The sequence below is a fragment of the Neomonachus schauinslandi genome, chromosome X (genome assembly GCF_002201575.2).
Source record: "Neomonachus schauinslandi chromosome X, ASM220157v2, whole genome shotgun sequence".
NCBI classification, from domain to species: Eukaryota; Metazoa; Chordata; class Mammalia; order Carnivora; family Phocidae; genus Neomonachus; species Neomonachus schauinslandi.
Window position 1 is genome coordinate 20,252,752 of NC_058419.1, and position 72,089 is coordinate 20,324,840.

The window sequence follows — 72,089 nt, forward strand, 5'->3', positions numbered from 1 at the left end:
TGAGCTGGAATGGGGAGGGGTTTGAGGGTTTTTTTCCTTCTGAAACTATATGAATACATCCTCGCTGTGAAAATACATAAAAAGAAGTAGTCAAAGTAAATTGTGACAGTTACTCTCCTCAGTTATTCTCTCTCTGTTAACATGCATTTATTGTGATTTCTATGTATTTTTCACAAAGCTGGGGTTTGGGGCTTTATTTTCATAAGTGGGTCCAGACTCTACATACTGATGTGTGACTTGATTTATCAATCAACAATATGCCTTGGAGCTCTGTGTCAGGACATAGAAACCTAGCCCGTTCTTTTCATACCACTGCATAATATCTAATAGCAATGGAGGTACCAGTCTAGTCATTCATGAAGAGATATTAAATGTCACTGCTGCCTTTGTCCTTGGGCAAGATGCAGCTAAACTATAGAAACAGATGGCTGGTCTAGGCACCACAAGGAATCAGGCGTGACTTGTCTTGGATAGCTTCCTAGAGCTCCTCTCCCAGAGGCCCCACTCTGAAGGTGGTCTCTGCTGAAGCCTGGCTTCTCCTCCACACCCATTCCAGGTGAAGCCTCTGGTCCTCGGTCCCATGCCCTCAGGGTGGATGAAGCACCCTATTGCATCGTTGGTGACAGCTCGCTATGACCAGCATTTAATGCATTGGTTACGCGATAGTTTGACCAGAGAATAAGCCCTCTCACCCTTTACCTTCCTCCCCTTTGTCAACCCCAGCTTGTTTACCTTGTCAGTGCTCCACTCTAGAGACTGAGAACCCTCAGCCTCAGGATCGTGAGGACCAACCACCGACCTTCCAGGAAGGAACCATGTTCTCTGTAGTTTTGATCCCCCAGCCTGGGCACAGTCATAGGACATACAGCTGAGTCCATGTGGTAGTGTGAGAAAGGGGACAGAAAAGCCCAAGGAGGACACAGAGGTGGGGATAGCTAAGAAGGAAGGGAGGGGGCTAGGGAGGGAAAAGACTCCCAGGGGCCCATCAAAAACAGGTTGTATAGGGACTGAAAGCCAACTCAATGGGAATAACAATGTTTTGCAGATGTTTTGCACTGCCGCAGGAATTTCCTCTAAGGCCCTCCCGACAGGTGAGCATTCAGGTTCTGCTTGCATACTTCCAATGACAGGGAGTTCACTATTTTCCAAAGCTGCTGAGATTAGTTTAAATCAGCTTGTGGATGCCTGAGAGGACAAGACAGAAAACAAGAAAGTGTTGATGGCTAAAAGAAATAAATGTCTAGGACACGAGCAAAGGAAGATTACACTGAGAAGAGCACCTTTCGGGAATGGAGGGAGAAGATGTGAGCAGCAGAGAAGACTGATGTGGTAGGCAGAAAAATGCCCGCCCCCAAAGGTGTGCCTGTCCTAATCCCCAGAACCTGTGAATATTTTTTTTTAACCTTACCCAGCAAAAGTCACTTTGCAAATGTGATTGAGTTAAGGATCTTGACATGTGGAGGATAGCATGGATTATCCAGGTAGACTCAATATAATCACAAGGGTCCTTAAAAGAGGGAGGCAGGAGGGTCACAGTCAGAGAAGGAGATGTGACTATGGAAACAGAGGCTGGAGTGATGTGCCATGAGCCAAGGCATGCAGGCAGCCTCTAAAAGCTGAAAAAGGCAAGGAAACTGTTCTCCCCTGGAGCCTCCCAAAGGAATCCGGCCCTGCCAGCACCTTGATTTGAGCCCTGTAAGACCTATTTTGGACTTCTGACCTCGAGAATGGTAAGATAGTACATTTATACCCAACCTAAGTTTGTGGCGGTTTGTTACAGCAGCAAAAGTTAATGAATATAACCAGGCACCTGAGAGTGGGAGGGAAGAAAGGACAACTTGAATGTGCATACAGATCACCTGGGGATCTTGCTCCAAGGCGGACTCGGCTTCGGTAGGTCTTGGGCAGGGCTTAAGAATCTGCATTTCTCCCAAGCTCACAGGTCATACCAATGCTCCTGATGTGAAACACACCTTGATTAACAAGAGACTAGAAGGCACTCCAGAAAAATACCTGTGTAACATTTTACAGTTCATTAAGCCTTTTAATATCTATCATACCTCAGGGGCACCCAGCTGGCTCGGTCCATGCAGCATGTGACTCTTGGTCTCAGGGTCGTGAGTTCAAGCCCCACGTTGAGTATCAAGATTACTTACAAATTATCCATCATACCTCATTTTGTCACCCCTGCAACCCTGCGACATCAAAATTATTGTCCCCATGTTACCACATGAGGAAGCCAGAACTAAGTCAGAGAGGTGAAGTCATTTGTCCAAGTAAAATGATATCAGAATCTCTTGGTGTACAACCCAAACATCCGTATTTTTGGAACCCCCAAGTAATTCCACAGCACAGCTAAGGTTAAGAAACATTTCACTAGAGTAGTGCTTCTCAAATGGGGTCCCTGAGTCAGCATCAGCATCACCTGGGAACTTGTTAGAAATGCAGATTCTCAGGCCCACCCCAGCCATAAAGAATCCAAAACTCCGAGTGAGGCCCAAGATTCTGGGCACAAACACGCACATCCCCCTTCAGGGGATTCTGGTGCATTCTCCAGTTTGAGCATGGGCTTCAAAAGGACCATCCTGACACCATGCACGTACTCAAGAGCTAGGGAAACAAGAGCACAACCTTCAATCCAGGCATAAAATCAGGCCAGGTACCAAGCAACTGAAGTCAGCTTCCTAACGGGGGTACCAAAGAATAAGAATAAGAACTGTTCTCAGACTGGCAACTGGGATACCGAGCCCCCATGCCATGGCCCCTCTGCTCCTTGTAGAAGAGACATCTGTCAGAGGCCCTCTCAGGCTGTCAAAACATCCTGGAATATAATATTTGCCTCCAACCCTGTACCTTGCTCTCCGCTCCCTCACTTAAAACACTAACTTGCCCATTTGTGCTCTCACCTGAACTGAGTAAATACGCTTCAAACCACTCTTCTCCCCACCCCTCTCTTCTTGGTATCCGAGAGTAGCAGGCAAAAGGTTAGTTCTAATGTACCCGAACAAATGGATATACAACCTAAAATAGGAGTGACCAACACAGCTGCCTTCTTGAGCACATCTCCCTTACCTCAGCAACACTGCCACCCTTCAGCCTAACGCTATTCCACAATGGAAAATGGAAAATTCCACAACCAAACATGAGAACAGATACTTTCCAGAATGCAGCCCCACCTCCTCTTCTCATGTCTCAACCCCTGGGTCTACAGGATCAAGAAGGGCAGGGTTGGCGGCCACTACTTATGATCAGAGACATGTTTTCAATGAGTATACCCAACAGACAGCAGCTTTAAAAAAAAAAAAAATTATTTATTTATTTATTTGTCAGAGAGAGTACCCAAGCAGGGGTAGCGTCAGGCAGAGGGAGAAGCAGGCTCCCCGCTGAGCAGAGAGCCCGATGTGGGACTTGATCCTGGGACCCTGGGATCATGACCTGAGCCGAAGGCAGATGCTTAACTGAATGAGCCACTCAGGTGTCCCCAGACAGCAGCTTTAGACAGGGAGTGGGCTCTCTTCTAAACTGAAGGCCGGCTCTCCAGCTCAAATGGTCACGGGCTGAGGGAGAAAGAGCGGAGTTCAGAACCGCAACACAGCTCTGGCCACCGCTGGCAGTACAGGCCGGCAGCTTGCCATCTGGAGATCTTGCCGCTCCCCACGAATCTCCCGCTCTCGCTCAGTCCTCAGCCTCTTGCCTCTCCCGCTCTCTGAAGGCGGCATTAACAATTCTCTCCTTTCATTTTCCTGCCCCTCTGAATCAGCTGAGTTATGAGGGATGAGAACGAGGGGAACAGCACACCCTATTTGAGAGAATTAGAATCCGAGGTGTTAGGAAACAAAAGATAAAAAAAAAAAAAAAAAACCCAGCTTAAATGTGTGGTGAGTCCCCTTAAAGTATGCTGGGCCCTGAAATTGCCTGCCTGCCCTCACTTCCCACTTCAACTGATTATGATCATCCTGCTGGATTGAAGGCAGTAAGAGTAGTGACTGAGAATTCGTTATTAAGTAAATGCTTCATTAAGCCAAGATTAGCTGTTAAGCTAGTCCTTGAGGCTTAGGAAAAGAAGTGGAAGTTTAACATCAAGCTATGGAGGAAGAAAAAGTGTGATTAGAGTCAAATCTCTCTGCTGCCAGACAGGAGACCCGATGAATGCCCCAGTCCCTCCAGAGAAAGTCCTTGAAGCATCAGTGAAGGAAGAAAGCCTGGGGAGACAGGGTGCACCAGGTACTCGGGAGTTGTCTAGCAACTGGAGTGTTGGAGGGGGAGGGCCTAGCTCGGGGCCCAGGGGGAGGTCCGCACTGGGATTGCCGCCTTCAGAGAGCGGGAGAGGCAAGAGGCTGAGGACTGAGCGAGAGCGGGAGATTCGTGGGGAGCGGCAAGATCTCCAGATGGCAAGCTGCCGGCCTGTACTGCCAGCGGTGGCCAGAGCTGTGTTGCGGTTCTGAACTCCGCTTTTTCTCCCTCAGCCCGTGACCATTTGAGCTGGAGAGCCGGCATGCCCCGGTAAGTGGAAATCCTGCCACTTCAAGACATGGAGTCATCTTTCCCATTTGGAGCCATCCTTGCTGTCCTGGCCTCCCTCATTATTGCTGCTAATGTGCTAGTGGCCGTGGCTGTGCTGTTGTTGATCCACAAGAATGATGGTGTCGGTCTCTGCTTCACCTTGAACCTGGCTGTGGCTGACACCTTGCTTGGTGTGGCTATCTCTGGCCTAGTCACAGACCAGCTCTCCAGCCCGGCTCGGCCCACACAGAAGACCCTGTGCAGCCTTCGGATGGCATTTGTTACTTCTTCCGCCACTGCCTCTGTCCTCACGGTCATGCTGATTGCCTTTGACAGGTACCTTGCCATCAAGCAACCCCTCCGCTACTTCCAGATCATGAATGGGTTCGTGGCCGGGGCCTGCATTGCCGGGCTGTGGTTGATGTCTTACCTCATTGGCTTCCTCCCACTCGGAGTCCCCATATTCCAGCAGACCACCTACCACGGTACCTGCAGCTTCTTCGCTGTGTTTCACCCACGCTTTGTGCTGACCCTCTCCTGCATTGGCTTCTTCCCAGCCCTGCTCCTCTTTGTCTTCTTCTACTGCGACATGCTCAAGATTGCCTCCATGCACAGCCAGCAGATCCGAAAGATGGAACAAGCAGGAGCCGTGACTGGGGCATACCGGTCTCCACGGACTCCCAGCGACTTCAAGGCTGTCCGCACCGTGGCTGTTCTCATTGGGAGCTTCACTCTGTCCTGGTCCCCCTTCCTTATCACTGGCATTGTGCAGGTGGCCTGCCAGAAGTGCTACCTCTACCTGGTGCTGGAACGGTACCTGTGGCTGCTCGGTGTGGGCAACTCCCTGCTCAACCCACTCATCTATGCCTACTGGCAGAAGGAGGTGCGGCAGCAGCTCTACCAGATGGCCCTGGGAGTGAAGAAGGGGCTCACCTCGTGCCTCCGCCTTCTCTCAGCCAGGGATGGTGGCCCAGAGGGGCGCAGGGAAAATTCCTATCCTGCCATTATCTCCCACTCACATCTTGATGGCTAAGACGGTAAGGGCAGAGATGTTTCAAAGTGTCTTCTCCCTCCCCTCTCTGGGCCCCAACTAGGAAATCAGATGGAGCTAGGAGAATGAGAGTCCTTGCTTCAGGCAGCTGACCACCCCTCACCTCAGACTGCGAGAAACAGAGGTAGGGTGCTGACTTTCTGCTATAATCCATTTCTTTCTCTGCAAATCTCCATTCCTCCCTATCTTTCTTTTGCAATGAGTCTGTTTCTCCTGTACAGGTATACTTACCGAAGGAAAGGTACTACTGAAATGATCATAAAAAATCAAATCCTATTTCTGAATGCCCTACAGCAGCACTATCCGACAGAAATATCACGCAAGTCACATATAATTTTAGATGTTCTAGTAACCACATTAAAAAGGTAAAGAGAAAGAGCCAGGCAAAATGTATGTTAATGTTTCATTTAACCCAACATATCTAAAACATTCTTTCAATATGTAATCGATATAAAAATTACTGCACTGTGGTTTTCATGCTAAATCTCTGAATCTGGCGTGTATTTTACCTTTACAGAACGTCTCCATCCAAACTAGCCTGATTTCTAATGCTTAGTAGCCACACACGGCTAGTAGCTACCATATCGGACAGCACAGTACTAGAGAAATGAGGTGGTTCCTTTTCACTGGTGACTGGTGACTGACTATAATAAAGTGAGGAGTCCTGCCCACCCTGATGTAAATCAGACTTTTTAGGCAGTGCGTTTGCCTAAAATGTAGGGACCTGAATTAGATTCTACAGCTTGTCTTCTTTTACATTTCATGGTGTTCAAAACACCGTCTCTTTGGAAATAGCCAATCTTGTGGTTATTTCTGCTACTACCCCTCCCAATCCACCACTTTTCTAACTAACTCTGTGGTGCCCTTTCCCCTCAGTTGGCTTCTTATCTCATGTGTAGCTACTTGCTGATAACAATGCTGAACCACCAATTCTGAGACACTGGAAAGGGAAGGAAGAGGAAAAAGGGGTAGGTACCAAGAAAGGCACTGCCAAGCTCTCCACACTGGACCCACTTTTTCCCTTTGAGCTTGACCTTCTTAAATCCGCCTTTTCCTAAGAAACTCAGTGGCATAAGAGGATGCCTCTGACATGGCCCAGGAGACCAGCTGAGGAAGCGGTGTCTCCTCCTGCTTTCTGTGGGTACAGAAAATGGCTGTTGGCAGCCAGGAATTGTGGCCGGACTCCCCCTGGGCACCCCTGGCAGCAGAAATTCAAGAACCGAGTGGGGAAGAAACCCGGGAAATATGCTCAATCTTCCTGGGCGTCCATGTAATCCCTTCCTCAATCTCCTGGTCTCCACAGTGGATTGCAGGAAAGTTTGCCTCTTAAGGCCCTCAACTAGATTATCTCCCTAGAAAGCTGCTGAGTGGACAACCAAAGAAGGCAAGAAGAAACCAATACAGAATGGATTAAATTTGTCTGGGATTTGGTGCCAAAACAACCTTGGAAGGTTAACCCCTTGATATGTCTAAATTGATGGCCTGAGGATGCATTTGAATCCCATGTGTAAAGGCTAATGCCAAGAGGCCCATGAAATTTTTCATTCAGATCTGAAACTATAATGTTCGGAACCAGGAGGGAATCTGGCCATCCTCCTCTCCAAAGGATGGCACCACACCATGATGTTTCGCACTTGGGTTTTAATTCCCCTTCAGTCTTAGATTAATGCCCCGCTGGCTTCCCTCGGTTGTTTGGAGGTTCATGATCATCCCTTTCCATTTCCATACTCTGGAAAATTCCCTTCTCTCTATTTTCACCCTCTTCCTTCAGCACAAATGGTCTGTTGCTCACTGATCTATTCTAATACACACCAACCCTCCTTTGGTAGACCTTTTTTTTTTTTTTTTTTTTTTTTGTGGTTGCTTTGCTTGCCACTCTGGCCCAGAGGAGGATCGTGTGTGCCTTCACCGCAGCAGGCTTTATGTTCCTACAACTGAAGAACTTTTTGGCTTCCAAGTGGATGATGGAACCCCATGTGCTTTGAAGTGCTGAGCACCCAGCAAGTACCACTTAGGCCACCAGTAAGGCACCCTCTTGGACTGGGGTAGGAGTTACTGGGAACTATGTAAAACACAAACAGTAACTGGGTTTGGGGACAAGATGGGAAGCTGGCTCAAATCCATGCCCTCCTTATTGGTGGTTCAAAGCTTAATTTCCTGGCCTTGCTGCAAAGGACTGATCCTGCCAAGGTAACACAAGCAAAGTGGAATGGAAATTAGTCAGTTACAGGAGAAAGGCAGGAGCTGAGGGGAAGCTATGTGACTGCTGTGTTGTTAGGTTCAGTGTAAGAAACCTTGCTATCCCTGGGAGGCAGTATGTTGAGTAGAAAAATCACAGGCTTTGAAGTCCGATAGACCAGTGTTCAAATTATGATTCATTTGCTTAAACTGTCAAAGCTACAGTTTCCTCATTTGTAAAACCGGGGTAATAATGCCTACCTTATATGATTATAGAGAAGATTAGCTCAGATAATGTATGGGAAAATGCCTAGTAAACTACAGCAGACGGTTAGTACTCAGAAAATGTTCTCTTCCTCATCCTTAAAAATCCTGAAGAATAAAATATTTAGCTGACCAATTTAGGGAGTCTGTCATATCTGTAGATATTATGGCCTCCAGGACAAGGACAATTAGGCTCCAAACTGTGAATTCCTCAACCCCTGAATGTTTTTGAAAATGAGTGATGAGAGACGACTCAGGTTGAAAAAGACAAACAGTAAATCTAATACCTTAGCAGGATCAAGAGACAGCAGATACAAACAAGGCACTATTATCATACACTTGGGTTTAAGAGTAACTGCAATCATGGACACGGTATTTAATAAGCCACCAAGAGCAGAGATACAGAATGCTATGCAAAATCTAATGGCTCTTTGATGTAGGCTCCGGCACAGGTAAGGGAATGCACTGGAGAGGAAACATTTAGATTTTCTGATGCTGTTTCCTGGTGGACTTGCCAGATCCTGTTCAGCAATTTGATCAAAATAGCCAAAAGATATTACAAGGACAGAATGTAGGTCAATTGGTTCCATTTATAATTACCATAAAGAGCTTGTGAATTTGTTATAAAAACTGCGACATGACTAAGTTTTCTGCTACTTCTTTGGGTAGCTAACATTATGCATAGCACACCTGTTTCAGAGGACTACTCTCCAATACATAAGAACACACAATCCTCTGTCTGGGGGCATTTTGAGTGGTCTCACAAGTGTTAGAGGCAGGTTGCCCTGATCTACCAAACTCTCCTGCTTGTGTAATAAGCCCATCTCTGAGAGCTGGCCAGCCAGAGTTAGCCTTGGGATATCTTCTCCCCATATGGAAAAGTATTTACTGATTCAAATGGAAAATGAACTCGTGACTTTGATTTCATTCACACTTGCTCAAGCAATGGCCAAACTGAATAGAGACCAATGAAAATAGCAAGCACAAGTTATATTTCAAGGACACACATAGAACAAGAAGAAACATGGTGTTGATAGCTGGGCAACAAGAGCAGCAATGGACCCAAGGCCAGACCACAACTCCTTAGCTGCCATCAGCCACTCATTTTGTGACTCCTTCAGTACCTCCCATGCCATCCTTCAAACTGCTGACTGGTCTGGAATCTTCTCCTTTTAATTAACAAATCATTTGTTATTTCTGCAGTCATATAAACTAGATAATGGTACCTACAAGTGTCAACTGTTATTCATTCATTCATCTGTCCATCTATCTATCTACTTACTCCACAAACATTTTTTGAGAGCTAGGTGCTAAAATTTCCCCAGCTTTGCTGGGATTTCTTTCAGAGATATATGATGATGGTATATATGAGGTTCGTTATTCTTTTCTGATTATAAAAATAATCTTTGTTCATTTCAGAAATTTTTGAAAATACAGAAAATCATAAAGTTCCCTGTAATTGTACCATCCAGGGATGATCACTGTTATTCTCCATGTGTTTTCTTCACTTAACATTATATTGTGCATATTTTCCTATGTAATTAACTTTTCTTCAAAAACACGACTCGTGGGGCCCCTGGGTGGTGCAGTTGGTTAAGCATCCAACTCCTGGTTTCAGCTCAGGTCGTGCTCTCAGAGTCTTGAGATTGAGCCCCGTGTCCCTCTCTGAGCTCAGAGAGGAATCTGCTGGAGTTTCTCTCTCCCTCTGCCCCTCCCTGTGCTCGCTTGCTCTAAAATAAATAAATAAATAAATTTTTAAAAACCATGACTGGTAATGGTTGCATGTTATTTCAACATATGAGTATAATATTCTAACCATTTCCCTATAGTTGTACATTTGTTATTTCCAATATCTCACTGTTATAATACCCCTATAAATACCTTTGTGTACAAATCTTTGACACATCTGTTTAATTCCCTAGGATAAATTCTACAAAGAAGTATTACCAGGTCGAGGAGCATTAAACATATATAAGAATTTTGATTCATATTTTTGCTGGCATTTCTTAAAGTGTAACATTTGCCTAAGATATTTGTTAAGAGAAGTCAAGAGCAAGCCATAAATGAAAAGACCACACTGATATGAATATCTCAAAGAAATAAAAGTACATGGTTTCTGAAGGCATAAACCATGCCAAGGGTTTAACCAGTTGTTTGTTGTTGTTGTTTGTTTACAAAAGGAAGCCTATTGACACATCCTACTGCTAGAGTTAATCTGCAGATTTAGAAATCTGGATTAATGGGACACAGCAGTTTAAGAACATCTCTTAAAACTGCATCATCAATATGGCACTGTGTAATATTCAGGTATCAATTTCAGTGTGTTTTCACTCTTCAAATTTTCTGAGTTAGTTGCTTTGTGCAACACCATAAAATGCTAAGTAGGCATGAGAATATGAACACATAATCACATGGAGCCAGGAGACCGGTTGTGATGCACATGAGATCTTGAAGCCATAGTTTTGCTGAGTTGCTGAAAGGGAAAGGTGTGTTCCACCTAATGGATCAACCTTGCAGGGTAAAGTGCATGAGCTTAACATGCTACTACCCAGCCATATGTTCACTGGCTTTACAAGCTGTTGGGACCACAATCAGCCACTGGGCTCAAAGAGCCCTCTCATGAGGAGTCCTAGAAACAACCAATGCAGCTGTTAAGGGTCTCAGAGTCTGTTTTAATGACAAAGCAGTTCCTGGTTCTGGAAAATGCCTTCTACACAATAGGGCAGGCAGGATCCATTTGCTCCAACACACAGGAGGGGACTAAAGTCATGTAAGACCCAGAGCCTGAGGACAGTCTCTTTATTGGTTTAGGTTTATTTTTATTTGGTGTATGTTGCCCAACAATCCCATGATTGAATCATATTTCCTATTTACTGTAATAAATCCATATCAGTTCCAGTTCTGTCTCGGTTGTGTTGACATTAAGGCACTAAAAAGCTGATAAACATGCTGAGATAACAGTTGTTGGCCCAATAAAATGCCACACTGTCTTGTAAAGCTGTTCATTGTGCTTTTACCACTCATAATATTTTTGCAGATTTGCCCACTGAGCCATTCAACAAATACTAAAGCACTTTCTATAGGAAAGCAAACTGGTGTCATGTCATCTCAGAAGTGGCTTAAAAAGTAAGACAACTAGGGGCACCTGGGTGGCTCAGACAATTGAGCATCTGACTCTTCATTCTGGCTCAGGTCATGAGATCGAGCCTCGTGTCGGGCTCTGTGCTGGGTGTGAAGCCTGCTTGACATTCTCTCTCTCCTTCTCCCTCTGCCCCCACCCCCCTTGCTGGCATGCTCTCTCAAAAAAAAAAAAAAAAAAAAGTAAGAAACCTAAACCAAGAAATTATAGCCAAATGGCTATGAGGTTATTTCAAGTGTGGAAAAGATTCATAATCCAAAATTCCAACTACCACTTTAAGATTACCAGGTCCCTTAGTAATCTTTTTTTTAAGGTTTTATTTTTATTTATTTGACAGAGAGAGAGCACAAGCAGGGGGAGCGGCAGAGGGAGAGGGAGAAGCAGGCTTCCCGCTGAGCAGGGAGCCCGATGCGGGGCTCGATCCCAGGACCCTGGGATCATGACCTGAGCCGAAGGCAGACGTTTAACCGACTGAGCCACCCAGGCGCCCCTCTCTTAGTAATGTTAAGCAATGATGCATTAAATTGTTTTTCTTATTTGCTAAATAAACAGGAAAGAATGCATAAAGAGTGTTTATAGTGAGTTAGGCACAGCCCAAAATACAACTGAATTCTGATGCTGAGAAAGTTATTAGAAGAAACATCCTCTAGTGAAATCTCAGGAATTAATACAGAGTAGCTACTATAAGAAGATATTTGGGTTTTGTTTGTTTGTTTGTTTGTTTGTTTTTAAAGATTTTATTTATTTATTTGACAGACAGAGACACAGCAAGAGAGGGAACACAAGCAGGGGGAGTGGGAGAGGGAGAAGCAGGTTTCCCGGCGAGCAGGGAGCCCGATGCGGGGCTCGATCCCAGGACCCTGAGACCATGACCTGAGCCGAAGGCAGACGCCTAACGACTGAGCCACCCAGGCACCCCGAAGATATTTGTTTTTTAAAAAGCAATTTTATGACTTTAACCTACATGCAATATTCTGACTGGGCTGGGCTAGCAAAAATATTACCCCTCAAGTGATATGCTTTAGTAAATAGAAAATAAGTATTTATAATCAGGTTCTTAGTAGTTTAATCATTCCTCCCATACATCTGTTTATAAGCCTAACAACACATTTGTTTGTGCTGGAGGAGAGAGGGTGAGAAGTCTAGCCCCATGTCCAAGTTATTCCATTTCAAACTAGTGGCTTCTGTATCAATAATTCCAAGTTCTTCAACAAATATAACAACATACAACAAAAACAAGTTCCTGTGTGTATGGTGAACTGCGCTCACTTAGACTGGAGAAAGAAGGGGTGGGCTCGTGAGGAAGGAGGTTGTGGAGAAGGCCAACAGAGAAAAGAGAGGGAAGAAGTAGAAAGTGGAGAATAAGAGGGAAATTATATATTTGCAGTTACAGGTCACCAGGAAAATAATTTAAAGCCAGTGTTACAGTGAAGTGTCAAAGAGTGACCCACCACAGCTATTGACCTCCTTTCGCCCACTCCCCCTGCTTGTGTCCCCTCTCTTGCTGTGTCTCCCTCTGTCAAATAAATAAAATCTTTAAAAATAAAAAAATAAAACTGGCATCATACAGGAGCGCCTGGGTGGCTCAGTTGACTAAGCGTCTGTCTTTGGCTCAGGTCGTGATCCCGGGGTCCTGGGATTGAGCCCCGAACTGGGCTCCCTGCTCAGCGGGGAGTCTGCTTCTCCCTCTCCCTCTGCTCCTCCCCGCATGCCCCACCCCCGGTTGGGCTCTCTCATTCTCTCAAATAAATAAAATCTTTAAAAATAAAGAAATAAAACTGGGATCATAACAACAGGTGGACTTTTGTGTCTACTTGCATTTAACATGTTTTCAAGGTTCGTCCATGTTGTAGCAACGTGGTCAGCCCTTCATACCTCTTTACAGCTGAATACGCCATTGTATGGATATACCACAATTTGTTTATCCATTCATCAGTTGATAGATATTTGGGTTGTTTCCATCTTTTCGTTATTATGAATAATGCTGTAATGAACATTGGTGTACAAGTATCTGAGTCCCTGTTTTCAATTCTTTTGGGTACAGAATTACTGGGCCTAATGGTAATCTTATGTCTAACTTTTGAGAATGTGCCCAACTGTGTTCCAAAAGGGCTACATCATTTTACAACCTCTCCTGCAATGTACAAGTTCCAATTTCTTCACATCCTCACCAACTCCTGTTACTGTCTGGCTTTCTTTTTGATATGCTGGGCTTTTTACCTGGGAAAATCATTTCTCTACCACATCAGTGGTGCCTGCTCATCTTTGTGTTATACCTTTTCATTCTAGCATTTTTGAAAAATTAATAGACTTTGTTTCTTATTGATTTTTTAAAGACTTTATTTATTTGAGAGAGAGAGAGCACGAGCAGTGGGGGGAGGAGCAGAGAGAGGAGAAGCAGACTCTCCGCTGAGCAGGAAGCCTGATGTGGAGCTTGATCCCAGGACCCTGAGATCATGACCCGAGCCGAAGGCAGACGCTTAACCGAATGACCACCCAGGCGCCCCAATAGCCTTTGTTTTTTAGAACAGTTTTAAGTTTACACACAAATTGAGCTGACAGTACAAAGAGTTTGTCTTATTTTGTTTTTTGACCAAAAGGTTGGTTTTTTTTTTTAAGATTTTATTTATTTGACAGAGAGAGACACAGCGAGAGAGGGAACACAAGCGGGGGGAGAGGGAGAGGGAGAAGCAGGCTTCCTGCACAGCAGAGAGCCCAATGCAGGGCTCGATCCCAGCCCCCTGGGATCATGACCTGAGCTGAAGGCAGATGCTCATCGACTGAGCCACCCAGGCGCCCTGATAAAAAGGTTTTCATCCAAAGTCCTTAGTCCCTTTAAAGACTGTTTCCTTGTACTCACGGACTCTGAAAGATTTCCCTTATCAATCTCCCTTCAAAAGACACTGGTGGGTCTATTTCATACCGTTACATCCCTAAAAAGTTATTTTTCAATCAAAAATTGCAATTCATATATACAATGGGGAGCTATTACTTAAGGGAACTCTATGGTGAATATTTTTGTGAAACACTGAATTCTTCATACACGTAAAATAATTCCCTTCAAATGTTCTGTGGTAAGAGACGCTTACTTACTCTCTGAGGCACTCTTACTGTAGTAGCCTATTTCACTATAGAAATGGGTTAGTCCCTAGTGTTCAATCAAAATACTCTCTTCATCATATTGGTTATCTGAGGGGCTACTGTATTAATCCATGGCTAAGAATAGGATAGGATAACACACCTAAAATAAAAATAACAAGTCAAATTCTTTAATTTGAATTACCTACCCATGATTATGTCTACTATAAAGGTATCAATCTTTAAAGCTTTGGTAATTTGGATAAAGATATCATCAGCTTCAAACTCTTTTTCTTCAAATTTTGTATTGAAAATAATTGGCCCTTCCTGCCCTTTTACTCTGTTTCTACCATTAAAATATTGGGTTTTTTAATACTTCAGACTGATTTTTAGTCATCACCAGTGTCCTCTGCGATGTCCTCCCCGAACTGTTTTATGCTGGACTGGCCCAGGCTCAGTTCTTGGACCTCTTCTCTTGCTACTGACACTCCCTTGGTGATCTCCTTATCATGGCTTTAAGCACCATCTATATGCTGATGATTTCCAAATGTACATCCCTGGCCCATGCCTCTCCCCTGAACTCTACATCTTCCACATCTCACTGCCTACTCTACATCTGTATTAAAATCTAGTAGGCACATCAAACTTAACATGTACAAAACAAAACTAGTACTTTCCTGACCAAAAACAAAATCAACCTGTGCCTTCCAGAGCCTTCTCCATCTCTATGGCAATACTGCCCTTCTAGAGACTTGGGCCTTGGAGTAATCCTTACCACTGCTCACTTCCTCTCTTACAACCCACATCCTATGCCCTAGCGGGTCATTATTCACTCTTCTCCAAAATATATGAATTTCAACCACTTCTCAAAGCCTCCACTGCTGCTACCTTCATCCAAGCCATCATCACTTCTTGCTTGAATCATTAGACTCCACGTAGACTCTCACCTTAGAGCCTTTGCATTTGCTTTAACCCTAGAATGGCTCCTTTTCTCACCCCCATAGACTTAAATTTGGCTTTCTCGGTATGTGACCTTACCCCAATATTCCCCCTCCCCTGCTTTATTTTTCTGTAAATGACTTATCACCATCCAGTAAACTATATATTTTACTCATTAATCTTTTTGTTATATCTCCCTTCTGTACACAGTAAGCTCAATGAGGCAGGGACATTTGTTTAATGATTGAACAGATAATCAATTAAAAAGATTAGGTGTATCAGGGCACCTGGCTGGCTCAGTGGGTTAAGTATCCAACTCTTGATCTCAGCTAAGGTTTTGATCTCAGGGTCCTGAGTTCAAGCCCTGCGTTGGGCTCCACACTGGAGATGGAGCCTACTTTATTATATAAAATAACAATAACAATAATAAATAAAAGATTAGGTGCATCTCCCTCCCCAAGCACCTCTATTTATCCTTAATAACCTATTCTTTATCATTCCATCCTTATCTAGTAATTCAAAACTTAATTTCATTCCATTTAAATCCCACAGTATTTGTTTAATCTTTGCCATGTTTTAGGCATTTTATCAGCTCTTTGGATACAGATAAATTCATTTTTTCATTTAACAAATATTTACTGAGTATATGTGCTAGGCATGGAGAACACAGCAGTAAACAAAATCAACAGGATCCCTATTTTTATGGAGCTTACGGACTAATGGGAGATATTGGTATTAATCAAATAATCACACAAATAATAGTATGTAGTTATAAATATGTGGTATAAGAATTATAATGAGGGGCACCTGGGTGGCTCAGTCGTTAAGCATCTACCTTCAGCTCAGGTCATGATCCCAGGGTCCTGGGACCAAGCCCCGCATCAGGCTCCCTGCTCAGCGGGAAGCCTGCTTCTCCCTCTCCCACTCCCCTTGCTTGTGTTCCCTCTCTTGCTGTGTCTCTCTCTGTCAAATAAATAAAATCTTTAAAAAAAAAAAAAAAGAATTATAATGAAGAAAGTTAGATTGGTAGAGAGAAAATCAATGTAAGGTTTCCCCAAAGGAATAACATTTAAGCTGAGGTGAATAGAATGCCAATTTCCAATATATATAAACCCTTTAAGAAACTACCTTCCAGTCTATACCCTTGTGAAAAAATGACTTCCTTTTTGCTAATCTATTCAGGAATGAGTAGGGTATCTGACTAGTGTAGTAGTCTTAAAAAGCATATGTACACAATGGAATATTATTCAGCCATCAAAAAGAATGAAATCTTGCCATTTGCAACAACATGGATAGAGCTAGAGAGTATAGTGCCAAGCAAAATAAGTCCATCAGAGAAACACAAACACCATACAATTCCACTCATATGTGGAATTTAAGAAACTAAGCAAATGAACAAAGGAAAAAACAAAGAAAGAGACAAACCAAGGAACAGACTCTTAACTATAGAGAACAAACTGATGGTTACCAGAGGGGAGGTGGGGGGATGGGTGGACTAGGTGACGAGGAGTAAGAGTACACTCATCATATGAGTAATGTATAGAATTACTGAATCACTATATTGTACACCCGAAACTAATATAACACTATATGTTCACTATCCTGAAATTAAAGTTGAAAACTTTAAAAAACTTTTTAAAGTGACAACTGATAAGAAAAAAAAAACAAAAAAAACAATGAGATACCACTGCACACCTAAAAGAATGGTCAAAATCCAAAACGCTGACACCACCAAAAGCTGGCAAGGATGTGGAGAAAGAGCAATTCTTGTTCATTGTTGGTGGGAATGCAAAATAGTACAGCTACTATTGGAAGACAGTTTGGCAGTTTCTTACAAAACTAAACATACTCTTACAATACCATCCAGCAATTGTACTTCTTGGTATTTACCCAAATGAGTTGAAATTTGTGTCCACACAAAAACTTGCACGTATTTATTTATAGCAGCTTTATTCATAAATGCCAAAACTTGGAAGCAACCAAGACATGCGTTAGTAGGTAAATGGATAAATACACTGTGGTACATCCAAAAGAAAAGAAAAAGTAAGTGAGCTATCAAGCCATGAAAAGACATGGCATGAGCCATCAAAAGGAATGAGATCTTGCCATTTGCAACGACGCGGATGGAACTGGAGGGTATTATGTTGAGTGAAATAAGTCAAACAGAGAAAGACATGTATCATATGATCTCACTGATATGAGGAATTCTTAATTGCAGGAAACAAACTGAGGGTTGCTGGAGTGGGGGGTGGGGTGGGAGGGATGGGGTGACTGGGTGATAGACACTGGGGAGGGTATGTGCTCTGGTAAGCGCTGTGAATTGTGCAAGACTGTTGAATCTCAGATCTGTACCTCTGAAACAAATAATGCAATATATGTTAAGAAAAAAAAGAAGAAGAAGAAGAAGGTAGCGGGAGGGGAAGAATGAAGCGGGGGAAATCGGAGGGGTTGACGAACCATGAGAGACGATGGACTCTGAAAAACAAACAGGGTTCTAGAGGGGAGGGGGGTGGGAGGATGGGTTAGCCTGGTGGTGGGTATTGAGGAGGGCACGTTCTGCATGGAGCACTGGGTGTTATGCACAAACAATGAATCATGGAACACTTCATCTAAAACTAATGATGTAATGTATGGGGATTAACATAAGAATAAAAAAAATAAATAAAAAAAAAGAAAAGACATGGCATGAAAAGACAAGAACTTAAGTACATATTACTAAGTAAAAAAGCCAATCTGAAAAGGCTACATACCACTGTCTAACACTCTGGAAAAGGCAAAAATATAGAGATAATAAAAGGATCAGTGGACTGCAGGGGTTAGGGGAGAGGGAAGGATAAATGGGCAGAGCACAGAGGATTTTTTGGGCAGTGAAACGATTCTGTATACTATAACAATGGATACATGTCACACATCAAAACCCACAGAATGCATAACCCTAAGAGTGAATCCTAATGTAGATAATGGTTTTGGGGTGATAATAATATGCCATTGTAGATTCACTAACTGTAACAAATGAATCACTCTGGTGATGAATTTCAAAGTAGAGTTAGGGGTACACAGGAAATCTCTGTACCTTCCACACAATTTTGCTGTGAACCTGAAACTTCTTTTAAAAATAAAGTCTCGGGGCGCCTGGGTGGCTCAGTCATTAAGCGTCTGCCTTCGGCTCAGGTCATGATCCCGGGGTCCTGGGATCGAGCCCCGCATCGGGCTGCCTGCTCCGCGGGAAGCCTGCTTCTCCCTCTCCCCCTCCCCCTGCTTGTGTTCCCTCTCTCACTGTCTCTCTCTGTGTGTTGAAAAATAAATAAAATCTTTAAAAAAAATAAATAAAGTCTATTTGGGGCGCCTGGGTGGCTCAGTCAATTGGGCCACAGCCTTCGGCTCAGGTTATGATCCCAGGTCCTGGGATCGCGCCCCGCATTGGGCTCCCTGCTCATCAGGAAGCCTGTTTCTCCCTCTCCTTCTGTCTGCTGCTCCCCCTGCTTGTGCATGCTGTCAAAAAAATAAATAAAATCTTTAAAAAAATAAAGTATATTAAAATTAATTTTAAAAAGATAGTACTTTAAACTGATAGTTAAGAAAGCACTGTGGAGTGGTAGAATGAGACAGAGAAGAAATCTGAGAACTATGCGCTAGTCTCAAATCTGCCACAATCCAGTTATGTGACTTAGGACAAATTGTCTTCGTTTTTGCGGACCGTATTTTATCTACCTGTACATAAAAAGGAGTAGATTTCAGTGGGTCTTAACCTTTTTTGGGTTGCTCCCCTCCAGGCTACCCTCCACAACAGGGTTATCTTCCTAAAATTAAAAGCTGGTTATATTATTCCCCTATTTTTAACTTCCTTTGCCTACCCCCCACTCCAGGATAAGAAAGTCAAACTCTTTCCTAGTGCATATAAAGATCCCTCATAATTTGACCCTTTTGGTCACAATATTCTTATTTCATTTCATTCCAGCCCACAGTTCTGTACAAGTGCTTCCCAAAGTGTAGTCCAAGGACCACCTGTGTCAAGTATCCGTGATGAAAGCAAATGCCTTTGCCCCAGATAAGGTTAGGAGGGCAATGGAATGTAAAAATCTACATTTTCACAAGATCTCCAGGAGATTCTGCCTCACACAGTATTTGAAAACCACTGCCCTACATTTTAGCTACTGAACTTTCCCCTATTTCCCTGCCTGGAATGTCCTTCCCTGCCTTATCCATATGGTAACATCTGCTATTTACCTCAAATGTCATCTCTGCTATGAAGCCTTTGGCCAATCCCCTAGGTAACTGGCTGTTCCCTTCTCCGTGCTTCTAGCACTTTGTTCATCTTTCACATAGTACTTAGTACCTACTATAATTATCTACTTACATATCTCTTTCTCCTCCTATAATGTGAGCTTGAAAACAGAGACTCTCTCTTAACTTACTTTTATATTCCCAGCATCTAGGACATAATAGACACACAATAAATGTTTGTTGAACAAATCAATGAATGGATAAAGATGAAGAGCTAAACTATTCATTCCACAAATACTTTTTAATTTTTTTAATTTAAATTCAATTAATTAACATACAGTACATTACCAGTTTCAGAGGCAGAGTTCAGCGATCCATCAGTCTTATGTAATACCCAGTGCTCACCACACCACGCACCCTCCCCAATGTCCACCACCCAGCTATCCCATCCAGCAACCCACCCCTCCCTCCAGTAACCCTCCCCTCCAGCAACCCTGTTTGTTTCCTGTGATTTTTTTAAATTTTTAAAAATTTTTATTTTATTTTATTTAAATTCAGTTAGCCAACATATAGTACATCATTAGTTTCAGATGTCGTGCTCAATAATTTATCAGTTGCATGTAACACCCATCATATCATGTGCCCTCCTTAATGTCTATCACCCAATCACCCCAGCCCCCCAGCCCCCTTCCCTCCAGCAACCCTCAGTTTGTTTCCTAGAGTTAAGAGCCTCTCATGGTTTGTCTCCCTCTCTGATGACTTCCCATTCAGTTTTCCCTCCCTTACCCTATGATCCTCTGCAATGTTTCTTATATTCCACATATGACAGTGTTTCCTATGATTAAGAGTCTCTTATGGTTTGTCTCCCTCTCTGATTTCATCTTGTTTTATTTTTCCCTCCCTTCCCCTATGATCCTCTGTTTTGTTTCTTAAATTCCACATATGAGTGAGAGCATATGATACTTGTCTTTCTCTGATTGACTTATTTCGCTTAGCGTAATACCAACACCCTCTAGTTCCGTCCACAAATATCTCAGTGCCTACAATGTGCTAGGCACTTTTCTAGTACAAGAAAGTAGCCAAAACTTTTTGCCTATAAGACAATTAGAACCCTGGACACAAGGTTCTATTTTAAGCCTCTTTTTACATTTAATCTGTAGAAACTTCCAAATGAGCCACTTGTTTGGTTACTCATGCTTAGGAAAGAACCATTTACCAGATGTTTACAAGTAAGTAGCATTATGACGACGAGTGGCAGTGGGAAAACACAATGCACTTTGTCTATTCCCATAAATGTGCTTTAAGAGTCCAGACTCAATTTCATAGTAACCTTTATCACTTTCTGGAGAATGTAACTTAAATAGCTGGCAAAAGAGAAAGCAGTAAATGAAAACAAAGCCAAAGTGATTCTGCCAATAAATACTTTAATGAGAACCGAGGTCTGAAACATACATAGCAGTAACTGCCCTGGCCTATGCCTTCTGCTCTAGCCCAAGTCTGGGGCTAACCAACTACATTTAACCAACATTTGAAAAGAAGGCCATGTTGAATGTCATCCATCAGTATCCATCTTCATAGAAGATACCAATCTGGGGCCAGAGTCTCAATGTTAACACTTCCTCTCAGGGAAAAAGTTAACATGGTAACACAAACACATGAACAATTTTGAACCATCCTATAGTTCTTCCATCAGGAGGCTCCTGGGAGACCAGTGGTTCAGTAAACACAACTTTGTCAAAATACATTAGAACACAGAAAAAGGGAAAAGAGTAGAAAGGTTGGCAGGGCTTGGCTCACATATAATTCAGTCCTTAGATCTGAAGCCTCTTGAGCTGCTCGTATGTAATAAAAAACTGAAGAGTAAGTCATGGAAGATCACTGGATTGATAGTGAAAACCTAACCAAGTTCTAAAATTGTGTACTGCATTCTCTTACATTGAGGTATTTAGTCTGGCTCTTCTGAGTTGCACTTGCTTAAGTCTTTTTAAAAACAATACCTGGCAAATCAAGCATGTGCTGAGTGCCCACCATGTCCCCATTGTGATTTGGCATGTAGTAATAAAAACAGATTAAAACTAACATACTTATCGTCTTCAGGGGCAAAGAGGACACACACAGACACACGCACACACAGACACACCCACCACCACCACCTCCACCCCGAAGAATATTAATGACAACATATGCTAAGAGTAACTGTTACAGACTTTAGGTGATTAGATCAATCCCAAGGAGGGAGAAGAGATACTATCTCCATCAACCTATAGTCTCCGCAAGGGCAAGGAATTATTTTTCAACCCTGCAATACTCACCACTTTACACATAAACTACACACAATATCCAATTCATCTCTCTACACAGAGGAGGCACTCAAACACGGCTAAAGAAAGGAAATCCACCCATGAGGAAACAGCCCTACTTGGCCTGGATTCCTTTGCTCTAAGAGTATTTTCTGTCTTATTATTTCCCATTACTTTGGTCCTATAGTTAGGAGTAGGAAATACGGACCACCTCAGCATGTACTTTCCTAGGGCAAATCCCAACAGGGTTTCCAAAAACTTCATAACCCCTTCCAGATTTGGTTGTACTTGTTCTGTTTTAAAGAGGAAATTTTGGTATATCTTTTCTGCTGCCTTCAGTTTGTACTAGACTCCAGCTGAAAATCATTTCTCTATTAGTTCCATCCTCAATGGTCACAATTAGAATGCTTCAGTTTCTCACTTGCCTAAAGGTGTCAATAATCAAATTTTCCTTCCCATAATCTAGAATTACCTGGGAGCTTGAAGCATCTGATTTCATTCTCATATTCTAAAAGGATACAATGATGTTCCAGGGTCCAAGTCGAAGCCAGTTTGGCCAAAATCCTTTATAGAGGGCAAAAAATCCCTCATGTTTCCACATCTGAGGGACATAATAAAAAACAGAGTGATTTCCCCTTACTATTTATAACTGACTATAACTTTTATTTTAGTACTCCTTTTCCATGTCCCTCTCCAACAACTTATGGCTCCATGAATGCTGTTTTTCTAAAGACATACATTTTGAATTCATATGTACTCTGAATCTACCTACTCATTCAACAAATATTTAAGCACCTTCTATATGCAAGGTACTCTTTCTTGATGTTTACTATACTCTTCTCTAGTTTACTATTATTACTATTATAGTAATATTACTATTATAGTAAACCAGAGAAGTACCTGTGGCAGCCAGCCTCCAAGATGACCCCAATGAAAGCCACCACCAGTTATTCATACCCTTGTGTAACCCCTCCCACAACATCCCAGGAGAGGTCTGTGTCACCAAGAGAATACAGCAGTACTCTGTCACCTCCACGTTGTTGTAAAAGATGTTTTATATCTAAAAGGCTTTTGCTTCTTTTTCTCTCTTGAATTGTTCACAGTAGAGAAAGCCAGCTGTCCTGTCATGAGGAGAGGCCCAAATGGTGAGAAAATAAGGCTTCCTGCCAATAGCCATGTGAGTGATCTTTGAAGCAGATATCCCAGCTCCAGCCAAGCCTTCAGATGGCTGCAGCCCTAGCTTGACATCTGACTACAATCTCATGAGAGAATCTAGGCTGAAATCATGGAGCTAGGTTGCTTCTGAATTCCTGACCCACGGAACAGCGAGATAATGTTTGTTGTTTTAAGGCACCGAGTTTTGGAGTGATTGGTTATACAAGAAGAGAGAACTTATACAGCTCCTCCCCTCATGGAGTGCATACTCCAGCAGAGCTGATAAACAAATACACAGATTGATATATATTATATTCAGAAATGACAAATTCTAGTAGGAAAACGGAAGTAGGGTAAGGGAATAGGGAGGTGGGTAAGTCACTATCCTTCTGTTTCATCAGAAACGTGGACTACCTCATGCAAATGCTTTCAGGATTACATGAGGAACAATGTGAATTGCTTTGAGTTTAGGTTTCCTGTTTTATACAGTGGGAGCCCTACAGACACCCACTGAGTGGTTATTAAAATTAAATGACAAATTATGCATACCAAAGGTTGTAAACTGATGGTGTGTGTTGAATTCAGCCAACAGAAACAGTTCCTATTTAGTGGACGGACTGTTTTAAAATATCTATTAAGTAACTCCTGTATGTTAGGCACTGGGTCATTGAAAATGTTATTCTGCCCTTCCACTGGTAAAGTAAAATCCACCACTATACTAAAAAATGGATATATTTGGATAAGACAATAATATGAGAATCCAAACTTATAAATGTCCCCTATCCCATCCTATAGATTAGAATACTCAAGATAATTATCATAACCACTTTTTTCGAGCCAACAGTAACAGAATAAGGGCACTTTTTATAGAAACAGAGTGGTAATATGCTTCCCCCCAATGGATTACCAGCCAATGTTGAAGGTCTCAGACCAAAATTAATGTTGGAAAATTGTGAAATTCAGCCAAAATAAAGCCCAGATGCAGATAACCTAGAGTTAGACTGCTAAAATGGCAAGGGACCTTAGAGATACAATCCAATATAATAAATACAGTTAATTTATGTATTAAATCATAGTGTCACTTTCCTGCCTGATGCTCTCCAATGGCTTCCCTGTGGATTTCATTCTAATGGCATTTTTTCTTCATGACCTGCAGGATCCTACATGATTCAGCCTCTGCCAGTCTCTCCAGTTTCATTTCCTGCTACTCTCTCCTTCATTTACCACACTCAGCCACACCAGCCTTCTTTTTAACCCTTGAACATATCCAGTTCATTCCCAACTCAGGGCCTCTGTACCTGTTCCTTCTTTATGAAATGTTTTTCTCTCAGATTTTCATGTGGCCACCTTCTTCTCATCATTCAGACCTCTGCTCAAATGTCACCTCCTCACAGCATTTTCCTGGCTAGCCTAGCCGAAGTATTTCCCTACCATCATTACCAAGTCACTGTTTCATGCTCTGTTAATGTCTTCATAGCATTTACTTCTACCTAAAATTATATTATTTTTTGTGTTTATTGTCTGTCTCCCCCAACTAGAATGTGGTCCCCAGGACAACAGGGACTATGTTTATCTTGTTCACCATTATAACCCCACCACCTAACACTGTCTGCCACAAGAAAGTTCCCAATAAATACCTAATGAATATTTGTTGAGTAAATGAACATACAAACACAGTGAGGATCTCTAACACTCCCATGAGCCATATGAATCTTTAAAGAGCCCCAAAACAGTGACCAACTCCTTTAGAACATTAGGACTGGGAGGCCCACTTTTGGGCTTCAGGCAGCTGTGTGAAAACAAACAAGAACTTCTGTAGATAACAGAGACAACAGACTACTTCATAAAGTTATGCACCCATTCAATAAATAATTTCTGTGGATAAAGTGATTAAGATGCACATAGCCCTGCCTTCATGGAACTTACATGTCTAGGGGGACAGTCTAGGGGGACAGACGGACATTAAAAGCAATTACAATAAAATGTAACAAGTGTAAATAAATGTGATATAATCATACAATGGAATATTATCCAGCCATAAAAAGAAAAACACAATGATACACACTACAACATGAATGAACCTTGAAACATTATGGTAAGTGAAAGGAGCCAGTCAAAAGGGTCACATATCCTATGATTCCATTTATATGAGATATCCAGAATAGGCAAATCTACCTGTAGAGACAGGAAGTAGATTAGTGGTATTTTAGGACTGGGAGGGAGGGAGGGAAAAGGGGGGTGATAACTAAAGGGTACAAGGTTTCTTTTTGAATTCATGAAAATGTTCTAAAATCAACTGTGGTGATAATGGTCACACATACCTGTGAATATACCAAAAGCCACTTTGTATAGGTAATTTTATGATATGTAAATTAGTTCTCAAAAAAGATGTCTTAAAAAATATAATAAACGTTGACAGAGCAAGTACAAGAAACTATGTACACATAGCCTAGTTCAACAGTCAGGGAAGGTCTTTATGAAAAAGTAATGAGATCTGAAGAATGAATAGGAGCTAGCCAAGTGAAAAGGATATTTAGGCTAATGTGGGGGCATCTAACAAAGTATGTGGCATGGATGAAAATTTGGGAATGAAAGAAAGTCTACCAGAACTTGTACAGTCCATCTGGAATGTAGAATAAAGGTAGCAGCAATAAAGCTGTAGAAGGAAAAAGGGGCCAAATCATATAGAGCCTTCAGTCAATGAGAGGCCATTCAAAGGTTTTAAGATAGAGGTGACAGGATAAGATTTGCTGCTGTTTGTTTCTAATGTCAGGATGAATGCATTAACTCCATTCACTAGTGCTCTGGGACTCTTACTGATGAAAAAAATAAAGCATGATGTGATTATATATAATGACAATATAGAGCAGTCATTATAAAGAATTTCAACAGCAAATAAGTGAATGAATGAGTAAATATAAGTAAAGATTACTGCCAATATGAAAATATGTTTCTGCCAATACAACACAACATGGTGGTTATATAAACTTTGGAATCAGAATCTGGTTTAAGTCCCAGATCTGCCACTTATTAAGTGTGTAATCTTGGGTAAATACTTAGCCACTCTGACCTGAGTTCCCTTTTTTATAAAAATGGAAAACATATCTATTCCATAGGGTTACTGTGAGTTAAAGGATATACCACAGTGTGTGGCACATAATAAGCATTCACTAAATGCTACCTACTACTCTATTATTGTGCCTTCTATCTCCTCTTAACCAACCTTCTTGAAAGAGCATTTTACACTTGTCTACTTACCCTTGATTCCTACGTGTTTATCTGTCTCTATTACACGTGTCATGAAGGCTGAAACTTTTTGTTCACCCAACTAGAACAGCACCTGGCACTTAAGACTTAAACATTTTTGGGGGCGCCTGGGTGGCTCAGTCATTAAGCGTCTGCCTTCGGTTCAGGTCATGATCCCAGGGTCCTGGGATCGAGCCCCGCATCAGGCTCCCTGCTCGGCCGGGAGCCTGCTTCTCCCTCTCCCACTCCCCCTGCTTGTGTTCCCTCTCTAGCTGTCTCTCTCTCTGTGTCAAATAAATAAATAATTTAAAAAAGACTTAAACATTTTTGTATTCAATGAATAATTAAACACACTCCTCAATGCAATCTAGCTTTTGCAAACACCAACCCAGCAAACCTCCTCTAGAGCATATTAAATCCAACAGATATTTTGTAGGTCTTATACGGGATCTCTCTATTCCAGTTGGCATGAAATAAGTACTCTTCTTGAAACTCATTACTCCCTTGGCTTCCATGACTCAAGTTTCCTCATATCTTTTGACTGTTATCTTTTGGTTTCTTTCCTAGGTTCCCCACCTGCCAAGCCCTTAGCAATCGGTATTCCCCAGAGTTATTTCCTTGGCCCTACCTTTGTCCCTACACCAATTGTCACGTGGAAGGATAAGCATGTCAGAAATATTAAGGAGAGGCTTTTACCAAACTCTACTCCCCAGAGTCTGAGAATCACTTACTCTGAATCACTATTAATGGAAGGAGCTCATAATACTCTAGTGTGCTAGAAAGGCAAAAAAAGATGGGAATTCCTCTACCTTTTCTCCTTGGTCTTCCCCTCCACAGTTAGGTAACACCTGTACACTACTGATTCCCCAGGCTCCTATCTATACCCCCAAACTCTCCCCCTGAGTTAAGACTAAGATATCCAAATAGATCCACTGGGTGTTCCTCATGCACTTCAAACTAAGTGTCCAAAACTGTACTGTCTCCCAAAAAACCTGCTCCTCTTCCTGTGATGCCTGTCAGTGAGTATCACCACATGGTCACCAAAACAAAAAAAAACAGGAAGATATCTCTGACACCTCCTTTCTCCCACACCTCTCCACACCCAGTCAATCGAATCCTATTGACTTTATCAACTAAATTATTCTCAACTTTATCCCACCTTCTGTATCCCCACTACAATGCTCAAGTTCAGGCTTCATTGCCTCTAACTTAGATTACTATAAAAGCCCTCTAATCAGCTTCTCTATCTCTAAGTCAGTGTTTCTCAAAGTGTAGTACCCAGATTAGCAGCATCAATATTGCCTGAGAACTGTTAGAAATGCAAATTCTCAGGTCCTACTCCAGACCTACTGAATCAGAATCTGGTGATGGGGCCTCTGGTGACAGGGCCCAACCAGCCATCTGCATTTTAATAAGCCCTCCAGGTAATTAGGTTCCATGTTAATGTCTTAAGAACCACTGCTCCAGGCTTATCCCCTTAAATTAATGACTTTCAACCTTAGGTGAACATTGCAATCACCTGAGAAGTTTTAAAAATACTTTCAACCTGGGTCCTACCCCCAGAAGTTCTGAGTTCACTGGTGTAAAAGGTAGACACAGGAGCTGTGAAAGTTCCCCAGGTGATTCCAATCGTGCATCAAAGACTGAGAACCACTATCTCAGATCCAGGCTCTACAAAGCCAAAGTGACCTAAAATACAAATCTGACTTGATTAAAATCTTTCAACAGCTCCTCATCAAGTAAAAAGAAAAAAGCCCAAGCACCTCAGCATGGCATTCAATATCCTTTATAACTTAATTAACCCTTAGCCATCAACATGAGAAAAGCACTATAGTATAGAGCTTGAAAATGTTGGTTTGAAGCCAAATGGTCTGAGCTGAAATCCCACTAGCTGTGAAACTTTGGTCAGGTTAGTGCTTCAGGATCTACCTCATGGGATAATGACGAGGATTAAGTGAATGAATATATGTAAGTCTCATTAGGACAGTTTCTGATACACAGTAAAGCATTCAATGGACGTGAGTTACTATTATTCAAGATGCCTATCCTAAACTTCCAAATTAGACTAAAATTCCCTCCCATAGGTCCCTGAGTTTATCACTTACCAAGCTGTGTTAGTTGTTTGCACACCTGCAGTATACTCTAATTTCTCTGTATCTACAAAATGGTGCCTCGTAGATAATAAATGGTTGTTAAACTAAACTGATAGCAGCAGAGAAACCACATGGAAATGTCATATTTTAGCCACAAATTTGCTTTTTGTAAAAGGATGATCACTAGTGATTACATCATACATTTATGATATTCAGCTTCCTACAAATATAAGAGCAGAAACTTCAAAGGCAAAGTCTGAACAACAGCACAATACTAAACTGAAATTGAGTACTGGATTTTCTACTACAGGGTCTCCGTCTTGTCTGAAGCAGGCAAATGTGGGATATGTTAAGTCCCTTCTATCAATAATTCTACATGGTACTATCAATAAAAGTATCCTGCAGTCTCAAGCATTCAAAATGGAATAATAATATTAAGGACCAATGTGTATCAGCAGATTGCCAAAGAGACAGCTTTTCTACCTGGGAATTACTCTGAGAGGCTATTAAATATATACATCATGATTCTTCCATCTTCAAAATGATACATAGCAACTAAAAATAAGGACTGAATGTCTGAGATATCAAAGAAAATTAAAAATGTAAAACAAGTCTACAGTGTGTATACCTTTAAAATACCATCCAAAGTACCCTTGTAGAGGTCCACATGTCCCACGATTGCCCTCTGGTTCATCATGCGAGTTCGAACCACATCAACTGGATTGGAAGCCAGAGCCCCAGCCAAGCCACATGTAAAGCTGGAACTAAAGGTGAAAACTTTTAGACTGCCTCACTTCCAACCGTGACTAAACAGAAATTAAGCCAAACATAAATGCATAAATGTACAGTGAGTCAGACTCATCAGATAAAATCTGGCTCTTGCCCTTTCATTACAATCTAAAGAGAAATATTTTCTAAAGAAACATCACTCAAAAGTTATCTCCATGGGATGTCTGGCTGGCTCAGTCAGTAAAGTATGCAACTCTTGATCTCTGGGTAGTAAGTTTGAGCCCCATATTTACTTGAAAAGAAAATCTTAAAAAAAGTTAGGGGCCCCTGGGTGGCTCAATTGGTTGAGCTTCTGACTCTTGGTTTCAGCTCAGGTCATGACCTCATGGGTTGTGGAATCGAGCCCCTTGGGCTCCGTGCACAGCAGGGAGTCTGCTTGGTGATTCTCTCTCTGCCCTCCCCCCAACTCACTCATTTTCTCTCTCTAGAATGAATAGATAAATCTTTTTTAAAAAATTTATCCCCTTCACTTTTTAATCCAAAACTCAGCCTTTTTTTGGGGGGGGGGGAGCAATTTTTAAGTCTAGCAAGATCCCTAAGCAGAAAGTATCACAAGTCATCTATTAGTTATATAAAGTTTTCATACCACAGCATCATATACCAAATGCATTTGAGCAGTAAAGTGTCATAAAAGTTGTAAGATGAAGAGAATGTAAATTGAGATTAGCAACAGTTTTCAGCACAAAACTGTGGTTTTGTTTCACAGGCCCTATAAATTTTCACTTTTTTCTCATTCTCATTGAGAAAAGTTTGCTTTCTGATCCAAAATTAACCAGAGCAAATAACAGGTAAGTTTAGATACAGAGGCTGTGTATGAGCAAATTCAAATCCTACAGACATCTGATAGGCTATTGTAATAGACACTGCTACGAAGTACCAAAGTACCCATAGCATCTGGGATCTCTGTACAAGTACTGGAAGGCTCGAAGTTCTGGTGATAAGAAAGACAGGGGTATTTAGACCACCTGTACCATTATTGATTCTATATAAGGACTTCAGTGAAAGATGCTTTTTGTGCTCAAAATAATGGAAATACGAACAAGTACAACCTATCACACTTACACAAAGTGAGTTAAAATTGTGTCTCCCATCACCCCCGACAATATTAAGTGCTTCTTTGTAATATCATAGACCGGTAGCTCCACGCCCACAACAATGGCAGCCCGCTGAGCAGTTGGGACGACACCCTGCAAAACATAAGTGATATTACACACCAAAGAAATACACAAGTAGTAACATAAGTCTAAAAGTGAACAAAATAGGTTGGAAGTTACAAAGTGACATAAAAATCCAAGTCTGAAGTACAGAGGTCATCCTTTCAAATCAGTGGCTAATAGTGGAACACTTATAAATCCCAATTCACTTACTGTACTAAAAATAAAATCACTGGTATGACACCAAAAGCACAAGTGACAAAAGAAACAAAAATAAAACGGACTTCACCACAATTAAACATTTTTGTGATTCAAAGGGTATCACCAAGAAAGTGAAAAGACAGCCCACATAATGGGAGGAAATACTTGCAAATCATATATCTGATAAGGGGCTAGTAGCCAGAATGTATAAAGAACTCTTACAAAACAACAATAAAAAGACAAACCACCCAATTTAAAAATGGGCAAAATATCTGAATAAACATGTCCTCAAAGAAGATACACAAATGGACAATAAGCATTAAGAAAATATGTTCAACATCATCAGTCATTAGAAAAGACAAATCAAAATCACAGTGACATACTACTACACACCAGTAGGATGGCTATAATAATAATAATAAAAAGTATTGGTGATGTGGAAAAATTGAAACCCTTATACACTGCTGGTGGGAATGTAACATGGGGGGCAGCCACTGTGGAAAATACTTTGGGAATTCCTCAAGGAGTTAAATACAGAATTACTATATGACTTAGCAATTTCACACCAATTAATTATTATTCAGCTATAAAAAGAAGTACTGATAAATGCTAAAACACAGATGAAACTTGAAAACACTATGCTAAATGAAAGAAGCCAGTCACAAATGCCATATATTTTATGATTCCATTTATATGAAATGCCAGAATTGGCAAATCTAGAGAAACAGAAAGTAGATTAGTGGTTGTCTAGGGCTGGGAAGGTTGGAAGACATGGAAGTGATTGTTGATGGATAGGGGGTTTCTTTTAGTGGTGATGAAAATGTTCTAAACTTACACATTGGTGATGGTTACACAAGTCTGTAAATAAACTAAAAACCATTAAATTACACACTTCAAGGGGCACCTGGGTGGCTTAGTCAGTTGAGTGTCCAACTCTTGATTTCAGCTCAGGTCATGACCTCAGGGCCATGAAATCAAGCCCTGCGTCCGGCTCCCTGCTCAGCGGGGAGTCTGCTTAGGATTCTCTCTCCCTCGTCCTCTGCTCACGTGCCCACATGTACTCTGCTATCTCTCTTGCATGCACGCACACGCTCACTCTCCAAAATAAATAAATAAATCTTTTAAAATTACACACTTCAAGATGGTGATTTTTACGGTATGCAAATTATCTCAATAAAGATGTTATTAAAAAAAATAAAACCATGAAGCAAAAGTCAGTGGAGAGAGGAGAGCTTCCAAGTTTAATTTACAGAATTTTAGGATATGCAGAAAAGACACACCAGGATGACAGCAAAGGTATAATGCAGCCAGGGAGAAGGAAAGGCAAAGCGGTCCTCCTGTGGATGCTATCAGCATTTCACTCACTAGCAGAATACCCCTATCACAAATCATGTTACAACACAGGGCTGCTAGAACTTTAAAAGTCACATTTTTGAAGAATATTAATGACACAAGAAAATGCTGGTAACATTAAAGAAGGCAAGACATAGCATTATTCTAACTTTGGGGAAAAGGATATTATGCACAAACACCAAATTTTTATAAAGGATTAGAAGAAAATATACCAAAATATTTTTCTTTATCTGGAATTAGGGTAACATAAATTAATTTTTATTTTTATGCCTTTCTTATATTTTAAAAAATTCACAATGAATGTTTTACTTTTATAACTCTGTTTAAATGTTATTTAAAATTGAAAATACACCATGGGAACAACTGCTTTCTTGGATACCTGTTATATTAAAGTGCTCAATCATCTATAAATTGCCAAACTCAATTTATAAAATGGAAATGATATAGCTGTGCTATCACTAGGAGATGTCTGATTCTGCTGATCAGGCTGGCTGGCCCAACAGTGCCTTTCTCTCTGACCTTTCCACCTGCTCAACTGTGTTAGAAGATGATCTGCACAGAAGACAACCTTGCTGAATAGTAAGGCCCCAAACAGGAGCCCATGGGCTGAATTCAGGCCACAGAAATGTTGTGTGTGGCCTACACAGTATTTCTAGAAGGATGAATTACCTGTCAACATATAAAAAACAGGATACTTCACACAGGAATGAAGATCTCCAGCTTCTCTTGAAAGCCCAGAAAATTTGGCCACACTGGATTCCCATCATGCATGACAGCAATGAACAGGGCAGGTGATCTCCAGTTCACCAGAGTCCCCATCACTCTCGACAGTCTCTCCAACTCTGATATAAGTACCAGTTACACTTTGTTACTGCACTTGTGCTGTTATTTCTTACAATGGAGTTAGAAAATAAAATGTTTCCAGTACCCACCCATGTGAAAATCAAAGCAGAAAAATAAAACACTAACAAAGAAGACCATGTGTTTGAAGAAAAATGCAAACCTATTTCCTTGTTGAAATGAAAAAATATTCCTGTATTTTAACATGCAAATGATACATGTCTGTGTCAAAAGAACACATAACACAATGTACTTCACTTCTTTATCTTACATGCCTGGATGATGTGAGCAGCCTGGATCATAAAAGTAGCTATGCTCTGTTCCTCAAAATATTAAACACAGAATTACCAGATGATCCAGCAATCCCACTTCTGGGCATATACACAAAAGAACTGAAATCAGAGTCTTGAAGAGATACTTGCACACCCATATTCAGAGTAGCATAATTCACAAGAGCCAAGATACAGAAACAATCTACATGCCCATTAACAGATGAAGGGATAAATAAAATGTGGCATATACATACAATGGAAGATCATTCAGCCTTAAAAAAGGAAGGACATGTGACAACATGAATGAACCTGGAGGACATTATGCTAAGTAAAATAAACCAGTAACAAAAACACAAATACTGTATGATTCCACTTACATGAGGTACCCAGAAAAGCCAAATTCATAGAGACAGATAGGAGGATGGTCGCCAGGGGCTAGGGGCAGGGGGAAATGGGGAGGAGTTGTTTAATGGGTATGGAGTTCCAATTTTACAAGATGAAAAGAGTTCCAGAGACTGGCTGAACAACAACGTAAATGTACTTAACACTACTGAACTGTATACTTAAAAATGGTTAAGATGGTAAGTTTTATATGTATTTTACCACAATTAAAATTTTTAATTAAAAATAAAGTAGCTATGTTCCCCTGACAAAATCTCCCTGCTGTGTTTATTGCTCTTTGTCTTTCCCTTAGCATTAGTTTGTGAAAAATTTCTAGTTAGGCCCATTTTCTGGTTTTAAATTAATCAAGAAAGTGCACCCTGTTATCAAAAAGCAAACCTCACGGATCATTAATGGATGCTAAGACCATTAGGTGAAAGGTTATTAAATAACAGGATATATGCATATTGCTAGAATGTCATCCTACAGATTACTTGCTAATTACAAAGTGAGAAAACTTAAATCTTTTATGATGGTGAGATCTGGTGGACACTGTCTTACCAAGTAATCAAATTCAGCATCATTAATTGTGGGACAACCTAACATGTGCTTCATGCTGTGATGCAATATGAAATATACAGTGTCACCTATGAAGTTCTCACACCAAAATGTTTAACATGAATCTAATCAAGCCAACAGACCTAACTTCCAGTTTGCAGGAAATACAGGGGAAACATTCTGTAAGAAAATTGGCCTGGTCTCATCAATAAAGGAAATTTGAATATAAACTAGATGTTACGTATTAGGGACTTGTTAATTTTCTTAGGTGTGATAATGATATTGTTATTATGTATTACTATGTAGGAAAATGTCCTTATTCCTAGGAGATGCATAATGAACTATTTAGGAGAGTACCAGGATGTCTGCAACTTCCTTTCAAATAGTTTAACAAAAAAAGAAACACAAAAAACAAAGAATGTGTGTGTGTTTATCTGTGTATACACATACACACAGATAAAGCAAATATAGCCAGACTATAACAGTCATTTAATCTGGGTATGTTCTGTTCTTTTCAACGTTTCTGTATGTTTGAAAATTTTTATAGGAAGTTGGGGGAAAATATAAAGGAAGAAAAAAACAAAGCTCTCTTCTTTAAGAGCTTATTAATGGATTTCCCATTCTACTCTCTCTGCATATTCTACTAGTAGTCTTACTTAGTATTACAATATTAAGTGATTAAAATAAGATAAAAAGTTATAGGAACAACAATAAAAAAGGAGTATAGATAAAAAACTGGAAGATAATATGATAAAAAGTTAACAGTGATTATCTCTAGCTACTGAGACTACTGGGTTTTTTCTCTTCTATAGATCTCAAAATTTTATAGTACAATTTTTACTCTATAAGGTTAAAAAAGTTGTTTTAGGTAAACAGAGACTATCATAAACATATACTGCTGTGTTAGTACAAAACTAGCAAAAATATATATTGAAGAACTAAATTCACTGTCAATTTGAGCAAACCAAATGACTACCTCAAATAATATAATAACCTTCTCTCACACAACCCCCAAACATTAAGCAGAAATAAAGACAACTGGTAAGTTTTGGTCCTTTCATAGGTGATAAGAAGTTTCTTACCTTATCTTCTGGGTTACCAAGAATCTTAAACAGTGTAAGATGACAATTCATAATTATAGGGCTCTATACAAAAAGTATTCTTTGCAAAGTATAGGAAATGGGCATAAAATAATACAAGGAAAAGAGTACTCACCCTCCACAGACCCCTGGTACCTTCCTGTTGGTATATATCAATGAAGCTGCCGATCATGCTGCCCTGGAACAAACTCCCCTGGGCCTGCATTCGAATCTAAAATAAGAAGATTCTTACTCTCTGTTTTAACAGAGACCAAAATGAGATGTTTCACTTATTCAAAATAAAGAGAACCGTATTTAGGAATTATCAGAACTATTAGCCTGCTATGATGATGAAATTAATGACAAACTATATATTTTAAAAATGTAATTTGTGTCAAAGTATATTTTATAAAAATTATTTTCATGAGCCTCACATCCCTTATACTAAGTCCATCAATTCTGGAGTTGAAAGAAAATTTGCAGGAAAGAGAACAAGTACTCAATGAGGGTAGAAAATAATTCATTTAAAATGTGATCAGTTTAGTAAAAAACTAGAAACAATCTGCAGGTCTAAAAGCAAAAACAAAGGACTGGTTGCATAAATTATGATATGTCCATTTAATGGAATACTATGCAGCCATCAAATTTTGTTGTAGAGTATCTGTTCACATTGGAAAATGTCAACAATTAACTGCTACATCGAAAAAGCATGTTGCAGAGCAGTATGCATGGTATGTCATTTTTATTAAAAACATGTAAACTAATGGATGCCTAGCTGACTCAGTTGGTAGAGCATGAGACTTTTTTTATACATTTATTTTTTTAAGATTTATTTATTTGAGAGAGAGTGTGCCTATGTGCATGAGTGGGGGTAGGAGGAGAGGGAGAGAGAGCGAGAATTTCAAGCAGACTTCCTGTTGAGTGCAGAGCCTGATACGTACGGGGCTTCATCCCACCACCCTGAGATCACGACCTGAGCATATATCAAGAGTCGGATGCTTAACCGACTGAGCCACCCAGGCGCTCTGAGCATGCAACTCTTTATCTCAGGGTTGTGAGTTCAGCCCCAGGTTGGGTGTAGAGATTACTTAAAAATAAAATCTTTAGGGGCACCTGGGTGGCTCAGTCGGTTAAGCATCTGCCTTTGGCTCAGGTCATGATGCCAGGGTCCTGAGATCAAGCCCCACATCGGGCTCCCTGCTCAGGGAGCCTGCTTCTCCTTCTCCCTATGCTGTTCCCCCTGCTTGTGCTCTCTCTCTCAAATAAATAGATAAAATCTTTAAAAATAAATAAATAAAAAATAAAACCCTTAAAAAAAGATGTAAACTTAAAAATAACTACGCACAGCAAAGAGACTGGATGAACATATACACACCCAAATGTAGACAGTGGTTTAAGTCTGAATGATAAGACAAGGGAGGATTTTCCTCTTTTGTGTTTTTCTCCTGCCTTCTACTTTTTTCTACACTGAACATGCATTCTTTATGTAATTATTAAAAGCAAAAAAAGGTTTTAAAATATAATTTCATGCTTACAAGACCTTAAATAGAATTCTATTTGTAAAAAGCATGATACTGTATTCTGCAAAGTAGCCTTTGAGAAGTGCAAGAAAGTAGAGCTAACATTAAAAAGCCCTGTGAAAGATTTGGTACAATTTCCCACTGACTGCACACTTAGAATCATAGTAGTCAGTCACTAAATATTAGTCGCCCAGATGTGGCCTGATTTTCATGACGTGCAACTCTAGGTTTCAATAAATGTCTCTGGGATATCATGGAACAGCATGTTTTTTTTTTTTTTTAAAGATTTTATTTATTTATTCATGAGAGACAGAGAGAGAGAGAGAGGCAGAGGGAGAAGCAGGCTCCCAAGGAGCAGAGAGCCCGATGCGGGACCCGATCCCAGGACCCTGGGATCATGACCTGAGCCGTAGGCAGACGCTTAACCATCTGAGCCACCCAGGCGCCCGGAACAGCATGTTTTTATGTGGAAAGTCAATTGCTACTGAGAGTTTTGAAATAAAAACCTAAACTCAATTAAATTGGAATAGAAACTGTCACAAAGACAAATGGGAACTACAAATATCCTATTCTAAGTAGGAGATTTCTTGAAGGAGGGGATTCCTGAGCAGGGCTGGGACTATGGTGAGGTAAGTGTGGCACTTTCCTCTAGCACAAAATGTAGGAGGGGGACTCAAAAAACCGCAGTAATCTAGACAAATAATAATGCAATATTTCAAAACATGAAAATTTATGCACAAAACCCACAATGAACCAAATATCAAAACTGTAGTTAACTAAAGACAGGATCCAAAGGGGTGAGATTCGGGTGAGGTGAGATGAATTATACAAAATATTGGTATTTTATTCATCATGAGTATTTTGCATTTATTTTAGTTTTTGAAAAATATTGCATAAAAGTGTTATTTCTCTTGATTACTGAATTTTTGGTGTCCCCTTCCATTTTGCATCCAGGGAATACCTCACTTATCCTAGTCCTGTCCCTGTTCCTGAGCAGCCTTGAAGGATAAATTCAAGAAGAAAGGGGGAAAAGACATTACAGTCAGAAAGACAGCTACATATACAAAGGCAAGGAAGTAACACAAAAGAAATCAGAGAAAAAGTTGTCCAAGGATATGTGAAAGGAGTGAACAGCTCAACTGTGATTATAGATCCTATATTGGTACTGTCACGGTCTAAGTTTGTGATTTTCCCCATTCCCAGCACCCTCAGCCCTACCTAGGTATAAGAAAGGAAAAGGGAGATTATAGCATTGGTCCATGGTTGTAATCGTACCAGGCAGGTCAGAGGGACAGGAACTTGAAGCAAATCACTTAGGTGATTAAATCGAGGATCCAGATGGATAAGAAAGGAAGCTTTAGGGAGTTAAGTATTGTTGTTCTTGAAAAGGTCAAGTGTAATTATATTGCAAATGTTCTGGACTTTTAGGATACAATCAATTCTCCTCATAAATACTTGCTCTGTAAACCTAAGGTGATATAAAAATTCTGTAGCTACATTACTCTCAGTTTAACCCAGAAAGATAATGTCATATCTTTTCTCCATCAACCATCACTGGTTTCTTTCAGGTGGGCTGTGTTTCAAGTCACTGTCTCAGTTCTCAAAATTTTCTGAATTGCAATAGATCTCTCTTTCACTAACCTAGTCACCTGTGGTTTCGAATAAATAAAGCATATGTCCTCTTTTTTCTCACATTTCCCCTAAAATAAATGACAAAAACTTAGGGACCCTCTCACACATTATAATCATATATTTACTGCTTTTAATTAATCATAAGTTTAAATAAGTTATTAACTATGCAGAAAATGTGTACCACTTTATGAGATAAAATGAGTATTGATATTATTAAATGTTTCATCCTGTTTTGATAAAATCTGAAAGAAACCGAAATTTGTTTAATTATTTATTATTTATTTTTTTTTAAAAAATCAACACCACTGGGGCACCTGGGTGGCTCAGTCGTTAAGCATCTGCCTTCGGCTGTCATGATCCCAGGGTCCTGGGATCGAGCCCCGCACAGGGTTCCCTGCTCAGCAGGAAGCCTGCTTCTCCCTCTCCCACTCTCCCTGCTTGTGTTCCCTCTCGCTATGTCTCTGTCAAATAAATAAATAAAATCTTTAAAAAATCAACACCACTAATCTATGCCATTCTAGTTCTGAATTCAAAATATCCCAACACAGACCAAAATATACCATTTTAAAGCCAAATCTCACCCTTAATGGAAATATAGGTAAGACAAGAAAAGACAGATGCATTATAGACTAAGGTACCTCAATTAGCTATTAAAGGAGGCTTCTCCAAAAACTGTATTTTAATTTATCCCTTTGTCCGGTACCCCAGATTACACCACAGGTCAATATACCATACTAAGATCTGAAATGTGTGGGGAATATGCCTTTCTTTTGTAAAGTGGAGAAAGAACTTTTAAAAACACAAATTTGGGATGCCTGGGTGGCTCAGTTGGTTAAGCGTCTGCCTTCGGCTCAGGTCATGATACCAGCGTCCAGGGATCGAGTCCCACATTGGGCTATTTGCTCAGTGAGGAGCCTGTTTCTCCCTCTGCCTGCTGCTCCCCCTGCTTGTGCTCTCTCTCTCTCTGACAAATAAATAAATTAAAAAAAAAAAAACACATTCATTCTCAGATCAATTTTAGAAGAAAACAAATGGAAGTAAGGGATCTAGAAACTGATTCCCTTAAAATTGCATAGTCCTTGGAAAGAATTTTACAGGGGTTTGCCTACTCTAAGTTAAAGACCAATGGATTAATGCATATCATAATAAATTGACTACTATTTACTGAGCACCTACATCTACCAAGTATGATAGGCAGTTCACATATATTATCTCTAATCCTAAACAACCCTATGCAATAAGTACTGAATTATCTTCATTTTACAAATGAGGAAACCAAGGCTTAAAGCAGTTATTTGCCCAAGGTTTTATAGCTGGCAAGTGACAGAGTGGAGATCTAAACCCAAATCTGGGGGCGCCTGGGTGACTCAGTCGTTAAGCGTCTGCCTTCGGCTCAGGTCATGATCCCAGGGTCCTGGGATCGAGCCCCACATCGGGCTCCCTGCTCTGTGGGAAGTCTGCTTCTCCCTCTTCCACTCCCCCTGCTTGTGTTCCCTCTCTAGCTGTGTCTCTCTCTGCCAAATAAATAATAAAATCTTTAAAAAAAAAATAAACCCAAATCTGACTCAAAGTTCATGCTCTTTTCATAACACTTTGTATACATCCAATGCTACCAGACCTCTCTTACCTTTAGTACATCAGTGGGGTTGGCTATAGTGGAAGATATCACTCCTGACACTACCCCACAGATCATATTAATTAGAAGAGTTTCATCTGTAAAAAGGGGAAAAAAAGTCTGTATTAAGTACTAGTTTCAAAGAACAGAGTACTCATCTATCAGAGGAAAGGAACCCTGGGCAGAGAAATGACTGTAAGAAATGAACCACAGGGGCGCCTGGGTGGCTCAGTCGTTAAGCGTCTACCTTTGGCTCGGGTCATGATCCCCAGGGTTCTGGGTTCGAGCCCCACATCAGGCTCCCTGCTCCGCAGGAGGCCTGCTTCTCCCTCTCCCACTCCCCCTGCTGTGTTCCCTCTCTCACTGTGTCTCTCTCTGTCAAATAAATAAATAAAATCTTTTAAAAAAAAAAGAAATGAACCACAAAGCTTACGAAACTAAAGAAACTCAAATATTTCTAGATCCCAAATCAGTACTGAAACATAAATCATTATTTTTTTTAAAGTATTTCTAAAAGACACTGGAACGTGTCCTATTATTCTATATACAGCAACTGCCAGTAACCCACATAAATTCAGAATGTGGTATTTCTTCTTCAATCATTTCAAACACCTAAAGAAAATTCTTTTGTCCTTTTCTGGAGAATCATCAACCCTAGAAGACTTAGGAACCAAATGTTAAAAAATAAAAACTTATGTGTTAACAGAAAAGATTACCTAAATATTGATTTTGACTGGCCTTGATATCTACTAGCTTCTATTTATTTAAAGAAGATTCTGTAGACAAATATGAAAAACCAGTCATTTGAAACTAAATCTGCTCAGCAAAAGAGAAAAAAAGAAACCACAGAGCATAATGTTCCAAAATGAAAATACCATCTTCACCATGCCTCCTTACCATGAAGAGCCTACAAATAGAAACTAGGTAAACCCAAGTGAAGCATCTGTGAAAGGAAATTATTTTAGGAAGCAAACCCTTCCGAATCCTCAAAGAGGCTCCAGAAAAAGTCAACTTAGGACAATAAAGTAATTCAAAGACATTACTAATCAAAAGGCTCTCCAGCTATCCCCAACCATGCAAAAGCCCTAGGCCTGTGGTAAAATAACCATTAAGTACAGTATCAAGCTGGAAACACTGCAGCAGCACATTTAGAGACATACGATAATGCTGAATGTGGGTAAGGTGGCCACAGTATAACAGAATCTAGAACAGTCTAAAATTACTCCATCTAACAAAAGCTTATCAAAATTGGCAGCTAGAGAATTGCTTATAGCTGAAGTCCTTTTGTTGATGAGGACAGCATTAATTTTCTGGACAAACTTACTCATGTTCCCTCTGTGATGAGCAGAAACCTTTTTTTTTTTTCTTTGATAGGAAAAGGGACAAACTTAAAGAGCAGGTCCCTCTATCCCATATATCACCTCTGCAAGGATTAATCCCAAGTCAGTAGGACCTTGCTTTGTCCTTGCAATGACTGTCACCCACTCTCAGGCATCCCATGATGCATGCTTCTCAGTAAGCATGATTTCAATAATCCCTGAGTATTACCCTAAAAGAGAATGAGTGTATACTGACCTTCTAAACGTTCTACAAATAATCTCTTCAAGCTTTGGTAAATGCCAATTTTAATGGTGCCATATGATGCCTGTCTTAGTAAGGCAGGGGCAATTCTGCCAAAAAAGAAAGAAAAAGTCAATTACATTCAATGTGCACTTGTAGATTATACATATCTAGTTTACTCATTTCCATTATTCACCTCATTCCACCCAACTACATCAGAATATGTTTTTCAAGAACCCATGGAACATTCACAAAGAGAGCACATTTGGATCATAAAACAAACCTCAACAAATTTAAAAGAATTGAAGTCATATAGAGTATGTTCTCTGACCATAATGGAATTAAACTAGAAATCAATAAGGAAAATCCTCAAACACTTGGAAATTAAACAACACATTTCTAAACAATCCATGGTTCACAAGAACTCTCAAAGGAAATTTTAAAAATATGCAGAACTGAATGAAAATGAAAATTCAACCTATTAAAATATGTAGGATACAGCCAAAGCAGTGCTGAGAGGGAAATTTATGGCACAAAATGCTTACGTTAGAAAGGAGGGAAAGTCTCGGGCAACCCTCTGGGGTCCCCTCCCTCTTTAGGAGCTTTGTACTATCACTTTACTACCTCAATAAACTTTGCTTTGCTGCCCACCCAAAAAAAAAAAGAAGAGAAAGAGAGGAGGAAAGTCTCAAATCAATAATCTAAGTCCCTAACTCAAGAAATTAGAAAAAGAAGAGCAAAGTAAACCCAAAGCAAGCATAAGGGGAAGGAATAATATAGAGCATAAATCAACAAAATTGAAAACAGAAAAACAGAGAAAAATCAATAAAACAAAAAGATAGCTCTTTTGAAAAAAATCTAAAATTGATAAAACTCTAGCAAGGTTCACAGTAATAAAAAGAAAGAAGACATAAGTCACCAATATCAGTAATGAAATGGAGAGCACCACAAATTCTGCAGCCATTAAAAGGATAATAAGGGAATGCTATAAATGACTTTATGCTCATAAATTCAAGAACTCAGAAGAAATGGACTAATTCCTTGAAAACTACGAACTACCAAAACTCAAAATGAAATAGATAAAAATATGGGAATCATCAAAAAAAGATGAAACAGATAATCTGAATAGTCTCATAACCATTAAAACATTTTTTAATTCATAATTTAAAAGTTCCCAAAAAGGAAATCTCCAGGCCCAGATAATTTCACTGGGGAATTCTACCAAGCATTTAAAAAATCAACACCAGGGCGCCTGGGTGGCTCAGTCGGTTAAGCGACTGCCTTCGGCTCAGGTCATGATCCTGGAGTCCTGGGATCGAGTCCCGCATCGGGCTCCCTGCTCAGCGGGGGGTCTGCTTCTCCCTCTGACCCTCCTCCCTCTCATGCTCTCTGTCAAATAAATAAATAAAAATCTTAAAATAAATAAATAAATAAATAAAATAAAAAATCGACACCAATCTTACACAATCTCTTCCAGAAAAGAGAAGAGAGAATATTTCCCAATTCATTTTATGAGGCTAGTATTACCCTGATACCAAAACCAGACAAAAAGAGTACAAAAGCAAAAAAACTATATGCCAATATCTCTCAGGAATTTAGATGCAAAAATCCTTAACAAAATATTAGCAAACCAAATCTAGCAATGAAAAAAAGAAGTATACACCACTATTCACATCATGGAGATTTTTTATTTTTTTAATTTATTTGGGGGGGTTATATGGTATCATTTGTTTTTTATTAAATTCTTTTTTAATTTAAATTCAAGTAATTAACATATAGTGTATTATTAGTTTCAGAGGTAGAGTTCAGTGATTCATCAGTCTTATATAACAACCAGTGCTTATTACATCACGTGCCCTCTTTAATGTCCATCACCCAGTTACTCTATCCTCCCCCCAACCCCCTCATGGAGGTTTTTTAAAAATCAACCATACTTCCTAACAATTGCAGATACATCTTTAATCTATCAAGGAGGTACAGAGCCAAGATTTCACCCTATTTAAGTTCTGCTTATAAACTGAAGACATTCTCACTCATACCGTATCCTTTGAGATTCTTCAAAATTGCAGAACTACACTTTAGTAGTTATAAATAGAAGACAGCAGCTTGGATGGTTATGATTTTTAAAATGATGACTAAATATGCATATTTCTGACATTATTGCTTGCTATTAGAAAAAAATAATCTTGTGATTATCCATGCTGATTAAAGAACAAGATGAAACAGCTGATCCATGATTCACTAGCTTCAGAACGTATTACTTGATCTTTTTCCCTAAGAAAATTATCTTTTAAAATTAAGTCTAGGGGCGCCTGGGTGGCTCAGTCGTTAAGTGTCTGCCTTTGGCTCAGGTCATGATCCCAGGGTCCTGGGATCGAGCCCCGCATTGGGCTCCCTGCTCTGCAGGAGGCCTGCTTCTCTTCTCCCTCCCTCTACCACTCCCCCTGCTTGTGTTCCCTCTCTCACTATCTCTCTCTCTGTCAAATAAATAAATAAAATCTTTAAAAATAAATAAATAAATAAATAAAATTAAGTCTAACACAGGTTAATAGTAAAATTGATGTCCATTCTCTGAGCAGTAAACTGGTAACCTGAATGCAAGAGTGACCTAGGAAATGGCAGCAGATACATGGCAAAATGGATGATAAACCACAAACCTACAGCTAATTAAAAGTTGACAAATAGATGGGTCTCCCTCTCTCTCATTCTGCATTTTATGTTTCAGCTCCCAGAACAGTATTTCTTTAAAGAGGAAAATTTTAAAAGAAATGAGTATTTGGCAACTCAGGAAGAATATTACAGAAATATACAGTTAACTGGTGCTGCTATTCACAGTGTGCTATCGATGACTCTCAGGAAAACAGGAGAAAGCCAATGCTGCAATGAGATATCCATTTTAAAACATATCACTTAAAGCCAGATGAACACAAAATCCAAAGCTCGAGACCTACAAGCAAGTGAAATATAAACTGGCACGTCAATATTGAATTACAAATTGGAATGGTGAATATGAAGGGCATATACTATCAGACAGCTGAAATACATGGCTCCTTTAAAAAGTATTTCCCTTCATGATGTAAGGAAAGAATCCACTCTCACCCAGAATACAGAGCCAATACACCTTCTTCTTTATAGATGCGGAACAAGGCATGAAACATTCCTCGGTATTTTATCTCTTTAAAGCGAACATCAATGCTTTGGCCTTGAACTTGAAGTCGCGTTTTGGTCAAGTCCACAGGGAACGTTCCTATAAAGGAACACAATGATTTATAAGTTTTTCCAAAGAGTCACAGTTAAAATTTTGGCCAAATTTAAGCCAATGACAATTTTAAAACATAAGACAAAGTTCTTTTTATAACACACAGAGGGTATCTCTACTAGGAGTACCACTGTCAGAAGAGTTGAATGTGGTAAAGTGAAATATACTGTACTGTATCTAGGCAGTAGGATTTGACCCACAGTATAACTGAAACTGTGAAGTGCTTTAAGATGGTCCTAATATACTATAAATACAAAATAATTTAAATGTTTTATTCATCTGTAACATACAATTTGGCATTTGTCTCTTCCTCTGTCCCCCATCTCATCTCCCCACTTTGCCTTCATAAAATCTCCCCAAATTTTCACAAAGAGGATAAGAAAGCATGGGATTGCTGTTCCAGGTACCCTTATATACTATTAGAAAGCTTTGTGGTTTTTTTTCTTTTATCTGTTTACAAGAAACAAATAGTTCCCTAATATTATGAAAGATAACGGCAAAGTCCTATTTGGTCTACTCATCTGGATTCCCAGGTAATTTGGGACTAATACCAGCAGAGTGCTTAGGAAATTTCTTTAACCAACTTATTTTTTTACATCAACACACAGAAGTGGCCATTACATTGACAAAATATGTTCCAGGGAATCTTTCAAAGTCTAAAACTAACAAGGTGATTACGTAGCTCTGATCACTGATGACCTTGATATCACAACACCAGAGCATTTGCCAAGAAAGTCAACAAAGATTAATGGATTAGAGTCACTTATGAATATTTTAGGAAAGAGAAAATTTGGAAAATGAAAAAACACAATCTAAAAATATTCCAAAATTAAAACCAAATAGAGAAGAATCTAGTTTGATCTTATTAGTCAATTTTCTTCTAAAATGGGACAGAGGTTTGAAAAAAAAGAAGTTTGGATACTCTTTAAGAAAGCTATAAACAACTTAGCATAAAGGAAAGACCATTAGTGCAAAAATATAGCAGAAACCCCTATATTATCTAACTCCCTTTACCTTTTCATATTACTTAAGCCTAGAGCAAATTAACAAATCATTAAACTATCAAAAGAGCTTCTTAAGTTTGACTTTTCTTAATCTCACTCACCATACCATTTGTAGTACTTTCTCAGAAAATACTACTTGATGGCTTAGAGACAATAGTTTTAAAACAAACAGAATGAGCTTCTTTTCACTTTTTTTCTAGTTTTCATCAAAAATAACTGTCACCATAAGCTACCATCTATAACATAGAAGCAGATTTGTCAGTTTTCACATTCTTACCAAACTCAGCAACAATAGAGGCAAGGCCGCCATATACAAAGGGTTTCCAATTCAGACCAGACATCTCATGGCTTACAGTGGCACTTTTCTGTTGCTAAAAATAAACACAAATCAGAACAAGGCACAAGAGTGAGGAGCATTTGTGTCTGATCATATTATTTATATCAACAAAATTGACAAATAAAACAGATGTAGAGGAAAAACCCTACCAAGTGGAATGAAACAAAATGGGGAATCCTGTTTTATGTGCTGGATGATCATGAATGTGTTCTTTACTGCCATTCTGTATGGGTAGGCGTGCAATTCCCTCAAAGATCAACTTGCACCCTTCATTCTCTCTAGTTTAATTTTATCCATGTCCCCACCCGAAGAAGAGGTTTCAGTCCATCCAGCACAACCAACTTAGACATTCAACTAGACAATTACAAGTGAAGGAACCTGGAGTTCAAATTATATAGGCTGAGGCATCTCATAAAAGCAGTTCATGGTATTCTGTTACCTTGATTCAGGTGCAAAGCAAAGGCTGACACCACTCCCCTTTCATGTTCTTAGACCTCTCATCTCTCTACTAAACTTCAGGGTTTTAGTTCATCTAGCTACTTCTAGCTATATACAACTTCTCCCCTCAAAGCCCAAGCTGAACTAAGTACTTTTTCATCTTCCTTCTGATTCCCAGAGGAATGAAAACAATATAAATGATGTCTCTCTTCTCTCTGACATTTAACATATATCCATCTAGTGAATTTCTTTTTCCCTGGCCTTTTAAAGCACATACATATAAATATTGTTTTTCTTTGATGTTTAGACTCTTTAACAGTGTACTTCTATTTCCAGCCCCCTATCCTTCTTCCCCATCCCACCCCCATTAGACCTGTCATCTTCAATCTTTTCATTTTTGTTTTTTTTCCTGCCACTCTCAGCTATTTCTCTGTTGGATTTTATTTTTTTTTCCACAGCTCTGCCCTTTAGATTAGTGGTTTTCAAATTTTAGGTGCACCAAAATGATCTAGAAGGTGAATTAAAACATAGTGTTGGGCCTCACCCTCAGAATTTCTGATTAGTGCCCTGGGTTTGGCCTAAGAATATACAAGTTTCCAAATAATGCTGGTGCTTCCACACTTTAAGATCTACTACTGCTCTATGCATCACCTACTAAATCCTGGTCCAGATGGAAGTAATCTCACTTAAGATGGACTCTGAGATTTCTTTTAAATTATTCCTTTTCCAGAACTTCACAGTACGTATACTATTGAATTTCAAAAACATCTTCAAGTGTTTTATGGTCAGGAATAAAGATTCAGAAGTCAGACTGCCTACATTCAAATCCTGACACTACCACTTACTAGCTCTGTGACCAAGTTACTTAACTACTCCATGCCTGCGTTTTCATAAAATGGGGATGATAATAAATACTATCTTATAGGTTATTGTGAAAATTAAATGATATATGTAAAATACCTAGAAAAGTAACTGGCACCTAGTGCAACTATTATTTTTTTTAAGTTTATTTTTTTAGTAATCTCTATACCCAACATGGGGCTCGAACTCACAACCCCAAGATCAAGAGTCACATGCTTTTCCAACTGAGCCAGCCAAGCACCCTCTAGTTCAACTATTAGCTATTATCATTACTACATTTTGAAAAGTACTCAAAATTACATTTTAACAGCTATTACTTGCTGCTCACCACCCCCACTGCCCAAACTGAGGTTAGCACCATTGAGTCACAGTCTCTTTTTAGGGGAGACAAGGTTTTGCTTTATTTCCACAAAAGGAAATCTCTGTAACTAAGCACAAATGAACAATTTTCCAAAGAGGACAGCAAACATGCAGACAAATGTTTTAGTAAGAGGCCACAAAAATAATTATGGACACTTCCTTTAAGCATAGTGTGATCAGCCAGTCCATCTGATACATAGAGTCTGGAATAGATAGCTCTTTTGGAGGAAAGTTGTTGAAAGAAATTCTAAAAAGCAAAGTAGGAATAGGCACTTCAAGTACGAGCTGCAGTTTGAAATGAGTCTTGAGTACTATTATCTTATTAACATTTTCAGTTATGACCACATTTTATTACAATTGATAGTAAAACGTGACACACATGGTGAAAGGGTAAGCATGGAAAAGCAAGGACCATGGCATATCCCCTCTCTTAGTCAACAGAGAGGGCATTCCCCCCCACACACACAATTTAGAGATTTCCCAAAACAGTCAAGCATTTCAAATGGCTGCTATGCTTCTCTCCAAAGCTTTCTTTTTACAACTTCTTTCCACTCATCTCATTACAGAGAAAGCCTCTATCAGAACTTCACTACCTGCTGCCCAGACTTTTAATAAGGAAGATGTTCCCAGGGTTCAGGGAACAATACATCAGTTAAAGGCAGGGGGCAGAGCCATAGCAGGGAATGGAATTTTAGGTCAGTCAGCCCAGCGGTTCCTTAATGAAGTTTTCACAATTCTGAGGTGAAATGAAGAAAATAAGGGCACCTAGTGCTTTTTTCTTCAGCTGAATGTGTTTAATTTAAAGAACTATCTATTAGGAAATCATGTTCTTCCTCCTGGAGCATTTTTTTAAATCACCTTTCCTGTATGAAATGTAGTTGGTAGTTGATTTGGTTTAGTATTCTTCTTAGTAAAATAAGACTGGCTACCTTAATTTGTGCCTCCTCCCCACACTTTCACTTAAACGTTATTGGTGCATGAAATCCAAAAGTCTAGGGACCACTGGCCAAATTCAACACTGCTACCACTCCCTCATCTGTCAGTAAAATCCCTTTTCCTCCATGTTAGGAAAGAATCTTGTTACGAAAAAGTCCTTTATATCTTTAATTAGGTCTGCTTTTAGACATTCTTTCCTCATACGGAGCCAAAAGTCTGCTTTCCTCTAGTTTTCAACCATTTGGGGAGGTAATATTAAACATATTATTTTTTTTTAAGATTTTATTTATTTATTTGAGAGAGAGAGAATGAGAGAGAGCACATGAGAGGGGTTAGGGTCAGAGGGAGAAGCAGACTCCCTGCTGAGCAGGGAGCCCGATGTGGGACTCGATCCAGGGACTCTAGGATCATGACCTGAGCCGAAGGCAGTCGCTTAACCAACTGAGCCACCCAGGCGCCCTAAACATATTGTTTTTCCCTATGGGGGTCTTTCAAGTATTTAAAGACAGCTATCATGTTCTCCTACATCTTTCTCAGTGTAAACATCCACAATAATTTTCATCACTCACTATATTATACTCCATTTACTACAGCTGAAAATTGCAGTCACTTTTGTGGAGGCCATATCACACTACTGAAATCATTAAAATGCCAGCTAAAACCTCTAAGTCTTTTACATAAGGCCATACACATACATGCATGTCCTGTTATATCTATTCCACAGTTGTGCAACGTTTTTTGAACATTCATTTACCCCCTTCTGTATCTTAATTTCAGGCACATAGGATGAGATTTCTCTTCTAGTTGCCCCATGTTATTTTCTCTCTTATCTAGGTAAGATTTCTGAAGGCAAACACCATGTCTCACAGTACTTTTCATAAGCCTTGCACAGAATTGGGTATATAGCCATTAAATACTTGGTTGATTCCAGTGAAATGTCCTTTATCTATGTAGGCAGTGTGTATGTAAAAGATTATGTGAGAAATTAGAAAGTTAACTTGCTAGACCTGAGCAATGCTACACACTCTGTACACAACATTTTGTTTTTATTCATCCTCAGCAATTCTCTAATTCTCTTCCCTTGGCTTTTTGCAGAGAATTACTTGTGTAAAAGACCCCAAGAGTGCTAAAAATGATTTTTACTTGTGAGGGTTATCCCCAGATATGGGTAAAAGGAAAGAAGTCACATCTGAGTTAAAACAGAAATATAGTACCTTAAATATTTATCGCATAAAGCAGCCAATGAAAAATGTCTTTAAAATGCAAATGTGTTCTGAAGTCTAAGGAAAATCTGATCTCCTAAAGAGTGAGAAGACTGTCTTAGAACACAAGTTACATAGCACTACACTATTCCAAATATCTGCTCAGATAAATCTGGGTGCTTTTCTCACTTTCTCCTTTAAAAAAGAGTAGGCATTACAGATTCTCAGACTTCGGAGGTAATAATGGAAAGAGAAGCAAATATTTATTGAAGGCATACTTAATGCCCAAACCTGCAACATGCTATGGGTATAAACGTCATGTTAAAAGAAAACAAACATATGTTCTAACATATGACAATATCTATCATTCAACCTATCTTTCCTGGATAATCAAGGAGATTGGGGTGGGGATAAAGTTGTACAAAATATAGTACTTGCCTTTCAAAAGCTTATAGTCTGGCAGAAGAAATCAAAGTAGTTCATTAGAGAAAAATTAAGCACTAAATTATATATTACAAACTACAAGAGCAGGAGCATGGAAAAGGAGACAAACAGCATGGGCCTGAATAATTTGAAAGGCTTCTAGATGTGAAAGACTTAAAATGGGCCTTGCCAGAGTGCAGGCAGAATCAGGATAAGTGTAGGTAAGAGAGGGGTGGAGGATGAAAACAGGATGAAGAGAGACACAAATGTGGAAAAAGCACAGCAGGTGGAGGCAGGCATCAGTAGAGTTTGTTCCGAGAAGGAAGAGTGGAACCTAACTGGAACAGAGAATTCCCTTAACAGATTGAAACAATTCTCAGACAAGAAGTACGGTAAGGAAAAGGTTACACTGAAAAGCTTAAAACCAAAATGCGTGTGTGGCAGCGTGAGAGGGATACTATAAGTTTTTGAACAGGGAAGGGACATGAGGATATCCACATTTTAGTTAGCTTACTAGGGCTGCAGCAAGCAGTGGATTACAAAGGAGAGAGGCAAGGAAACTAGCTTAAGATGGTATGAAGTAAAGCAGACAAGATGCTTGTTGGCAATGAGGTTAGAGATAAACTTATAAAATAGAAACACAAAGGAACTTGATGATGGAGGGAATGAAAACAAGAGTTCATAATAACTCCAAGCATCCCTAGCCTGGAAAAAACAAGCAAACACTGACAGAAAACCACAAACGTCCCTGCTGTTACCTTGTCTGAGAATCTAATTCATGTTGATAATGGCTGTCATCCCAATTAGTTAGCTGAACTGCATTTTAATAGATGCCTTCAATGCCTTGACCTTAAGGAGTGGCAGGGGATAGAAACTGAAGGGGAGCATCTTTTAACAGCATCCCTCACACTAACACAATGGAGGTGTTTGCTTACTCCGCTTACAATCACGGCCGCCGTTGCAAACTTCACCCTTAGAAAAATTAGGATTATTCCAGGAAAGATACCCATTCACCCTCTGGGTAGCAGGATCTTGCCAGTTCCTCAGCTGTCAGAGCGAGTTCGTGGAGAGAAGGGAGGCGCCTGAAGAAGGCGGCCTCCCAAGGGGGTCGAGGAAGCAGGGTTCAATCGAAGAAGTAAAACCACCGATGCCAGAAGAGTGAAAGACAGGGAAGGGACTCAGCTGAGGGGAGAGAGAGATCAAAGGACCGTTAAGCCCCTCCCAGGCCGGGAACCAGGCCAGCCCGGCCCCGCGCGGCCTGGCGCGGCCCAGCCCCGCTCCCCAGCCTGGAAGTCCAGGAGCTCCCCCTCACCTGCTCGGGCTCATCGGACGACTGGGAAGCCGAGGCTCCCACAGTCGGAAACGCCACCGCAATGCCAACCCGGAAGCATTGAGACCAACGGAAGTAACCAAGTCGTCGCCCCGGCAACGGTGGCACAGGCATTCCAACACCACCTCCTCAAAGCCTAAAAAAGAAGGCACGAAATGAGAGGTGGAAACGACAGGGGTCTTAACGGGGGAAGTCGAGCCGGCTGCGGATGCAAAGACCCAGAAAGGGCAACCTTTTGGAAGGTGTAGGGAGAGAGAACTAAGGCGTGAGAATTTGACAGCTTCTGCAGCTCACATGCTCGCCAGTCGGGGGCAGAGATGTCGCCTGGTTACCGCGTTACCACCCACCTCGCGCGTACTAGGGCTAGGAAAGGGGCGGGGCTTAAGAGGAGAGCGGCCAGCCGAACCTAAGTGACGCGAGGGGCGGGACAATCGTAGTGAAGGGACGAGACAATCGTAGTGAAGGGGCGGGGCGGGGCGGGGCGCCTGCGCGCAAAGTACGAAAAAGGAGGGAAAATGAGGGGGGCGGGGCAGAGGACTTAAAAGTAGGAAAATGAGGGAAAGGAGTGAAGGGTATTTAGTGAGGTGCCCGAAGTCAGAGAGAAAATAAAGATCAAGTAAATAAACCGCGGCACCGAATGGGCGCCAGGTATTAGGGACTGGGGAATCATACTCGGGCCCTGTACTCAAAGCACACAGTTGAGAAAAAACAGGTTGGAAACAGAAAGGGAGACCATAAAAACTTAAAGAATCTGAAGAGTAGAAAACCTAAAGGGAGAGTCCAAATTAATCCGTACCTTACAATCGGCCAGAAAATGAGGAGCGAGCCTGAGATGCGGCTTCTAGCTCTAGCCCCCAGGGACCGGAAGGAGTATTTGCAAAGCACCCTGGGTAATTCCGTTGACCAATGGGCTACATTCGATTTTTAAGCCGCTCACGCAAAGGTTCCATAATCCCGCGAGAATACAAAATAATAGAGTTTGCGTGTTGCGTGTAAGTAAAAGTGGGTCGATGCAAGGAAGTGGCCCTAAATTATTGTTGAATTAATAAGTATTTAGAATACTTTGTTCCGAAAGGGTTTTTCTCATTTTAGTTAACACTTAGGTTTCTCCGCCCATTAAAAAATTTCTTCAGGCAGCACACATAATATTACCTGATGTGGAATGCTTACCAAGGACAGTGCCAAGAGCTTCGTGTGCCGACAACTACTCCATGAGACAGATACTATTATTTTCCCCTTTTGATAGATGAGAAACCTGAGGTTTTAAAGGAGTAACTTGGTATTGGCAGAGCTGGGACTCAAATCTGGGTCTGACTTCAGAGCTTAGGCTCTTAACTGCCCTGCTATACTGCTCTCGACTTTAATAGTACCCTTGTTACCTTCGCATTCCAAAATGTGAATTCCCTTCAATTTACATCTCAGCGAACACTCCCTTCTAGCCAAAAAGGGCTGTAGCTTAGAGTCCTTCTTACTTGGAAGAACTGTATTCTCTCCAACGATGTGAATTTTATGTCTCCAGCTGTGGCCTGGTCCTGTCCCTCACATCCAAGTCACTGAACTTTATAAAATTAAGGCTTTCTCTGTGAGCAAATCACTGTCTTAACTTTTCTACAAGACTGCACTTTTGCCTCTTCAGCCACTGCCACCACCAGCTAGTCTCACTGACCACCCAGGTAAACTTTGTTAAAAGCAGCTTTGTTTTCAAATGACTTATCTTAAAAGTTCTACAATAGATGAATTAAAAGGAGCATTTGTAGAAACATAAACACATACCACACTTTTATTTAACACATTTGCTATTTGATTGTTTAGTTTGTTTTCAACATTTTTCTAAAACAACATAAAAAAGATCTAATCCTCATTATCAAAGTTGACCATTTTCCGTTTTAATTACCTTCTATTTGTAGTCTCTATCTCACAGACCAGTATTTGATTATACTCTGTCTTATGTTAGGCCTGAATTCTGATCTCTCGAGGAGAGAAAGTATTCAAGAGGATAGAATCCTGGAATCTTCAAGTTGGAGGGGCACTTAGAGGTCCCTTCTATAATATTCATTATGTACAGTTATCCAGTCTCTGCTAGAATACTTCCAGTATAAGTATGCATCACAAGTCAGCCTATTACACTATTGGATAACTGTTAGGAAGTTCTCATTTATGTCGAACCAAAATATGCTTTCCTCTTTCTACTCTCCCAAGAGAAACACCTGGTCTTAAAGAATGAAAAGAGCATTGTATTTGGAGCCAGAAGAAATCTTTTTTATTAATTAAGGTGAAGTTTATATCATTAATACAATATTATGTCAATTATATCTCAATAAAAACAAAAAATAAAATTGAGAACATTTTTATTTTTATTAAAAGACAGAATTAAGAGAGGGAAAAGGCAAGCTACAGGCTGGGAAAATAGACTTCTAATCCATGTATCCTACAAAATCTCATATTCAGTATAAATAAAGAACTCCTAAACTCAGCAGTAAAAAGATAGGCAACTCAGTATGTATGTATACATACACATATACACACAATGGAATATTATTCAGCCATAAAAAAGAATGTGATCTTGCCATTTGTGACAATATGGATGGATCTAAAGGGTTTTATGCTAAGTGAAACAAGTCAGACAGAGAAAGACAACTACCATATGATTTTACCTATATGTGGAATCTAAAAAACAAACAAAAAACCCCAAAGACTCATAAATATAGAGAACAAAACTGGTGGTTACCAGAGGGGAGGGGGATGCGGGAATGGGAGAAATAAGTGAAGGGGATTAAGAGGTACAAGCTTCCAGTTATAAAATAAATAAGTCACGGAGATGAAAAGTACAGCATAGGGAATATAGTCAATAATATTGTAATCACATTGTATGGTGACAGATGGTAAGTACACTTACCATGGTGAGCATTGCATAACTTACAGCACTGTTGATTCACTATGTTGTACACCTGAAACTAATATAACATTGTATGTCAATTCTACTCCAATAATGAAAAAATTTTTCTTAAGTCTGCATACATGCCAAAAAAAAAAAAGGCAACTCAATTTTTTTAATGGGGAAAATACTTGAGAGGTACTTCATTAAAGAGTATATCCAAATGACATATAAGCATATGAGTAAGTGTTCAACATTATTAGTCATCTAAAAAATTAAAATTAAAATCACAATACACACCCACCAACATGGCCAAAGTTAAAAGGACTGACAGTACAAGGGGTTTGGTGGAAAGCATCTCAAATTCTCATACACTGCTGGTAGAAGGATGTATTCGTTTTCTATTGCTGTGTAAAAAACATTGCCACAAAGTTAGCAGCTTAAAACACCACACATTTATTGTCTTCCAGTTTCTGCAGATCAGGAATCCAGGCATGACTTAACAGGGTCCTGGGCTCTGGGTCTCAGGAGGCACAATCAAGGTGTGTTTATCTCAAGACGATTAGGGAAGAATTCGCTTCCAAGCTCACTCAGGTTGTTGTGAAATTCACTTCCTTGCAGCTGTAGCACTGAGGGCTTCAGTTTCTTGCTGGCTGTTGGCCAAAGGCCACTCTCAGCTCCTGAAGCTGTCCCAGTTTCCTACAACATGGCCCTCTCCGTGGGCAGTTCACAATACGGCCACTTGCTTCTTCGACGCCAGCAGGACAATGAGAGCCTAAGATGTGGTTTTATCAACACAGAATATAGTGAGACTATTATTTTTCTGTGATGAAGTCTACACCTATTTTTCAAAATTAGGATGGTTTCTTTTTCTGATTTAAAAAAGTACATAGTCATTATAAAACATTTAAACTGTACACAGAAGTGGAAAGAAGAAGGTAAAAATCACCCAAAACCCAAACATCCGAAGGTTGCTACTCTTAACAGTGTGGAGAACCTCCTTCTAGTCCTTCCTCAGTGCATGCACACATACTGTACTATCATTCTTGGGATGTGCATGTTTCTGTCACATGTTCCTACAGGGTGGCCTCTGTGCTGAAGTCAGTGTCCCCTGCTACCTCTTATGGTCCTCCCACATTTCCCCAATTTTAAAAGTTATGTATCTTTATAAAGGGAAAAAGAAAATATAAAAACCATAAACAAGAGGATAAAAATGCAAAAGAAGTTAAAAAAAAAAAAAAGTAAGCATCACCCCCACTACCCAGATAATACCATTAACATTTCTATGTGTTTCCTTCTAGTCATCTCCACTACCCAGATAACACCATTAACATTTCTATGTGTTTCCTTCCTGTCTTTCCATCTTTTATATAATTGTATATATACCTCATAAACCTTGCCTTACCTCCTGGCTTCTCACAAATCTCAGACCCCTACTCATCCACCCCCCCATCCTGGACAGCCAACGTCTCCCTCCATTTATCCTTCTTATTAGCTTCATGTTCTTCCCAGGGTACATGGGAAGAGAGAAAATCTTCTAACCCTGTGTCACCCTCCAGATACTGCCAGATCACCTTCCATTCATAGCCCTTTAAATTTTTTTTCCTTTAAAAAAATTTTTTTAAGATTTTATTTATTTATTTGAGAGAGAATGAGAGAGAGAGAATGAGAGGGGGGAGGGTCCGAGGGAGAAGCAGACTCCCTGCTGAGCAGGGAGCCCGATGTGGGACTCGATCCAGGGACTCCAGGACCATGACCTGAGCTGAAGGCAGTCGCTCAACCAACTGAGCCACCCACGCGTCCCTCCTTTAAAATTTTTTAACAATATTTTACTTAACCCAGTATATCTAAAATAATATCATTTTGGAATGTAATCAGTATAAAATATTGTGATATTTCACAGTTTATTTAGATACTAAGTTTTTGTGTATTTTACACTCACAGCCCATCTCGGTTCAGACTAACATTTCAAGCATTCAATAGCCACATTGGTGAGTTGGCCACCATACTGGGCAGCAGAGATCTAACTCATTGCTCCATCTGATCACATACCTTCTCCAGCATCCCCCCCTCCCCACTCCAAGAATCATCTAGCACCCTGCTACTCAAATGTGGCCAATTGGCAGCATCAGTATCACCTGGAGCTTGTTAGAAATGCAGACTCTTAGGCCCCACACAGGACCTACCTAAATTAGAATCTGCATTTTAACACTATGCCCAGGTGAACTGTTTGCATATGAAACTTAAGAAGTCTGTTCTGCCTTGTATTAAACACTTCCAGTAACAAGGAACTCCCTATCTCATCCCTAAGGAAGCCCATCCCATCTTTAAATGGTTCTAATTATTAGAAAAACATTCGTTCTTCCTTTATTGAGGATTCCCTGTAAGCCTGGCATTGTGCTAAGAACTTCACATCAATTATCTCATTTAAGCCCAACACTCTATGAGATAGTTGCCAATTTTGACTCCTTTTGTTGTTGTCGCCATTTACTGCAATAAAATATACAAAACATAAAAATTTGCCATTTAGGGCGCCTGGGTGGCTCAGTTGGTTAAGCGACTGCTTTCGGCTCAGGTCATGATCCTGGAGTCCCGGGATCGAGTCCCACATCAGGCTCCCTGCTCGGCAGGGGGTCTGCTTCTCCCTCTGCCCTCTTCCCTCTCGTGCTCTCTGTCTCTCATTCTCTCTCTCTCAAATAAATAAATAAAATCTTTAAAAAAAAATTTGCCATTTAACGATTTTAAGTGTACAATGCAGTGGCATTACCTACATTCATAATATTGTGCAACCTTGACCACATACCCCATATAAGTGAGATCATACAATATTTGTCTTTTTGTGTCTGGTTTATTTCACTTAGCATAATGTTTTCAACATTCATCCATGTTGTACACTGTATCAGAATTTCCTTCCTTTTTACAATAATTATTCCATTGTATGTATGTACCACATTTTGTTTATCCATTCATCCACTGATGGACATTTGGATTGTTCCCACTTTTAGGCTATTGTGAATAAGGCTGCTATGAACAGTGGTGTACAAGAATTTATTTGAGTCCTTGCTTTGAATTCTTCGGGGTAAATACCTAGGAGTGGAATTGGGGATCATATGGTAATTATATATATTTAACTTAAGGAACCACCATACTGTTTTCCACAGCAGCTGTACCATTTTATCATAGCCTTTAAAAAATAGGAGTCATCATATGTGGAATATAAGAAATAGTGCAGAGGGGAAAGGAGGGAAAACTGAATGGGAAGAAATCAGAGACAGAGACAAACCATGAGAGACTCGGACTCTGGGAAACAAGCTGAGGGTTGCTGAAGGGGAGGTGAGTGGGGGGATGGGGCAACTGGGGAATGGACATTAAGGAGGGCACGTGATGTGATGAGCACTGGGTGTTATACGCAAATGATGAATCATTGAACACTACATCTGAAACTAATGATGTACTATATGTTGACCAAGTGAATTTAAATAAAATAAATAAATAAATAAATAAAAATTAATAATAGTCATTGTGGTTATTTTTCTGATCAGAAAATTTTTTTAAATGCTCTTTTAAGAAAACTGGACTATAGAGAGAAAAAAGATTTTTAAAAAATTGTAATCCCATTATCCAATGAAACTCTTCACATGTTCATAAAGATTCTTCCAGGATTTCTTTTTATGACAGTTGTTCCTTAAAATGAAGGTTTTTATGGAGCACCTGGGTGGCTCAGTTGGTTAAGCATCTGCCTTTGGTTCAGGTCTTGATCCCTGGTCCTGGGATGGAGCCCCAAGATGGGGCTCCCTGCTCAGTGGGGAGTCTGCTTCTCTCTTTCCCTTTCCCTCTGCCCCTCCCCACTGCTCATGTGCTCTCTCTCTCGAATAAATAAATAAAATCTTTAAAAATAAATGAATAAATAAAGGTTTTGTTTGTTACCATGGAATTCTAAACATGCTTTTGAAGGAATAATATTTTAGAAATGTACTTGCCTTAAAAATACACCATTTTTCAAATAATATGCAGCCATCAGAAATTATGTTTATGAGAACTATGCAATCATAATAATAAGCTTTATCTTCTATTCAATGCCTACTGTATTCCAGAAACTTGACACATGCTGACTCTAATCCTCACCACAACCCTATGTAGGCTTTACCATTGGATGGGCCAGGTTTTGCCAGCTGTGTTGTCTTGAATAAGTACCCAAACTTCCTGTCCCTACATTCCCTCACGTGAAAACAAAGAACCTACTCGCATCTACCTCTGGAGTTACTAGCATTCAAATGAGGTGATCCACATAAGGCACTTGGAACAGAGACTGGCTCATTATCAGCACTCAAGAAATGTCTATGTTCACCAAATAAATTTCAGGGGCCCTGACAATTTAAACATGAAAAATGAAATCCAACCATGACAGTACTCACAGTACTCGAAGAATAGAATATACTAGGGCTCCCGGGTGGCTCAGTCGTTAAGCGTCCGCCTTCGGCTCAGGTCATGATTCCGGGGTCCTGGGATCGAGCCCCACATCAGGCTCCCTGCTCAGCGGGAAGCCTGCTTCTCCCTCTCCCACTCCTCCTGCTTGTGTTCCCTCTCTCGCTGTGTCTCTGTCAAATAAATAAATAAATAATCTTAAAAAAAAAAAAAAGAATAGAATATACTAGGGGCACCTGGGTGGCTCAGTGGGTTAAGCCTCTGACTCTTGATTTCGGCTCAGGGTTGTGAGATAAGCCCCACGTCACATATGGCTCCATACTGGACATGGAGCCTGCTTAAGATACTCTCTTTCCCTCTCTATGCCTCCCCTTAGCCCCCCTCCACCTCCCCCCCACACTCTATGAAAAAAAAAAAGAATAGAATATACTAGAAGTATAACCCTGGGGGCGGGGAAGTCCTTCTAAGCACACTGTCAAAGGCAGAGACAATCAAAGCAAAGGATTATTAGAACTGACCACACAATACAAATCATGGCTGAGTGACAGAAAACACCAAAAAGTTAGAAGATAAGCAATAATTTGGGGGGAAAAATGTAGCTAATTTGACAGATAAAAAGGTCTTTAATATACAGCAAGCTTTACAATAAAGAAAATACGAACAACGGTATTTTCCCGGAAAAATAGGTGAAGGATAGAAACAGTCAAGCAAGACAGTCCGATGTGTATGCCTGGGGACATTTTGGTGAGCCCTCCTGACGCAGCTGCCCTGACACCTGACACAGCGGCCTGTTTCCGCTGTCCCCGTCACAGCCCAGAGAACTCTCACCTTGTAGTTCAGTTCTTTCTGCATTATTTATGTGTTCTACAAAACTGTTCTTATCAAAAAAAAAAGAAAGAAATTTTTTAGACAGGGCTAAACTCCAAGGGGAAACTAAAATCATCTTTATAAGAGAAGTTTTATGATATTAAACATAATGCTTGCATACTCGAATCCTGAGAGAAAAGTTGAGAATTTCATTGAGCATCTCCTCTACATTCTGGCATTCTGGAGCTGAGAATAAGGAATCTTACATGTTCCAAATACCTTCCTTCTTCTCCTCCACTCAGTGTCCGTAGACAGATAGATACATAGCTAGCTAGCTAGCTAGGTAGATAGATAGATGCAATTTATTCATCCAGTCACTGGATAGGTACTTAAGAAGCACCTGTTGGGTGCCAGGCATTGTGCTAGGCAGAGGGATCTAGCAATGAACTAGAAACAGTCCCTGCCTCCATGAAGCAGATAGTCTAGTTGGGGGAGGAGGGGCAAACAGAAAGGAAGTCAATATTCACGTGAATGACATCGTCCGGTGTGAAGAAAAATGAGGCAAGGAAAGGACACAGAGAATGGCAGGGGCTGCTGTTTTAGATTAAATAGGAAGGACTCCTCTAATGCGGTGATATTTGAGGAGAGGCATGAAGGAGGTGAGGGAGTAAGCTATGAGGATTTCTGAGAACATTCCAGGCAAAGAGAACAGCAACAAGAAAGGCCCTGAAGCAGGAGGTGTGTTTGATGAACCTTGAGGTCACCAGGGTGACTGGAGCAGAGGGATGAAGGCAGAGAGCAGTAGGAGATGAGGACGGAGAGGTCATGGGTTGAGAGAGATCAGGTAGAGCTGTGTATATTATGGTAAAAACTTTAGATTTTATTTTAAGTGTCTGGGAAGGTTGACATAATAAGGAGAAAGCAAGCCTACAGAAAGCAGAGGTATCTATCCTTTATATTTTTAAACAAAAAAGAGAGTAATTTCCATTAAAACAAATGATTCCTAGTTATATGTGATTATAGACCAAATGGTGCCCAATCCCTAATCATCCTTTACTCCCCCATCATTAAGACCTTTACCTCAAATTGGCAGGGTTAGCAATAGGGAATTTGGGTGTTATGAGGAAAGAGTTAACATAGCAGGTTTGGTGGCTTACTCCTTGCATGTCTCCAAGAGAACCAGGATAGACCCTTAAGCAACTCATGAGAATGTATCTGTCAAAGTGTTCTTTATAATGCCAATGGATTGATGATTTTGTTGTGTACACCTAGAGTAATAGGCCATGCCATGCCATCTTGTTAGGATTACTTGGCACAAACACAAAGATTGATGATGTGAACCTGATTTCATTGTTGAGGTCACCATTGTTGAGGTCCTGAGTCTCCTGGTCATGGCCAGTTATCAGGATGTACATATGTGACCAGCCCTCCCATCTGTGACCCAAACCCTGAGACTCAAAATGGGCTTTACTGGGCATAGATATTCCACATGTGTCCCTGGAATTCACTGCTATAAAACACTGAAAGGGAAATCAGTAAGTATTTTAAACAAAATGAAAATGAAAACCTAACAACGTAACAAAAGCTGTGGGATACAGATCAAGCTGTATTTAGAAGGGAATTTATAGCCCTGAACTCCTATATAAAAAAAGAAGAAAGGCTTCAAATCAATAACTCCAGCTTTGATCCTCAGGAACTAGAAAAATAAGGAGAAATTAAATTAAAAGTAAGCAGAGGAAAGGAATTATTAAGGTAAGGGCAGAAATCAATGAAATAGAAAACAGGGAAAATATAGAGAAAAATCAATGAAACCAAAAACTGGTGATTTCAAAAGATCAATGAAATTTATAAACCTACATCCAGAAAAAAAGAGAGAGAGAGAGAGAGAAGACACAAAGTGCCATTATCAGAAACGAGAGCAGGGATATCACCATAGATCCTCCAGACAGCAAAACGATAAGGGAATACTATAAACAACAAACAACATAGGAAATTTAGATAAATTGGAGTTCTTCAAAATTTAAAAATTTTTGTGACTTAAAAAAATAAACTTTTAAGATGAGGTTCATATATACAATGGAATATTACTCAGCCATCAGAAAGGATGAATACTCACCATTTGCATCAACATGGATGGAACTGGAGGGGATTATGCTAAGTAAAATAAGTCAAGCAGAGAAAGACAATTATCATATGGTTTCACTCATATGTGGAACATAAGGAATAGCACGGAGGACATTAGGGGGAGGAAGGGAAAACTGAAGGGGGGAGAATCAGAGGGGGAGATGAACCATGAGAGACTATGGACTCCGGGAAATAATCTGAGGGTTTCAGAGGGGAGAGGGGTGGGGGGATGGGTTAGCCCGGTGATGGGTATTAAGGAGGGCACGTGATGTAATGAGCACTGGGTGTTATCCGCAAACAATGAGTCATGGAACACTACATCAAAAACTAATGATGTACTGTATGGTGACTAACATAATAAAAATAAATAAATAAATACATGAAGTAAAAAAATTAAAATTAAAAAAATTTTTGTGCCTTAAAGGACACTACCAAGAAAGTGGTAAAATAACCCACAGAAAGGGAGAAAATATGTGAAAATCATATATCTAATTATAGTTTAGTATCTAGAATGAAGAACGTTCATAATTCAACAGAAAGATAAACAATCCAATTAAAAGTGAGTACTACAGGGGCACGTGGGTGGCACAGGTGGTTGAGCATCTCACTCTTGCTTTCCGTTCAGGTCCTGATCTCAGGGTCTTGATCTCAGGGTTCTGAGATCCAGCCCCACGTCGAGCTCTGTGCTCAGCACAGAATCTGCTTGAGATTCTCACTCCCCTCCCTCTGCCCCTTCCCCCCCAAAAATAAATAAATCTTTTTTTAAAATAATAAATAAATAAATAAAAGTGAGTATTACCAGAGACAGAGATGGACATAATGTGATTATAAAAGTGTGGGGGGGTAAATTTTGCAAGAGGACATACAATTCTAAACATTTATACACCTAATAACAAAGCTTCAAAATACACGAAACAAAAACTGATGGAATAGAAATGAAAAATAAGCAAATACACACTTAGAGATTTCAACACACCTTTCAATAATTGATAGTAAAGTAGACAGAAAATATGTAAGGATATAGAAGAATTAACACTATCTACCAACTTGGGGTGCCTGGGTGGCTCAGTCAGTTTAATGTCTGCCTTCAACTCAGGTCATGATCCCAGGCTCTGGTCATGATCCCAAGGTCCTAGGATGGAGCCCCGCCTCAGGCTCTCTGCTCAGTCGGGAGTCTGCTTCTCCCTCTCCCTCTGCCTGCAGCTCTGCCTACTTGTGCTATCTCTGTCAAATAAATAAATCTTAAAAAAAAAAACACTATCTACCAACTTGACCTAATTGAAATTTATAAAACAGTCAACGAACAACACAATATACATTCTTTTCACATGGCCAGGTAAGGTTTACCAAAATAGACCATATTCTGGGCCACAAAACAATTCACAACACATTTAAAAAGTATTAGAATTATAAAACGTATGTTTCCTGAACCCAATGAAATTAGATTTTACTAGATTAGATTAAATTAAATCAATAAAACAAAGATTTCTGGAAAATCCCCAAATATTTGGAACATGAATAACAAACTTTTTTTAAAAGATTTTATTTATTTATTTGAGAGAGAGAGAGAGAGATAGGAGAGAGAGCATAAGTGGGGGGAGGGGGGAGGAGGGGCAGAGGGAAAGGGAGAAGCCGACTCCCCACTGAGCAGGGAGCCCAATGTGGGGCTCCATCCCAGGACCATGGGATCATGACCTGAGCTGAAGGCAGATGCTTAACTGACTGAGCCACTCAGGCGCCCTGAATAACAAACTTTTGAATAACACATGGGTCAAGGAAGAAATCAAAAGGGAAATTATAAAGCATCTTGAAATGAATGAATATGAAAACAGCAAAAGGGGTGCCTGGGTGGCTCAGTTGTTAAGCGGCTGCCTTGGGCTCGGGTCATGATCCCAGGGTCCTGGGATCAGGCTCCTTGTTCAGCGGGGAGCCTGCTTCTCCCTCTCCCTCTGCCTGCTGCTTCCCTGCTCCCTGCTCGTGCTCTCTGTCAAATAAATAAATAAAATATTTTTTAAAAAGAAAAAGAAAACAGCAAAAATTGTGAGATGCAGTTATACCCATAGTTAAAAGAAATTTTATAGCAGTAAATACTTATATTAGAAAACATTAAGGATCTTGAAACAATGACCTCAACTTTCACCTCAAGAAACTAGAAGACAAAGAGCAAATTAAACTTAAAGTAAGCAAACTTAAATCCAAAGTAAAGGTGACAGAATTCAAACACACTGAAAATTAGAAGAAAAGAAAGGAAGGAAGGAAGGAAAGAAGGAAGGAAGGAAGGAAGGAAGGAAGAAAACTGGTTCTTTGAGAATGTCAATAATATAGATAAACTTCTAGACATACTGACCAGGAAAAAAAAAGGACCCAATGAACCAATATTAGGATTGAGAGGAAGAGCATAAATTATACATCCTACAAATATTGTGGCAGGTAGACTCTAAAATAGTCCCCATTGATGCTTGTCTCCTGGGATTCATGCTCCTGTGTAATCCTCTCCCCTTGAGTGTGGTCTGAGGTAGTGACTTGCTTCTAACCAATAAAATACAAAAAAGGTAGTGTGGTATCACTTCCATGACTAAGCTATGACTACCATCTTGTTATAGTCTTTCTGTTGCTGGCTTTAATAAAGCAAGCTGCCTTGTTGGAAAGGCAGCATGGCAAGGAACTGAGGGCAACCTTTTGCCAACAGCCAACAGAAAATCGAGGCCCTCAGTCCAACAGCCCACAAAGAACTTAATCCTGCCAACAACCATGTGAGTTTAGAAGTGAATCCTTCCCCCAGTCAAGTCTTTAGATGAGACTCTGGCCCTGGGTTACAGCCTTGTGAGAGACCCCAAACAGAGGACCCAACTAAGCTGTGCCTTCTGGATCTGCAGAATCTGTGAAATAACAAATGCCTGTTGTTTTAAGCTGTTAAGTTTGCAGTAATTTGTTATGTAGAAATAGGTAACTAGTACAAATGTTAAAATAAGGAAATAGTATCAACAACTTCATGCTAATAAATTTGTGAACTTTGATTAAAAGGAAAAATGGACAAACTTCTTAAAATACATGAACTATCAAAACTCATTCAAGAAGAAATCAATAATCTGAATAGTCCCATTACTATTACAAAAATTTGTAGGGGCACCTGGGTGGCTCAGTCAGTTAAGCGTCAGACTCTTGATTTCGGCTCAGGTCATGATCTCAGGATTGTGAGATGGAGCCAGACGTTGGTTGGGCTCCCTGATCAGCGGGGAGTCTGCCTGAGATTCTTTCCCTCTGCCCCCCACCTCCCTGCATATGCACATGCACTCTCTCTCTCAAATTCATAAATAAATATTTTCTAAAAATTTGTAGTTAAAAACTTTCCCACAAAGAAAACTCTGGGCCCAAATGACTTCACTGATGAATTCCCCAAGCATTTAAGAAATAATTAAAATTCTATACAAACTCTTCCAGAAAATAGAAGATAATAGAATACTTCCCATCTCGGGCGCCTGGGTGGCTCAGTTGGTTAAGCGACTGCCTTCGGCTCAGGTCATGATCCTGGAGTCCCTGGATAGAGTCCCGCATCGGGCTCCCTGCTAGGCAGGGAGTCTGCTTCTCCCTCTGACCCTCCCCCCTCTCATGTGCTCTCTCTCATTCTCTCTCTCTCAGTTAAATAAATAAAATCTTTAAAAAAAAAAAAGAATACTTCCCATCTCATTCTATAAGACAAGCATTACTGTGATACCAAAATTAAAGACATTATGAGAAAGAAAACAAGGACCAATACTGCTCAAAAACTTAGATGCAAAAATTCTTTGTGAAATTTTAGCAAATTGAATCTAACTATGTGTACAAAGGATACTTCATCATGACCAAATGAAGGTTTATCTGAGGAATTTAAAGTAGGTTGAACAATCAAAATTACTGTAATTCACCACATTAACAAAAGAATAAAGAAAAACCATATCATCATCTCATTAGACCTACAGCTAACATCACATTTAATGATGACAGACTAAATGCTTTCCCCCTAACATCAGGAATAAAGCAAGGCTATCCACTTTTACCATTTCCATTCAATATTATACTGGAAATTCTAGCCAAGCCAGTAAGTTAAAAAAAAAATACATCTAGACTGGAAAACCTTAAGGAAAGGAAAACATTAAACTCTCATTAGTCATGGATGATAAATTGGCAAAACAGAAAATCTTCCGGAATGCATAAACAAGCCACAACAACTAATAAGTGAGTTTAGCAAGTTTGCAGGATATAAAGTCAACATACAAGAGTCAGTTGTATTTTTATATATTAGCCATGAATAACTGGACATTAAAATTTTTTTAAGCATCAAAAATACGAAATATTTAGAAATAAACTAGGTGAAAAATGGGCTAGGCATTTTTCTACTACAAAAAAATTACTAAGAGAAATTAAAGAAGACTTAAATAGAAAGATATACTATACTCAAGAATTAGAAGACTTGGTGGGCGCCTGGGTGGCTCAGTTGGTTAAGCAACTGCCTTCGGCTCAGGTCATGATCCTGGAGTCCTGGGATCGAGTCCCGCATCGGGCTCCCTGCTCGGCAGGGAGTCTGCTTCTCCCTCTGACCCTCGCCCCTCTCATGCTCTATCTCATTCTCTCTCTCAAATAAATAAATAAAATCTTTAAAAAAAAAAAGAATTAGAAGACTTGGTATTAATGTCAATCCTCCTCAAATTGATGAATAGATTGAACAAAATACCAATCAAAATCCTGGGACACTTTCTTGCAAGAATTGACAAGCTGATTCTAAAACTCCTCATTGATATGCAAAGAACCTAGAATAGGCAAAAACAATTTTGAATAATAATGACAAAGTTAAAAGACATACCACCTGATTTCCAGTTTTCTTATAAAGGTACAGTAATCAAGACAGTAGTATAGCCAAGATAGACCTATAGATCAATAGAACAGAATAAAGGGTCCACTGCTCTTTCCCAGGCTGGCCAGGGTCAGGCGCTAGGCGCGGAGGGTGGGGCCCTCGCTCCCACCCTCACCTTCCACGGAGGAGCCCCTGCAGAGGGAGTGCCAGACCCAGGCGGAGTGTGGGCTCCCGGGGCAAGTGAGCGCCTAGGTGGAGAAATGGATTCAAGTGAAACGGAGACCCCAATAACGGAAATGAAGGGAGGCAGAAGTGTTTGAAAAGCTCCTTCCAGACCAGCTTGTCTTGCTTCTGGAGCATCTCTTGGAGCAGAAGACTCTGAACCCCCAAACTCTGCAAAGCCTCAAGAGGACACACTACCTCCCCCAACAGGATGCCGAGGGTCGCCATTGGTGGTGTGAACTCATTGTTAAGCACAAATGCACAAAAGCGTACGTGGAGAGATTCCTCCAGGAGGATCAGGGCATGGGCATATACCTCTATGGGGAGCCAATGGTGAGCGAAGACGCCAGGCAGCACCAGGTTGCCGGCCGGTGCTTTGTGCTGACCAAGGAGCAGATGGATAGATCCTCAGCCGAGGTGGTGGCTGAGATGTTATTCTGAAGAGGAAAGACCACAGCCAGATTCTTTTTCATGCATCTATGCCTAGCCCTGATGGGACCAGGATCTCATTAACCCTGGACATCACAGGAAGGGTAATGGGGCTGCTAAAGCCATCAGCCAGCAGCATCCACGTCTTGGTGCTTCTCTTTCCATAGGCTGCTCTCCCTGGAACTCATGGACAGCATGGTGCCTTTGTCCCCTGCCCTGAACTTGCCACCTCAAGATACTGAATCTGCACTGGATCTCTTCTTCCCTGAGGTGAAGGCACTTCTTTCACACAAATGATGAAAGCTGCGTGAGATACATTGGAAAAGCTGCTGAACATTTTGCATCAATCCCCTCAGCATATGGCTGTATTTCTAGAATTCCAGGAAGTCACAGATTCTGTATCCTGGGACCAGCGAACATCATTAGATAGTCTTCTCTAGATCATTTCAGAAAGATTCTGCAGGATTATTTTGATTGATATGTCTGTTGTTTAGATTTTTCCAAAATGGTAATACCCTTGGTAAAAGGGCAGGGTAAAATCCAAGATGTATTAATAATAAAACATAATGGATTACTAAACAAACAAACAAACAAAGAACAGAATAGAGGGTCCAGAATAGGGGGTCCAGGCTGCATATATGGTCAACTGATTTTTGACCAAAGTGACAAGGATAATATTTTCAACAAATGATGCTGTCAAAATTGGATAACCTTATGCAAAAAAATCAAGTTTGATTCATTTTGTCATATATAAAAATAAATTCACAGTGTACTATAGACCTACAGGTATTAAAATACTTCTTGAAGCTGTTATGCAGCAGTTAAACTTAAATCCTGATATAGAGGGATTCCATGGTGTTAAAAAAAAATGTGAAGAATTATATTCCTCTCTTAAATATTTATAATGTAAAATAACCAATTAAAAACTGAGAAATATGGGACGTCTGGGTGGCTCAGTCGGTTAAGCGTCTGCTTTAGGCTCAGGTCATGATCCCAGGGTCCTGGGATCAAGTCCCGCATCGGGCTCCTTGCTTGGCGAGGAGTCTGCTGCTCCCGCTGCTTGTGTGTGCTTTCTCTCTCTCTCTCTGACAAATAAATAAATCTTTTTTAAAAACTGAGAAATCCAACAATAAACAAATCTCTTTAATTTTGTTTAATCCAGTAATACACAAATGTATTTGATCATGGAGCTCTTTATTTGCACATTAGTAATATTCTATGAAACACACTTTGGAAACCATGATTCTGTTCATCACTTTTGCTTTACTTGTGAGGAATCTGATACTCAGAGACAGTAACTCACTTGACCAAGACCACTTGTCTAATGATGTCTCCAGGCATAAATTCTCTGCTCCTTGTATTATGCAACAGATTATCATTTTCATTAGATATGGGATAAGTCTTGAAGGTTTCATAAGCAAGTGCTCTTTCTATTTCTGTGCTTCCACTACTCCAGGGCCTGTCCCTATTATAGCACTTATCATCATATAGTACAGTAATCTGTCTTCCCCATTAGACTGAGCACTCCCTCTGCCCAGGGAATGTGGATGGATAATTTTTGTTTTGCCCAGGTAGTTCCAGTGACTAGAATATAGTGGAATCTCAGTAAATGTTCCACGAATAAAAGGACTTGGGGTGGGGGAAGGACTTCCATGTGAACAGCCCAATAACAAGAGTACAGATATCCAAGAGAAGAGAACAAGACTCTAAGTTGGGAAAAAAGATACTGAGGAACAGTGATCTAGGGGAGGGAGACAGGACTGGAGAAAAATTAAGAACAGTATTCTCACAACAAGGAAACAGGAAAGTAGTCACCAATGCAGAGAAGATATTTGGTTCAGGACAGCTGGTGTGTTGTTGCATAATCTCTAAATAATTAGCTATAGTAAATGCCGAGAAAATGCTCTGCTCCCTGAAAAAAAAAAAAAAAACATTATGACATAACCACATTAAAATAATTACTTCAGGGGCATCTGGCTGGCTCAGTAGAGCATGCAACTTTTAATCTCAGGGTACTCAATTCAAGCCCCATGTTGGGGTGGAGTGTGCTTTAAGAAATAGGTAAATAAATAATTATTTCAGTTGGGTAACACTGAATATCTATCATAAGTATCAGTTCAATATGTTGGGGGAAATCATTTCAAGCTTGTTATTCTCAAAATAAAAATCAAATATATGAAAACAAAATTACATCACAAAAAGGACATTATTGATCACAACAAGCTCTTAGCATACATAAGCTCATTTAGGTCTAATAACTACCCTGTAAGGTAAACATTTCCCTGTTCATTTTAAAAAGATTTGAGGAGGGGTGCCTGGGTGGCTCAGTCGGTTAAGGGTCTGCTTTCAGCTCAGGTCATGATCCCAGGGCCCTGGGATTGAGCACAGGGGCTCCTGCTCAGCAGGGAGCCTGCTTTTCCCTTTCCCTCTGCCTCTCTCCCCTGCTCGTGCTCTCTCACTCTCTGTCTCTCTCTCAAATAAATAAATAAAATCTTTTTAAAAATTAAAAAATAAAAAGATTTGAGGAACTAAATCTTCTAAGAATCTGCATTCTGTCATAAGAATCTGGGTTGCCCCAATTTTCCCTCCAATAATTTCCAAAACCAAAGTTGCTCTAATGTGGTGAACTTCTCCAGTGACCTCAATTTTATAAAGAGAGTTTAATTTTTCTGACTCACATAACTTCTTGTTGAGCATTTAATAATGATAACAGGTGCATCATCTTGTTCAGGACAAACTGTAGGAATTCAAAACAGCTGCCTCTCTAAGGAGCATCCAAGACTTTTAAGAGTTCCTAATATGGGTTTTGTATCAAAATCAATTTGTAACTTTTTTTTTTAAAGATTTTATTTATTTATTTGACAGAGAGAGAAATAGTGAGAGCAGGAACACAAGCAGGGGGAATGGGAGAGGGAGAAGCAGGCTTCCTGCCGAGCAGGGAGCCCGATGCGGGACTCGATCCCAGGACCCCGGGATCATGACCTGAGCCGAAGGCAGACGCTTAACGACTGAGCCACCCAGGCGCCCAATTTGTAACTTTTCATGGGAAGAAAAGAAAAAGAGGAACGAATGCTTATAGAGTGCTTAATAAATTCCAGATATTGTGCTAAACACTTTAAAAAGCTTCCTGTATATAATTCTCATACCCTCCTTTTGAGATAAAATGGACCTTGCTTTCGGAATGTTTATAAAAAATTACGAGTTTTAAAAGTTAGGAAAACAAGGGACACAAATGGGATAAATGTTTAAGAATGGAAATTAGTCATAAATATACATAAAGTAAACTTAAAGACAGCACTACTACAGGAATAAAACCTAATTTAACTTTACATATAAATTTCTATTCATTTATATCACTCAGTAACATTTTAAATAATAGTCCACAAATATAAGGCAACTATATTGATATTATTTCCTAACACCACTTGGAAATATTAGTTATGTTCTATTCTAGAAAACTCGTCACTTAGATGAGAGATCTTAAGATTAAGTTTAAATTGTAAAGTTAACCTATGATCTTCGCTTTGGAAAAAAGTAAATTTCATTACATTTACATTTACACAGATGCAGTCAAAATCGTGTTCAATAACTCTACCGCAGGAAAGATTCATTATAACACAGTTCTAGGGGTGCCTGGGTGGCTCAGTGGTTAAGCGTCTGCCTTCGGCTCAGGTCATGATCCCAGGGTCCTGGGATGGAGCCCCGCATTGGGCTCCCTGCTCAGCAGGAAGCCTGCTTTCTCCCTCTCCCACTCCCTCTGCTTGTGTTCCCTCTCAAGCTGTCTCTCTTGCTGTCAAATAAATAAATAAAATCTTAAAAAAAAAAAAAAAAAACACAGTTCTATAGAGCAGGTGTTGGTCTTGCCTCCTACCCAGCACTTAACAACAAAATTCAACCCATTAAAAGTAAGGGCAGGCCCTCTGGTTTGAGTTGATATATTTTTTTTTAAGTCATTAAGTTATTCCCCCCTTCCCCCAAAATTCCAAAGCAGTCTTAAAATAAAAGTGCCCAGCTCAAACAGCTGGCAATTCCAGCCCTGTACTGGCTTTCCTATAACTGACATTTCAGGTATCATAAACCATTATTAATCTGATCTTGGGAGGGGAATGGAAAGGGATGTTGAAAAAAATTAATATTCTTTTTGCATATAAAACCTGATCCCTAAATTCCTAATAAACAGCAGGATCAGAGGGTGACTCATGATTACACTTTTATCCTTTTTAACTGGTTAAATCAAATGACCCCTCTAGCATTCACATTTTAAATCTGCAAGTCTAGACATTACATCAAAATTTAGATGTCCAGCTTGGGGAAGCTGGACTCCAGCCCCAGGAACTACCACCCAAAGTAGATGGAGTTCACGCTACCTAGTCTACACATCGCCTTCCCCCACCCCCCCCCCGCTCCCTTTTTCTTTCTTTCTCTTTTTGTAAACCTCAGCAGAAGTCCAAGATGCCGTGGAAAATTCTTAAAGGGCACTAAAGTCGAGCAGGTCGCTCAGCTGCTTGTTGATCCCTATGAGCGGCCATGCGCTGCTGCTGGGATTCATCTTTGGCCACTTCTAGGAGGTCCTAACGCTGCGAAGAGGGGCTCAGTAGGAGACCACCAAAGCCCAAAGTGGAGAGTGGGGAGATGAGGCAGGGCGTCAGGAAAGAGGAATAAACTTGGGGGGGCGCTGGGCTGACTTCCAATGTCCCCTACTCCTTCCCAAAGCAGTGTGAACAGGAGGCGGCAGAGCCCGGGACGGGTGAAGGCTCAGTTCGGCGTCCCGCCAGCTGGGCGGCGAGGAGAGACGAGAAGTGACTCGTTGGCCCCGCGAGGATGGAATTGACAAGCTGCAGGGCGCACGTCTGAGGCGTTACATCCGCCTTACATCCCCAGGCAGGTGTGCAGTCGCAAAGCTCCCCTCTGCAGGTCCAAGGCGCGTTGTTACAAAGAAAACAGAGACACCGACCACTAGTGTCACTCTCGCCGGGCCCCCTCCTGCCTTTGCTGCCCTGTCCGCGAGCGACTAGCCCTGGACGCGCCGAGCCCACGAAGCCCGCTGCGAGCCAAAGCCACGTGCTCTCCCACTTGCCCGGGAGCCCCGGCAGCCGCCCGCG

General features: G+C 40.3%; 2 protein-coding genes across 4 annotated transcripts; one reads left to right on the forward strand and one right to left on the reverse strand.

The window, feature by feature from the left end:
* The first annotated feature begins 4,531 nt into the window (after positions 1–4,531).
* GPR119 (G protein-coupled receptor 119) lies at positions 4,532–5,536 on the forward strand. Its single transcript, XM_021685696.1, has one exon. The coding sequence runs from the start codon at positions 4,532–4,534 to the stop codon at positions 5,534–5,536; it is 1,005 nt and encodes a 334-aa protein (XP_021541371.1).
* A 15,247-nt stretch (positions 5,537–20,783) lies between these two features.
* SLC25A14 (solute carrier family 25 member 14) lies at positions 20,784–51,593 on the reverse strand. Of its 3 annotated transcripts, XM_021685708.1 has the most exons (11): positions 51,507–51,593; positions 51,257–51,410; positions 45,665–45,758; positions 44,224–44,371; positions 41,140–41,234; positions 39,577–39,662; positions 34,934–35,029; positions 30,022–30,146; positions 28,799–28,934; positions 22,197–22,277; positions 20,784–21,229 (listed from the first exon to the last, which is right to left on the reverse strand). In XM_021685708.1, exons 2-11 carry the CDS (start codon positions 51,386–51,388, stop codon positions 21,188–21,190), a joined length of 1,035 nt encoding a protein of 344 aa, XP_021541383.1. In that variant the 5' UTR covers positions 51,389–51,410; positions 51,507–51,593; the 3' UTR covers positions 20,784–21,187. The 3 variants fall into 3 exon arrangements, with proteins under 3 accessions (XP_021541383.1, XP_044767618.1, XP_044767619.1); XM_044911683.1 differs by lacking the exons at positions 51,257–51,410; positions 51,507–51,593 and adding an exon at positions 50,880–50,994; XM_044911684.1 differs by lacking the exons at positions 51,257–51,410; positions 51,507–51,593 and adding an exon at positions 50,889–50,954.
* Positions 51,594–72,089: the final 20,496 nt, after the last annotated feature.

Coding starts and splice junctions, on each gene's coding strand:
- SLC25A14 (XM_021685708.1), bottom strand. CDS start 51,388: ATGCCTGTGCCACCGTTGCCGGGGCGACGACTTGGTTACTTCCGTTGG. Junction 44,372..45,664: donor CTCTATTGTTGCTGAGTTTG/GTAAGAATGTGA, acceptor GTTCCTTTATAG/GAACGTTCCCTGTGGACTTG. Junction 41,235..44,223: donor GTATTGGCTCTGTATTCTGG/GTGAGAGTGGAT, acceptor CTTTTTTGGCAG/AATTGCCCCTGCCTTACTAA.
- GPR119 (XM_021685696.1), top strand. CDS start 4,532: ATGGAGTCATCTTTCCCATTTGGAGCCATCCTTGCTGTCCTGGCCTCC.